The sequence below is a fragment of the Nerophis ophidion genome, linkage group LG01 (genome assembly GCF_033978795.1).
Source record: "Nerophis ophidion isolate RoL-2023_Sa linkage group LG01, RoL_Noph_v1.0, whole genome shotgun sequence".
Lineage (NCBI taxonomy): Eukaryota > Metazoa > Chordata > Actinopteri > Syngnathiformes > Syngnathidae > Nerophis > Nerophis ophidion.
The window spans coordinates 29,348,832-29,420,920 of NC_084611.1; positions in this window are offsets into that span (position 1 = coordinate 29,348,832).

Consider the following 72,089-nt stretch of genomic DNA (forward strand, 5'->3'; position numbering starts at 1 on the left):
TGTGAGGATGTTCTCTCGAAATGTGTTTGTCGTTCTTAATTGATGTGGCTTCAAAGTGTGGCGCATATTACTAAGAGTGTTAAAATTGTTTATATCACAACCATTAGTGTACTCTGTGTCACCCAGTATGCCTTGCAGTCGTGTACGTGTTGCCGCGGAAGCCACACACTACATGTTACTGGACGGATAATCAGATCGTGCATGATGTAGAAGGCCACAAAGTCAATGACTTCATAACACGCAGTAATATTTAATATTTGGGTGACTGCTGGCAGTCATTCAGGAGAATATTATCGCCTCCTATTGACCTCTTCGCTTTATGAAACGGGTCCTAAATGGCTCTTTGAATGTCAAAGGATAGCGATAACAGAACCATGTATATCAAATGTCTCCGGATGGTTCAACCGCCACCCGCCCGAATCTAATTAAAATCTATTTTTTTCGTCATGTCAACCGCCTGACCTGCGGTTTATCCGCAGACTCCGCGGATGAGACCGCAAACCACCCATCTCTACCCTGCGGGGATGTGAGCCACAGCTTCATGCAAAGAAACATCTAGGTAATGTCTATATTGCTATTCAGAAGAGTGTTACAGATTTAGAGTATAGATGTGTGTTTTTTGTTCAACACATTACACATAGGTAGGAGCATCCTTTAAAATATGTGTACCTGCATGCTGTATGTCTTCGGGGCTGACTCAAACAAATTCAATCTATGGGTTGTTAATGCCGGTATTTTTTTTTTCATATTAAAATATACAATATATATCATTAACATCAGTCAATCAATGTTTATTTATATAGCCCTAAATCACAAGTGTCTCAAAGGGCTGCACAAGCCACAACGACATCCTCGGTTCAGATCCCACATAAGGGCAAGGAAAAACTCACAACCCAGAGGGATGTCAATAAGAATGGCAATGAGAAACCTTGGAGAAGACCGCAGATGTGGCCTCTACGGGAGACCGGATGCAATGGACGTCAAATGGGTCGAGCATAATATTGTGAAAGTCCATTCTATAGTGGATCTAACATATTAGGGAGAGTCCAGTCCATAGTGGGGCCAACAGGAGACCATACCGAGTGAAGACGGGTCAGAAGCGCAGAGATGTCCCCAAGCGATGCACAGGCGAACGTTCCACCCCAGATGTCTCTTATGAAAAACACTTCTTTAAGTATGCAGTTTTTAGTATCTTTGGCACAATGAGTGGCGCATCTCTCAGGTACACTTTTAGCGGTAAAAAAAAATTAGAAAAAAAAAAATGTTTCAATGTTGAGGCAACACATGACTGTTTCTAAAATACCAATAAAAGTAGAACATGAAAACATAGCTAAATGCTATGCTAAAATTAGCATAATAAAATGAATGTGAAGCAAATGATCAAGTGACTCCATGGTAAAAGACCCGTTATTATAAAAAAAATCATCATTTCAATTGGGCGGTCTGCTTCACTTGTTAATTGTACACACAGTTTTTGTAGATCGTTGTTAAAATAATCATGTACATATATTATCACACAACTTTAATATGCTTAAAGTCAGTTGCTATAGTTATTAGCTATTGTGCTCCAGCTGCATTTTTTTCTATCTGTGCAAAGACAAAACCGCAAATGTTATCTTTGTTTTAGCTCACTAACAGCCAAGGACTTCAAGGACTTCAAAGAAGATAAGATGACAGCACGCAGACAAAGCAGAAACAAGGAAATCACAAGCCCCAGCACATTCCATCACATATTGTGCGTACTGAACCGGCTTTGCATATTATATGTGACCTCTACATTTAGAGACGGCCTCAGTGATGTTGACTATGGAACTCCTGAATAAATAGAGAGATGCGGGAGCTGAACTTTAGAGCGTAGGGCAAGACTGTGACTAAGTGTGCAGCTCCATGCGTTCTCCTCATGAGCTAAATTGAACTCTGTCTCTGTATGGTTCCTTGCTTCTTATCTGATTAATAGATGTCATCAGTGTTTGAACCTGACAATCGTATGCAACACGCTCACTAATAGTACACGCACGTTTATTGTAGGTACACATTTAGCAAGTGGCAATTGGATCTTGTAAAATCAGGCCCCTGATGTTACAGTATAAGAGTTCAACAGATCATCAACCTTAAAATACAGGGGGGTTTTAAATCTGAATGTAAATCTGCAGAATCTTCCATAACGGAATTCAGTGATGTTTGTAAATAGTGACATACAGTATAAAATATTGTTCCACATCTATTTTGAGTAACACACTGAAATTATGAATAACGCCAAATGATCATCTGTGGGAGAGTTTATTGTTCCTGAAAATAGCACCCTTACACCTCTGGTTTTGTCCTTGTCACAAACACATACTTAAAGTGAGATGGACGAGTTTCAATCATACCGGATACATGTCGTGCTTTTGTCGAGCCATGTCTCGGTTAAAAATATCAAATTGACATTGTAAAAGGAAATTATATGATTATTTAAAGGTGATTTGTTACTAAAATATATGACATCGAGTACTGTGTTTGAGATTCGCTGGAGCCAAAATGGATATTGTGTTCTTTAAAGGAATGTGGATTACATTTGTCTTATCGGACACGATAACTGTCTGTCTCTTAACTATTCTATGTGCTTTGACAGTAGTTGGTTTAAAAGAGAATACTTTCTCATTGGGCCTCTGGTTGATATGATATTTTCAGTGCAGAGGCCCTTAGCATCCTTGACAACAGCATTTACTGTGTTGGCAATAACAATATTACATAGCATCGCAACACAACAGATTTATCAGTCATTACCTTTGTCAGTCAGTTTGTTAGGTAATTAGTGACTTAGTTGGATAAAGATATTATGTCATGTTGATAGTTAAAGTTAAAGTACCAATGATTGTCACACAAACACACAAGGTGTGGTGAAATTATTCTCTGCATTTTACCCATCACCCTTGATCACCCCCTTGGAGGTGAGGGGAGCAGTGAGCAGCAGCGGTTGCCGTGCCTGGGAATATTTTTTTGTGATTCAACCCCCAATTCCAACCCTTGATCCTGAATGCCAAGCAGGGAGGTAATGGGTCCCATTTTTATAGTCTTTGGTATGACTCGGCCAGGGTTTGAACTCACATGGATTGGGTTTCTGGTTCTGGGTAAAGTTTGATTAGTTATGTGGTTGCTTACTGCATTGTTGGTTATTTTCTTAGTTATCTGTGTTGTTTGGTTAATCACTTGGAGATTCAGTATTTGATGGGTTAGAAGTGTCGTTTGTTGATGCGTTTCACATGAACCTCAATTTACAAACTTTTTATAGTAAAAAAAAAAAATCGTACTTGCTTATTAAGTGTTTTTGAACCGTTTTACTGTCATGATCCCACATGACGGTTTGGACATTATTATTAGCTTTCTATAGTTTGTATTATTTCTTGACCGGTGCCTTTATTTTTTTTATCTACTTCCTGTCTGCCTTTGTTCCCCAGGTACCTTACTTCTGGCTTGAGCACCTGGCCCAAGTGTGCAATCAGGTCACTCACCTGCTGAGAGAACAGGGCTGGATTTTATACTGTAGCTTTGTGCCTCCATGATGCGTTGCTTTCCCATTGCTTTCGGTGCAATTCTCTGCGGCTTTATTTTTGTTATTAAATACATTTTTACTTGCATTTTGCCTGTTGTTTCTGCATCATGGGGTTCAAGACCAACAGAGAATGTAACATACACAGCATTTCTCAAGTTCTGGGAGCTCAATGTGAGTCCAGAGAAATCAGCTGAGATGCTATGTGTGATTCGAAACACCACAGCCTTCTCGACACTGCCTCCCCACCCTATCCACCTCCCTTCCACCGCACGCCAAGAATAATACCAATCAAGGTAAAGTGGATGTTTTTATTTATTTCTAATCATTGTTGCAACCTGGCTGTTAAAGTAAAGTAGTTTTGTGTTTTGAACTGTGAGCGCACCACAGGGCCGGTGACTCTGCATGTGCTTGTGTGTGTGACTGAAAATGAGGACAGTACTGCTAGTTGTTTTTGGTTGTGTTATTACCGTAAATAGAAAAATTGATCCAACACCCCCTTATTATATTTGCTTGATATACATTACTGCATAGCACTCTACATTGTGCTCAAAGTAGGGCTGGGCGATATATCGATATATAAATGATAAATGGGTTGTACTTGTATAGCGCCTTTCTACCTTCAAGGTACTCAAAGCGCTTTGACACTACTTCCACATTTACCCATTCACACACACATTCACACACTGATGGAGGGAGCTGCCATGCAAGGCGCCAACCAGCACCCATCAGGAGCAAGGGTGAAGTGTCTTGCTCAGGACACAACGGACGTGACGAAGTTGGTACTAGGTGGGATTTGAACCAGGGCCCCTCGGGTTGCGCACGGCCACTCTCCCACTGCATAACACTACAGGTTCTTTCCACTCTCGTGTCTCTCCTTCTCACAGAGACTTAAAACAAGCGCACCTTCTTACATACGTCACATACTGTCGCGTCATACGCCCTCGCGGAGCCAACAGGTAGAAGCATGGGTAACATTAACTATGATGCTAGCGGAGTGGTGCGAGCGTTAATACGAGAGAAAGAAGGTGCGAATCTGGTAACAAATGAAGGAAAAATTAATTATCAAGAAAAAAAGCACATGGTCATCAACTGGCGGTGGTTTGGCATCAAGCGGGGAAGATGTTGAACAATTATGCGACAAAAGCGTTGCTACAAAAACTAGCATTACTGCTAATTTGTAGCATCATTTGAAAAGTCGCCTGCTAGAGAATGAAGAGTTAATACTCCGAAAATTACTGCTAATTTGTAGCATCATTTGAAAAGTCACCTGCTAGAGAATGAAGAGTTAATACTCCGCATTTCAACATCTCTGTTCGGTGCAACACCCACAAAATGCCAAAGCAACCACTTCCAGATCAACACCGTATAAAAGAAAATTGTCAACAACTGAAGCAGTTTGTGCCACTGCTTAATAACTGTTTAATAAATACAGTATTGGTAAATCGACTTAATTGTGGTTTCTCTCTCTGCATGAAAGTTTAAAATGAGCATATATTAATGCAGTATGAACAACAATGTTTTAATGTAGACACATAGAATCATAATACTGCATCAGGTGTTAATTCAAGGCTAAGGCAAAATATCGAGATATATATATCTTATATCGTGACATGGCTTAAAAATATTGAGATATTAACAAAAGGCCATATCGCCCAGCCCTAGCTCAAATTTTACAAAACGTTCCTAAACCTTTACTAAAAGTTTGGCTTTTGACAAGGCTGGAACCAAATAGTCCCGTTTACATTGTTTCTATTGACCAAATTTGCTTCAATATTCAAAACTTTTCAATTCCTAAACCTAATTAAGTTTGTAAATTGAGGTTCCCCTGTATTTACTTGGATTGTCATTCGGCCGGTTAGTTTAGTAATTGTGTGAGCGGTTGTTTGGTTAAATACTTGATGGTTTGGTTGGTTAGTTGATTGGCTAACTATGTGGCTTGTTGTTTGGTTGATTTATTGGTTGGCTGTCAAGTAAAGTTTAGTTTAATTCTATTTTTTGGGCTTCCTATTATGTTGATTATTCCGTTGGTTCGCCCATTAAGCTATGTCAGGGGTCCGCAACCCAACATGTTGAAAGAGCCATATTGGACCAAAAATGTAAATAAAAATCTGTCAGGAGACGCAAACACTTACAAGCCTTCTATAAGTGATATAATGACACATGGTCAACACATGACATAAGTGTCTGTTAGATATAAAAGCCTACTATCAAAATGACTATGTAGCAGGCTGACACAAATCTTTGTTGACAGAAATATTGAAATGTAAAATGTATTCTACCCATTTTTACAACATTGGAGAATATTAGTAAAATTGAGGTTTCTCAGAGGGTGAAATAACTCCTCTAACTTACTGGCTTCGAATGGCCAAAGGTAGAGATGTCCGATAATGGCTTTTTTGCCGATTTCCGATATTCCGATATTGTCCAACTCTTAATTATCGATTCCGATATCAACCGATACTGATATATACAGTCGTGGAATTAACACATTATTATGCCTAATGTCGTTGTGATGCCCAGCTGGACGCATTAAACAATGTAACAAGGTTTTCCAAAATAAATCAACTCATGTTATGGGAAAAAAAACAACCTGGGGTTCCGGGGTGTATATTGTAGCGTCCCGGAAGAGTTAGTGCTGCAAGGGTGCTGCACCCGGGAATCATTTATGGTGATTTAACCCCCAATTCCAACCCTTGATGCTGAGTGCAATGGGTCCCATTTTTTTATAGTCTTTTGGTATGACTCGGCCGGGGTTTGAACTCCCAACCTACGGATCTCAGGGCGGACACTCTAACCACTAGGCCACTGAGTAGGTTTGTTGTTTTATGATGTGGATTTTCTCCCGAAATGTGTTTGTCATTCTTGTTTGGTGTGGGTTCACAGTGTGGCGCATATATGTAACAATGTTAAAGTTGTTTATACAGCCACCCTCAGTGTGACCTGTATGGCTGTTGACCAAGTATGCATTGCATTCACTTGTGTGTGTGAAAAGCCGTAGATATTATGTGGCTGGGCTGGCACACAAAGGCAGTGCCTTTAAGGTTTATTGGCGCCTTGTACTTCTCCCTACTTCCATGTACACAGCGGAGATTTAACAAGTCATACAATTTACTTTTGATACTGATACCAATAATTTGCTATATTACATTTTAAAGCATTTATCGCCAATATTATTGGCTGTATGATATTATTGGACATCCCTAGCCAAAGGTATAAATGTGTGTGTCCAAGTTAAAGAAAGTTGCAGGCTGTCTTCTTCGAATGGATTTATAACAATCTTAACAAGCTGGGTTACTTTTGCTGTGGTCTATAACGGCACACAAACAACTATCAGAAAAGCAGCCAATATTACATACAGATAATGTGGCATGAGATACACAAATATAAATTAAATACACAGAGGACAAAGGAAATTAAATGGTCTCAAATATACCTAGAAGTGAGGCATATTGATGTAATATGTATATAAAGCTACCTTAAGTAGCATGTTAGCATCGATTAGCTTGCAGTCATGCACTGACCAAATATGCTTGATAAGCATTTCAACAAGTCAATAACTTTAACAAAGCTCACCTTTGTGCATTCACGCACCACATAAAAAGATTGGTGTACAAAATGAGACGAAGAACGAGTGGAATAAAATACGTCTTTCTCTGGCATCGTTGAAAAATGTTATATATGTAAACAAACTACGGTGAGTTCAAGGGCCGCCAAAATTAGTAGGACAAAACAAAGTTCGCCAAATATTCTCATCAGAGAATAATGTTTAATACAAACAATGGGAATTCTAACAATTAGAGCAGTGGTTCTCAACCTTTTTTCAGTGATGTACCCCCTGTGGACATTTTTTTAATTAAAGTACACTCTAATAAGAGCAAAGCATTTTTTGTTGAAAAAAGGAAATAAACAAGTAAAATACAGCACTATGTCATCAGTTTCTGATTCATTAAATTGTATAACAGTGCAAAATATTGTTCATTTGTACTGGTCTTTCTTGAACTATTTGGAAAAAAGACATAAAAATAACTAAAAACTTGTTGAAAAATAAACAAGTCATTCAATTATAAATAAAGATTTCTACACATAGAAGTAATCATCAACTTAAAGTGCCCTCCTTGGGGATTGTAATAGAGATCCATCTGGATTCATGAACTTAATTCTAAATATTTCTTCACAAAAAAATACATCTTTAACATCAGTATTTATGGAACATGTCCACAAAAATGAATATTTCATTGTTGCTTTTCTTTTCACAGTTTATGAACTTGCATTCATATTTTGTTGAAGTATTATTCAATAAATATATTTATGAAAGGATTTTTGGATTGTTGCCATTTTTAGAATATTTTTTAAAAATCTCACGTACCCCTTGCCATGCCTTCAAGTACCCCCAGGGGTATGCGTACCCCCATTTGAGAAGCACTGAATTAGAGGGAGGTTTGTGTCATGCTGTCCTCCTACAGAAACCGTATTGAAACAAAAATATATATTTTCCCCCATATTTTTCTATTTTCATACTGATTTTGAAAAAGCTCCAGGGAGTCACACGGGTGGCGCTAAAGTCGCAGGTTACAGACCCCCGGGCTATGTGTTTAAAGGCCTACTGAAACCCACTACTACCGACCACGCAGTCTGATAGTTTATATATCAATGATGAAATATTAACATTGCAACACATGCCAATACGGCCGGTTTAGTTTACTAAATTGCAATTTTAAATTTCCCGCCAGGTATCCTGTTGAAAACATCGCGGAATGATGACGCCTATGTTGACGCGTGCTTGTGACGTTATTGGTTGGAGGGAACATTTCAGCTCAGCAACACACACGGCTAAAAGTCGTCTCTTTTCATCGCATAATCACACAGTATTTTGGACATCTGTGTTGCTGAATCTTTTGCAATTTGTTCAATTAATAATGGAGACGTCAAATAAGAATGCAGTTGGTGGAAAGCGGTGGATTGCAGCTGACGTTAGCAAAACAAACACAGCCGGTGTTTCTTTATTTGTTGTGAAGCTTTAACACAGAGCGGTCAAGTGAACATGTTTCTCTACGTCAACCAGCAATTTTTTGGATGGGAAAATTGTGATATGAAGTTGGCTCTTACCGGAGATTTTAGTGGATTATGCGACCTCCTCCTGCAGCTCAAAGAGGCAGCTGTGATCTTGGCTCCTCGGCTTCTCTCAGAGACACTGGTGTTCACCGCAGCCATCCGACTTTCAGGTATGACTTTATAATCTCACTAAAATACTATTAATGCAATAAGCAGATAAGGGATTTTCCAGAATTATCCTAGTAAATGTGTCTAATTACATCTGAAACGCTCCCACTGCTGCCTCCTGGAGCCGTCGCCTTTTCTTTTTTTAGTGTTTCACTCTAACTTTCCTCATCCACAAATCTTTCATCCTCGCTCAAATTAATGTGGAAATCGTCGCTTTCTCGGTCCGGATACCTCTTGCTGCTGGAGGTTATGGTTGTAAACAATGTGAGAATGTGAGGCGCTCTAAACCCCGTGACGTCACGCGCACATCGTCTGCTAATTCCGCTAAAGGCAAGGCTTTTTTATTAGCGACCAAAATTTGTGAACTTTATCGGCGATGTTCTCTACTAAATCCTTTCAGCAAAATATGGCAATATCGCGAAATGATCAAGTATGATACATAGAATGGACCTGCTATCCCCGTTTGAATAAGAAAATCTCATTTTAATAGGCCTTTAATTGGTTGATTAGTTGTTGGTGATTTCATCAGTTAGGTGTGTGGTTGTGTCCTAATCCTCCACGACATTTTGAACCTATGTTATTATTTTCCTGTGCTTGGTGTTATTTACCTTTTTTTTTTTTTTTTGTAGTTTTCCATTCCACTGCGCTTTTACTACCTGTCGCTCAAGCTTCCTCCCTCACCTGTGTCCCTGGTTGACATTGAGGCGCTTCTTATGTCTGCCTTGTTAATCTGGACAGGGCTCGAGCATCATTTTTTTCCATTGCTACTTATACAGGTGTCAGTTTCCAAAACTGCACTAGTTTTCTGTTGTACTTCATAAATTACCGTAGGTGGCCACTTGTCCAAGGTGTACACCTCCTTCCGCCCAAATGATGAAGTGATAATTGTAAAGGGTTGGCTCGAGAGCCTCCTATCAGCGTAGATAGAGCAGGTGGTGAGGTTCCTGGCTGGAATCTTCCAAAACCGATCCTTGGACTAGGTGATTATTTTCCTTAGCTCGCCATCAAAAAGAGAAGCCTGGCCTGTGTAAGAGCCAGAACCATTCTTATAAATCCATGTGTACACAAATCTTCATTAAATAACACTAAAATGCGTTATCTAGTATTCATAATATATTATCCAACAATATACCATCAAGTATTCATAATATATTATTCAATAATATATTATCAAGTATTCATAATAAATATTTGATCATTTCTAGTTCTTTCCTCAATATTGTATAATATGATTCAATAAACATCAAAATCACAATATGCAATAAAATGCTAAAATAACCATTAGCAGCATAATTATGACCTATACAAAGCTGTCAGTGCACTAAATGTGCTTATTATCTAAACACATAAAAGTACATTCAATACACAAATGTGATCATTAGTTTCATTCATAAACCTTTGTGGGGCGGCATAGCTCGGTTGGTAGAGCGGCCGCGCCAGCAACTTGAGGGTTGCAGGTTCAATTCCCGCTTCCGCCATCCTAGTCACTGCCGTTGTGTCCTTGGGCAAGACACTTTACCCACCTGCTCCCAGTGCCACCCACACTGGTTTAAATGTAACTTAGATATTGGGTTTCACAATGTAAAGCGCTTTGAGTCCCTAGAGAAAAGCGCTATATAAATATACTTCACTTCACTTTTGTATGGACGATTGAGAATATGCCACAAAGACTGTTGCAATTAAGAAAGATGATTGCTTAAAGTGCTATTTTCATAAATATGGACTCACCAGTTGTGCTTCTACAGTCAAACACAGCTTAATGACAAAGAATCTGACGCTGAAAGTCTGCTCTATAAAGTTACAAAATAGGCATGTAGTCTAAAAAACCGTCAGCACAATATTTCAGGTGAAAACAAGGTTTAAAGCCTACCTCAAGCAGAAATGCAATCGATCTCTCATGTCCTGTCTCCTGGCTACTTCCTGCTATCGGCTTATAAGCACCACTAATTCGACCGCGGCGGTCACGTGACACAGGAGGAGTGCGCCGAGTTGCCGAAGATTAACTAGAGCAAGAGCATACCAGTCACTTTCGGCTACCGGTATATACCTTCAGCGGATTGAACTGTGGCGGTCCCTTGACTAGGAAGTGTGCAAAGAGTAAATAGAAAGACAAGAGCCTAATAGTCTCCGCAAATGTATTTGACACATGCGTTACAAAAGGGTATAAACAAAAACTCACACAAAGGCAGAATTATGGACACAAAACAAAACTTGCAAAGTATGGCATGAATAAAGAAAACTTACTTGAAATGAGAAAAGCGCATGAAAAAGAGCAGCATGGATCATCAGCATGAATAACAAGGGTTTATAGAGGGTGATGTCGCCAGGCTGACTGCCTGGCAACTGAAGGCTTAAATAGTGATGTGGTGATTGGCAACGGGTGCGTGAATCCAAATGAATCAGGTGCATGACATGAGGACAGGTGAAAACTAATGGGTTGTCATGGAAACAAAGCAGGGAGTGAAAACACAGTAACTGGCAAAATCCAAAAACCAAACAGAACATAGCCAAACTAAACATGATCACCAGGACATGCCATTAATAAATCAGAAACTGATGACATAGTGCTGTATTTCATTTCTTCATCTCTTTTTTTCAACCAAAAATGCTTAGCTCTGATTAGGGGGTACTTGAATTAAAAAAATATTCACAGTGGGTACATCACCGGAAAAAGGTTGAGAACCACTGGTTTAGATAACTGTGCTACATGTTGTATGGTTGTATAGTTATGTATTTGATAATCCATCCATCCATCCATCCATCTTCTTCCGCTTATCCGAGGTCGGGTCGCGGGGGCAGCAGCCTAAGCAGGGAAGCCCAGACTTCCCTCTCCCCAGCCACTTCGTCTAGCTCTTCCCGGGGGATCCCGAGGCGTTCCCAGGCCAGCCGGGAGACATAGTCTTCCCAACGTGTCCTGGGTCTTCCCCGTGGCCTCCTACCGGTTGGACGTGCCCTAAACACCTCCCTCGGGAGGCGTTCGGGTGGCATCCTGACCAGATGCCCGAACCACCTCATCTGGCTCCTCTCGATGTGGAGGAGCAGCGGATTTACTTTGAGTTCCTCCCGGATGACAGAGCTTCTCACCCTATCTCTAAGGGAGAGCCCCGCCACACGGCGGAGGAAACTCATTTCGGCCGCTTGTACCCGTGATCTTATCCTTTCGGTCATGACCCAAAGCTCATGACCATAGGTGAGGATGGGAACGTAGATCGACCGGTAAATTGAAAGCTTTGCCTTCCGGCTCAGCTCCTTCTTCACCACAACGGATCGGTACAACGTCCGCATTACTGAAGACGCCGCACCGATCCGCCTGTCGATCTCACGATCCACTCTTCCCCCACTCGTGAACAAGACTCCTAGGTACTTGAACTCCTCCACTTGGGGCAGGGTCTCCTCCCCAACCCGGAGATGGCACTCCACCCTTTTCCGGGAGAGAACCATGGACTCGGATTTGGAGGTGCTGATTCTCATTCCGGCCGCTTCACACTTTGCTGCGAACCGATCCAGTGAGAGCTGAAGATCCCGGCCAGATGAAGCCAACAGGACCACATCGTCTGCAAAAAGCAGAGACCTAATCCCGCGGCCACCAAACCGGAACCCCTCAATGCCTTGACTGCGCCTAGAAATTCTGTCCATGAAAGTTATGAACAGAATCGGTGACAAAGGGCAACCTTGGCGGAGTCCAACCCTCACTGGAAACGTGTCCGACTTACTGCCAGCAATGCGGACCAAGCTCTGACACTGATCGTACAGGGATCGGACTGCCATAATAAGACAGTCCGATACCCCATACTCTCTGAGCACTCCCCACAGGACTTCCCGAGGGACACGGTCGAATACCTTCTCCAAGTCCACAAAGCACATGTAGACTGGTTGGGCAAACTCCCATGCACCCTCAAGAACCCTGCCGAGAGTATAGAGCTGGTCCACAGTTCCACGACCAGGACGAAAACCACACTGTTCCTCCTGAATCAGAGGTTCGACTATCCGGCGTAGTCTCCTCTCCAGTACACCTGAATAAACCTTACCGGGAAGGCTGAGGAGTGTGATCCCACAATAGTTGGAACACACCCTCCGGTCCCCCTTCTTAAAGAGAGGGACCACCACCCCGGTCTGCCAATCCAGAGGTACCGCCCCCGATGTCCACGCGATGCTGCAGAGTCTTGCCAACCAAGACAGCCCCACAGCATCCAGAGCCTTAAGGAACTCCGGGCGGATCTCATCCACCCCTGGGGCCTTGCCACCGAGGAGCTTTTTAACTACCTCAGCAACCTCAGCCCCAGAAATAGGTGAGTCCACCACAGATTCCCCAGGCACTGCTTCCTCATAGGAAGACGTGTTGGTGGGATTGAGGAGGTCTTCGAAGTATTCCCTCCACCTATCCACAACATCCGCAGTTGAGGTCAGCAGAACACCATCCGCACCATACACGGTGTTGACAGTGCACTGCTTCCCCTTCCTGAGGCGGCGGATGGTGGTCCAGAATCGCTTCGAAGCCATCCGGAAGTCATTTTCCATGGCTTCCCCAAACTCTTCCCATGTCCGAGTTTTTGCATCTGTGACCGCCGAAGCTGCACACCGCTTGGCCTGTCGGTACCTGTCCTTTGCCTCTGGAGTCCTATGAGCCAAAAGAACCCGGTAGGACTCCTTCTTCAGCTTGACGGCATCCCTCACCGCTGGTGTCCACCAGCGGGTTCTAGGATTACCGCCACGACAAGCACCAACTACCTTGCGGCCACAGCTCCGATCAGCCGCCTCGACAATAGAGGTGCGGAACATGGTCCACTCGGACTCAATGTCCAGCACCTCCCTCGTGACATGTTCAAAGTTCCTCCGGAGGTGTGAATTGAAACTTTCTCTGACAGGAGACTCTGCCAGACGTTCCCAGCAAACCCTCACAATGCGTTTGGGCCTGCCAGGTCTGTCCGGCATCCTCCCCCACCATCGCAGCCAACTCACCACCAGGTGGTGATCGGTAGAAAGCTCCGCCCCTCTCTTCACCCGAGTGTCCAAAACATGAGGCCGCAAATCCGATGACACAACTACGAAGTCGATCATGGAACTGCGGCCTAGGGTGTCCTGGTGCCAAGTGCACATATGGACACCCTTATGTTTGAACATGGTGTTCGTTATGGACAAACTGTGACGAGCACAGAAGTCCAATAACAAAACACCACTCGGGTTCAGATCCGGGCGACCATTCTTCCCAATCACGCCTCTCCAGGTTTCACTGTCGTTACCAACATGAGCGTTGAAGTCCCCCAGCAGAACAAGGGAATCACCCGGGGGAGCACTCTCCAGTACTCCCTCGAGTGTACCCAAAAAGGGTGGGTACTCTGAACTGTTGTTTGGTGCGTAAGCACAAACAACAGTCAGGACCCGTCCCCCCACCCGAAGGCGGAGGGAGGCTACCCTTTCGTCCACTGGGTTGAACTCCATCGTGCAGGCTTTAAGCCGGGGGGCAACCAGAATTGCCACCCCAGCCCGTCGCCTCTCACTGCCGGCCACGCCAGAGTGAAAGAGAGTCCAGCCCCTTTCAAGAGAAGTGGTTCCAGAGCCCTTGCTGTGCGTCGAAGTGAGTCCGACTACATCCAGCCGGAATTTCTCTACTTCGCGCACTAGCTCAGGCTCCTTTCCCCCCAGTGAGGTGACGTTCCACGTCCCAAGAGCGAGCTTATGTAGCCGAGGATCGGACCGCCAAGTGCCCTGCCTTCGGCTGCCGCCCAGCTCACATTGCACCCGACCTCTATGGCCCCTGCTATGGGTGGTGAGCCCATTGGAGGGGGGACCCACGTTGCCTCTTCGGGCTGTGCCCGGCCGGGCCCCATGGGTACAGGCCCGGCCACCAGGCGCTCGCCATCGTGCCCCACCCCTGGGCCTGGCTCCAGAGCGGGGCCCCGGTGACCCGCGTCCGGGCGAGGGAAATCTGGGTCCTTTGTTTTTACTTTTCATAGAGGTTTTCGAGCTGCTCTTTGTCTGGTCCCTCACCTAGGACCAGTTTGCCTTGGGAGACCCTACCAGGGGGCTTAAAGCCCCCAGACAACATAGCTCCTAGGATCATTGGGACACGCAAACTCCTCTACCACGGTAAGGTGGTAGCTCAGAGAGGAGGTATTTGATAATACGTTTCTCAATTATACCATTAGTTGTTTCCATTGGCAGTTGTTTGTTTAATCATACAATAGTTATTTGCTAATTTGATAATACGTTTCTCAATTATACCATTAGTTGTTTCCATTGGCAGTTGTTTGTTTGATTATACAATAGTTATTTGTTGATCGGTTGATCAGTTATTTGGTCATATATTGGGTTAGAGCGTCTCATCTTACACGTGTTAGTTGGTTGGCTGCATGGTTAACTGAATTATTGATACAACTTTGTTTGAACCTCCTTTGCAGGGGATTCTAATCCGTTATAGCAGGGGTAGGGAACCTCTGGCTCTAGAGCCAGATGTGGCTCTTTTGATGACTGCATCTGGCTCTCGGATAAATCTGAGCTGACATTGCTTAACACGATAAGTAATGAATAATTCCACTTGCAATCACAGTGTTAAAAATAATGTTTAAAATATAAAACATTCTCATGCTTTTTTATGTTCAATAAATTGTGTTAATGGTAGGTAGTAATTTATTTATTATTGGTTAGTGTGGGGCTTGCCCTCCTGGGGGTTCTTCAGACCACCAAGCACCGACATGAGAGCCCTTTTCAGGGTTACATTATTGTTTTATTTTTCAGTAAGTCTCTCAGTTGCTTTCCAGCAATTGTATTTTTCTCTCTCGCTCGCGCTCTGGCTACAGCCTCCGGGCCTGGCTCCAGAGGGGGACCCCGGTGACCCGCGTCCGGGCGAGGGAAATCTGGGTCCTTTGTTTTTACTTTTCATAGAGGTTTTCGAGCTGCTCTTTGTTTGGTCCCTCACCTAGGATTAGTTTGCCTTGGGAGACCCTACCAGGGGGCTTAAAGCCCCCAGACAACATAGCTCCTAGGATCATTGGGACACGCAAACTCCTCTACCACGGTAAGGTGGCAGCTCAGAGAGGAGGTATTTGATAATACGTTTCTCAATTATACCATTAGTTGTTTCCATTGGCAGTTGTTTGTTTAATTATACAATAGTCATTTGCTAATTTGATAATACGTTTCTCAATTATACCATTAGTTGTTTCCATTGGCAGTTGTTTGTTTAATTATACAGTCGTTATTTGTTGATCGGTTGATCAGTTATTTGGTCATATATTGGGTTAGAGCGTCTCATATTACACGTGTTAGTTGGTTGGCTGCTTGGTTAACTGAATTATTGATACAACTTTGTTTGAACCTCCTTTGCAGGGGATTCTAATCCGTTATAGCAGAGGTAGGGAACCTATGGCTCTAGAGCCAGATGTGGCTCTTTTGATGACTGCATCTGGCTCTCGGATAAATCTGAGCTGACATTCCTTAACACGATAAGTAATGAATAATTCCACTTGCAATCACAGTGTTAAAAATAATGTTCAAAATATAAAACATTCTCATGCTTTTTTATGTTCAATAAGTTGTGTTAATGGTAGGTAGTAATTTATTCATTATTGGTTAGTGTGGGGCTTGCCCTCCTGGGGGTTCTTCAGACCACCAAGCACCGACATGAGAGCCCTTTTCAGGGTTACATTATTGTTTTATTTTTCAGTAAGTCTCTCAGTTGCTTTCCAGCAATTGTATTTTTCTCTCTCGCTCGCGCTCTGGCTACAGCCTCCACCCCGTCTCTCCTCCTGGCTGCTGCTTATAACAAAGCGACAGGTGATTAGATAACAAGGCCCAAGTGGGCCATTTACGGACCTGTCGCTGATTTCGAGGCCGGTCCTGGGACACCCAAGTTTGCTGCAGGCCCACAGGCCACGCCCCCACCACAGTTAGCTTCAGAATAACAATGTTATTACAAAGAATACGAGACCTATTATACTCTAGAAATGTTGGTTTTACTTAAAAATGCACATGTTTAGTTGTGTTCAGTGTTATAAAAATATGATATGGCTCTTACGGAAATACATTTTTAAATATTTGGCTTTCATGGCTCTCTCAGCCAAAAAGGTTTCCAACCCCTGCGTTATAGCTTACGGCTATATTCAATATGCAGAACCTTATAGTGTGTAATATGAGAGAATAAAAGAGCAGGGATGCCTTTATAGTCAGCAAAGATGTGAACTTTATGAGTGGCAAAACACACACACACACACACACACAGATAGAGTAGCAGCACAGATTGTTTAGAGGTAATATCCGCCTGCACTTGATTGTATACTTGAACCCTCATTTAAAAAGAACGGTTATGGGGGTTGATCCATGTCTAATGCTTGTATAAATATCATCTCTGCTTTGATAAGGAAGTGTCTAGCGGCAGGAAGCTCCAACCTCCATTGGTCCCTCAGGGACTTTCATGTATTTCAAGTACGTCAGCTGGGTTCGGGAAAAAAACATCTTCCTGCCTGCACGCGCTCTCAAGCATCTATAATGTAAAACGTCTATTCAAAGGGAAAAGTGCAGGATAAATATAAACATCTATTACATTTTTTTTCTATTTGACCAGCATTTCCTGTGAAGCCAAAGCATTCCAAATATAGAAGTTGTAAAGAAAAAGACATGCTTAATGTCGTCCGTCAAAGGTTGGCAACGAGGAGGGGCCGTTTGAAAACAAAAAGTGGCAGAGCGCTAACCAACTAAACTGACCTTTGACCTTAGCTACCCCAATTGTATCTTAAAACGGCTATTTTACAAAATGCATTCTTAGCTATAATACAAAAATTTGAAAATACACTATATTGCCAAAAGTATTTGGCCACCGGCTTTGACTCACATATGGACTTGAAGTGCCATAGGGTTCAATATGATGTCAGTATACCTTTTGCAGCTATTCCAGCTTCAACTCTTCTGGGAAGGCTGTCCACAAGGTTGCGGAGTGTGTTTATAGGAATTGTCCACCATTCTTCCAAAAGGGCGCCGGTGAAGTCACACACTGATGTTGGTCGAGAAGGCCTGGCTCTCGGTCTCTATTCTAATTCATCCCAAAGGTATTCTATCTGGTTCATGTAAGGACTCTGTGCAGGCAAGTCAAGTTCATCCACACCAGACTCTGTCATCCATGTCTTCATGGACGTTGCTTTGTGCACTGGTGCACAGTCGTGTTGGAAGAGGAAGGGGCCCGCTCCAAACTGTTCCCATGAGGTTGGGAGCATAGAATTGTCCAAAATGTTTTGGTATCCTGGAGTATTCAAAGTTACTTTCACTGAAACTAAGGGGCCAAACAAAATTCCTGAAAAACAACCCCACACCGTAAATCTTCCTCCACCAAATTTCACAGTCCGAAATGTACCGTTCAAACCCAAACTCGTCCATCAGATTGCAAGATGGAAAAGCATGATTCATCACTCCAGAGAAGGCGTCTTCTCTGCTCTAGAGTCCAGTGGCGATGTGCTTTACACCACTGCATCCCACGCTTTGCATTGGACTTGGTGATGTACGGCTTAGATGCAGCTGTTCAGCCACGGAAACCCATTCAATGAAGCTCTCTGCATACTGTAAGTGGGCTAATTTGAAGGTCAAATGAAGTTTGGATCTCTGTAGCAACTGAAAGTCTTTGCACTATGCACTTCAGCATTCACTGATCCCTGTCTGTCAGTTTATGTGGCCTACCATTTAGTGGCTGAGTTGCTGTTGTTCCCAAACTCTTGTATTTTCTCATAATAAATCCCAAAGTTGACTTTGGAATTTTTAGGAGCGTGGAAATTTCACGACTGGATTAGTTGCACAGGTGGCATCCTATGACAGTTCCACGTTAGAAATCACTGAGAGTGGCCCATTCTTTCATAAATGTTTGTAGAAACAGTCTCCATGCCTAAGTGCTTGATTTTATACACCTGTGGCCAGGCCAAGAGATTAGGACACCTGATTCTGATCATTTGGATGGATGGCCGAATACTTTTGGCAATATAGTGTACATGCAAAATTTGGTCCTTCTGATTGACTTTGACATTCTGACTTGATGTTTAAGAGTGCAGGGTTCTTCCTCAACGTGGAACTAAACTTGAATCAATCCAACCTCAGCTACCATTAATATCTTGCATACAAAGTTAGCTTTGATGTAAAACTTGAATCAACATACATTTAAAACAAAAATTCACCATGTGGACCTTTTGAACTCAGCTCCCTCTAATCAATAGGTTTTCTGGTTTGGTATGTAAATATGACGTCTTTTCATATAAGCCCGACATGTAGATTTTCACGCTGCGAGCATATTTCTTGGTTAGCATGTGTCAGACATAATTTAAATCAATAAATGTGGAATCAAGTGGCAAAGCACTGAAGTGAACTTCCAATGTAGTACTGATGTTATTTTGTATAAAATATTCCAAATGTATATTTTCCTCGTTTAAAAAGACAGCAAATTATTTCATTATGAGAACACACACACACACACATATATACAGTATATATATATATATATATATATATATATATATATATATATATATATATATATATAAACACACACATATATATATATATATGTATGTGTGGGAAAAATCACAAGACTACTTCATCTCTACAGAACTGTTTCATGAGGGGTTCCCTCATGAAACAGTTCTGTAGAGATGAAGTAGTCTTGTGATTTTTCCTACACATACATATTGCGCTCTACCACAGTATCGAGCACTATTCTCTGGATAATCCAATTAAGACATACATATATATATATATATATATATATATAGTAAGCTGTAGAAAATGGATGGATGGATGTATATATATATATATATATATATATATATATATAAACATATATATATATATACATATATATATGAATATATATACAACATACACCTACAAACATATATTCTGTAAATAGCTACATCCCAATATAGAGTATAAATGTAAAAAATAAAGCACCTCCTTCTTGAATGCATCCTGTTTTTTTTGTCACTTTTATCAAGCATCACTTTGCATCTTCATCTGCTTTTGTCCTGGTTTATCTACGCCATGAGCAGCGTTTGCATTTTCGGTCATCTGCAGTTTTTTGACATGATTTTCATGCTCTGGGTTTGTGTGTGTGTGTTTCTATCATATTGTCTGTTTTCCTCGCCAGATTAAGATGAGAGAGCGAGGACGGGAGAGTAGCCAGGATGCTGACATTCTGCTTCTGTATAGGAGAATGAAGGAAAAATGCTATGAGATCGGTGCATATGGCGTGTTAGAGACACTACAAAAAAAGAATAATGCTTAAACGAATATAGTCGTAATGGTATGAGAACAACAGTTATAATACTGATTGAATTAATGAATGCATGAATGAATTAAGTCAGTGATTCTAAAACTGTTTCCACCAAATAGGCCTACTACCTACGATGTTTAATATTCTAAATATCAAAATATGCTTAGAATATACGTATTTTTTATTCGAGACAAATAGATGCGTTTTTCTGTTGTAGACTAAAAAACAATACTAATGTTATTAGATGGAGTATTGCTGCACTGCAAAAACTGAAATCCAAGTAAGATTAAATTGCTTGTAAAAAGAAAAACAAACTTTATAGAGACTTTATAAAAGTAAGAACAAAGGATGCTGAAACGAAATATAAGGTTTACAAAAACAAATTGATAACAATAATGAGACAAGCTAAAAAAGACTATTACAATAACTTACTAGAAAAAAAAAAAAACAATATTAAAGGAACCTGGAATATTCTGAAGAAGGTAATAGGTAAAACATCGGGGCCTACAAACCCACCAAGCTATTTTATCAATGAGGATAATAAGATGATAACAAATATGAAAGAAGTAGCAAATGGATTCAATTCTTTTTTTGTGAATGTTGGACCCAAATTGGCAGAGAGTATTGAAGAACATAAAGATATACAGAGTGGATGGAGAGGGGGAAGCAAAGTGCTACAGTCCATGCTTTTAGGAGATGTTAGTGAAAATGAAATTCTATCAGTTGTAACAAAACTGAAAAATAAGGCATCAACAGACAGTGATGGTATTGACATGATAATTGTAAAAAAAAACTATTGACTGTATCATCAAACCTCTATGTTATGTTTTTAATCTTTCTTTTCAAACAGGGACTTTTCCAAATAGAATGAAGGTAGCAAAAGTAATTCCACTCTATAAAACGGGAGATAAACATATATTTACTAATTACAGACCAGTGTCACTGCTGTCACAATTTTCTAAAATAATCGAAAACATATTTGTAGAAAAATTAGACAGTTTTATTGAGAAGAACATGCTGTTGAATGAGAGCCAGTATGGATTCCGAACTAATAGATCCACTGCTTCAGCTGTAATGAATATAATGGAGGATATAGCAACAGAAACTGATAATAGGAAATACACTATCGGTGTGTTTATCGATCTTAAAAAAGCATTTGACACTCTAGATCATTCTATATTATTGTCCAAGTTGCATTCACTTGGTGTGAGAGGAGTAGTTTTAGAATGGGTAAGAAGTTATTTAGATAATAGACAAGAGTTTGTGGATTTTTTGGGTAATACATCTGAACAAATGAGGAATGAATGTGGAATTCCACAAGGTTCGGTTTTGGGACCTAAATTGTTTACTTTGTATATTAACGATATATGTGAGGTATCAAAGTTATTGAAATGTGTTTTATTTGCGGACGACACCAACTTTTATAGTTCGGGACATGACTTAAAAGCGTTATCAATACTTATTGAACAGGAAATGATTAAACTTAAGAGATGGTTTGATGTCAACAAATTATCATTAAATGTAAAAAAACTAAGTTTATGATTTTTGGTAAGAGGAAAAGAGAGGACACCATCAAACTGTCAATAGATGGAATTAATATTGAAAGGGTTTCTGAACTTAGATTTTTAGAAGTGATACTGGATGACAGTCTGACATGGAAATCTCATATTGCACATGTACGGAAAAAGATGTCTAAGAGTATTTTTATATTAAACAAGGTAAAATATATGTTAGATTATAGGGCAATGCACATATTGTACTGTGCACTTATATTGCCATATATCAGCTACTGTGTGGAAGTGTGGGGGAACACATATAAGAGTAACATAAAGGCATTGTATCAATTACAGAAAAGAGCTATAAGGATTATTCATAAAGTAGATTACTTAGAACACACTAACATTGGATTTATTAACTCTGGACTATTGAAACTACAGGAGCTAGTAAAGCTACAGACATTGTGTGTCATGTTTAAGGCTAGAAGTAAAACATTACCAGCAAATTTACAAAAAATGTTTGTCATCACTTCTGAGAATACAGAGCATAGAAGAAAAGGTCATTTCAAACAACAATATTCAAGGACAACTTTAAAACAAATGTGTACATCAGTGGTGGGGGTAAAATTGTGGAATTCTCTTTACAACGAGATAAAAAACTGTAAAAATATATTCCAATTGAAAAAAATATATAAAGATAGAACAATAAGATCATAAGGACAGCCATAAGTGTTTAAATTTTGTTTTTTATTTATTATTTTACTTATTTTTTGTCTGGTTTTGTATTTGCTCTGTATCATTCCGTGAGGTGTATATTATTAATATTATTTTCTTGGTTTGGTTTATACTTTATGAAGTTTTGCACTTGTTGTGTTTTTCTTGTGTTTTTTGTTTTTGATTGTTTCATTACATTTGGATATATGTGTCGGCTTAAATGATATTCATGAAGTAAGATAATGTATTATGTCAAAGGGGGCAGGAAATTATAAGATTTTCTTCATCCTGCTCCTTCTCAGAATTGTGTGAATTTAAATTGTATAATTGTGATATAATTATGTATCCGCCCAAATGCACATCAATGAATGAAATAAATAAAAATGAAATGAAAATATATATATATATATATATATATATATATATATATATATATATATATATATATATATATATATATATATATATATATATATATATATATATCAAATAAGGGTGATATTTTCTTATTTTCTGTCTGATAAGATAATTCTTCTCACTAAGCAGATTTTATGTTAGAGTGTTTTACTTGTTTTAAATGTTTTGGTCCTAAATTATCTCAGTAAGAGATTACAGATTGTTGTTGAAATTATATGACCTATATTGAGTAAAACATGCTTGAAACTAGAATATCTACTGTTGCAAAGCTGTCTCATCAACCCTCACAAGTATAAAACTACTTTTTCAAAGTAAAAATGTCTTATTTCAAGCATATAAAAAAAAAATCATGACTTTGACACAATTGTGGCTCATAATTAAAACAGATGACAGCCAAATGGACTTAGCGGTTTTATTTTTAATGAAACATGAGAAAATACGTACTTGTAGAGTAGTACAGTCGGTACAGTACAGTAAACAGACAGTTAATATTTAAACATTTAACATGTAATGTTTTAAATTATTTTCAACAGAAAGAGATCATGCACATTCAGGTAAACTATTTAAAATTACAATAAAATTAAATAAAAATTGTCTGGGGGCCGGGCTGAACCCCTCATGAAACAGTTCTGTAGAGATGAAGTAGTGTTGTGATTTTTCCCACACATACATATTGCGCTCTACCACAGTATCGAGCACTATTCTCTGGATAATCCAATCAAGACATACATTTATTTATATATATATATGTATATATATATATATATATATATGCGATGAGGTGGCGACTTGTCCAGGGTGTACCCCGCCTTCCGCCCGATTGTAGCTGAGATAGGCGCCAGCGCCCCCCGCGACCCCAAAAGGGAATAAGCGGTAGAAAATGGATGGATGGATATATATATATATATATATATATATATAATTGTATTTATTTTTTATTTTATGTTTTTTGAACACTGACTTTTTGCAGTGTGGCCCTTTTTGAATGGGTATTTATTGGATTTGATGGGCGAAATAGAGGAAGTGGGCTTTAAGCAGACTTTTGTTTACAAATTAGAATGCATAACAAAATCCACCCATTGTCATATTTTTCATAATAATTGTGAACAATAAGAAAAATTCCACAAAACAGTGCAGTTCCTTTTTAATGTTAACAAAGATACCATATTATGCAGAGGTGTACTTACAATTATTTTATAGACAAACAATACTATTTGTAGTCGCGGCGGAGAGTGGGGGAAGTGTGAAATGTTTTCTTCTTTCTCAGGATGGCTTAACAGAAAATAATTAAAAAACACTGTTTTTAAGTAACATTTTGGCTACTCTTCTCGCCTTCGATAATACACCAGTTTGTGCTTGTATTTCGTTGGTTTTTTTCTCGTAATTTTATTGTTGTGTTATTTTCTTTGTGTGTGTGTGGCCCTCATGAAAATCAAATTGAAATTAGGAATGCAGTTTTTTTTCCAGTTCATTACATCAAGTAAAAGAAAAAGTCATCAGGTTTGTTTTAAAACTCCCGAGAGCCAATATTTCAAATGCTGTCAGGTTGAAAATGTTCATGTTGACATCACAACAACATCACTGAAGTGTGAGCTTTGATGGCCGAACAAACGATTCACTCCAATCCAGACAAGAGCCAAAAATGTAATCTGTGCATTGAGATATTGTCCTTTAGGTCAACATATTGAAAAATTAAACACAGTCCTCAAAGGTGTCAGCGTTGGCTCAAAAGTTAGTGCTTATTTAGGTTTGTTGCACATTGGAATTTTGCATAAAAAAAAGCAGCACATATTAATATAATCAGAAGTGGCCAAGCTTGTGCTAAAGTCTGAAATTCTTTATTTATTTTTTATTTTTTTTTATTTGACTGGCTTCACTCGAGAAAATGTTTAATTGGAATTACAGGAAGTAGAAATACATTCATCTCAGCCAATTACTAACACTAAAAACTAATATTATATATATATAATTAATAATAAAGATCAATCAATTAAAGTTTACTTATATAGCCATTAATCACAAATGTCGCAACACAGCAGATCCCACATTAGGGCAAAAAAACCCTCAATCCAATGGGCACAATGAGAAACCTCGGAGGGGACCGCAGTATAGTATAAACCAGTGGTTCTCAAATGGGGGTACGCGTACCCCTGGGGGTACTTGAAGGTATGCCAAGGGGTACGTGAGATTTTTCAAAAATATTCTGAAAATAGCAACAATTAAAAACTCCTTTATAAATATGTTTATTGAATAATACTTTAACAAAATATGAATGTAAGTTCATAAACTGTGAAAAGAAATGCAACAATGCAATATTCAGTGTTGACAGCTAGATTTTTTGTGGACATGTTCCATAAATATTGATGTTAAAGATTTATTTTTTTTGTAAAAAAAATGTTTAGAATTAAGTTCATGAATCCAGATGGATCTCTATTACAATCCCTAAAGAGGGCACTTTAAGTTGATGATTACTTCTCTGTGTAGAAATCTTTATTTATAATTTAATCACTTGTTCATTTTCCAACAAGTTTTTAGTTATTTTTATATATTTTTTTCCAAATAGTTCAAGAAAGACCACTACAAATTAGCAATATTTTGCACTGTTATACACTTTAACAAATCTGAAACTAATGACATATTGCTGTATTTTACTTCTTTATCTCTTTTTTTCAACCAAAAACGTTTTGTTCTGATTAGGGGGTACTTGAAATAAAAAAAATGTTCACAGGGGGTACATCTCTGAAAAAAAGATTGAGAACCACTGGTACAAACCATATGCTTGCCTGAGAGAATTGCTATTGCGACATCCAGTGGACACATTTAGAACTGCAGTTTCTTAAATTTAAAAATGCAGCTCAATTTTCCATCCATCCATTTCCTACTACTTGTCCCTTTTTGGGGTCGCAGGTGGTGCTGGAGCCTATCTCAGCTGCATTCGGGCGGAAGGCGGTGTACACCCTGGACAAATCACCACCTCATTGCAGGGCCAACACAGAAAGACGGACAACATTCACACTCACATTCACACACCAGGGCCAATTTAGTGTTGCCAATCAACCTATCCCCAGGTGCATGTCTTTGGAAGTGGGAGGAAGCCGGAGTACCCGGAGGGAACCCACACAGTCACGGGAAGAACATGCGAACTCCACACAGAAAGATCCCGAGCCCGGGATTGAACTCACGACATTCGCATTGTAACCCCTGTCCCACCGTGCTGCCCCAGCTCAATTTTACACTTTGCAAACTCATCTTGTGGGCTGGAATGAACCTGTTAAGTTAAGTTAAGTTAAATTACCAATGATTGTCACACACACTTGATGTGGTGAAATGTGTCCTCTGCATTTGACCCATCCCCTTGTTCACCCCCTGGGAGGTGAGAGAGGCAGTGAGCAGCAGCGGTGGCCGCGCCCGGGAATCATTTTTGGTGGTTTTTAACCCCCAATTCCAACCCTTGATGCTGAGTGCCAAGCAGGGAGGATATGGGTCCCATTTTTATAGTCTTTGATATTACTCACGCTTTACCGATCTCCGGTCTGACAGTCTAACCACAAGGTTACTGAGTAGGTTCACGGGCCGCATGTTTAACATACCTGCGTTAAATAGATTGCGCTACTTATTCTGCTTACTAAAGAGACGAATCCTCTGTGCACGAGGTTAGTAGATCAGCTTCGTGTGTGCTGTCAACGTTTGAAAGTGTTTTAATACACACAAAACCTTAGTAGATCAGGCCCAAGGTGTCTATGAGGTCCATCAATCAATCAATCACTCAATCAATCAATGTTTATTTATATAGCCCTAAATTACAAGTGTCTCAAAGGGCTGCACAAGCCACAACAACATCCTCGGTTCAGATCCCACATTGGGGCAAGGAAAAACTCAACCCAGTGGGATGACAATGAGAAACTTTGGAGAGGACCCCACCACCTCTCTAGGGCGACCAGTGCAATGGACGTCGAGTGGATCTAGCATAATATTGTGAGAGTCCAGTCCATAGTGGATCTAACATAGTAACCATATTTCTATGAAAAACAGTAGTAAGGGATTCGTATGGCCCCATTCGTGGGGAGAGAGGAAGTGGGCGGGGGTTAATAATTTTGCATTGCAGTCTGTTGAAAATGATGGAAAGTGCCACTCGACATCACAACATTGTGGTCAATGTTGGAATTGGCACAAAACACTGTGGAGAGGCGGAGCCGACGGTCCCGACAGAGAGGCAGGGCATGCTGGAGCCCGGCCCAAGATGGCGGCGAGGAGGCGGGGATGGCGAGCGAGCGGCGTGGCGGGGTGTGTTGGGAGTGACGCCACAAACGAGATCAGGTGTGTGGATCGCGCACCTGTACACGATTAACGTATCTCCTCTCGTTGTATAAAAGTGGAGAAGGAGGAGAGAACGGGGCTGCTGATGGTGCGTAGCGAGAGAAACACATACAACGACAGAGATGGAGAGAAAGAGGTGGACTGAAGTACATGCTGCTGAAAAGCAGACGGCGGAGCGAGCAGCAGAGGGAGACGGAAGAGCGACCCGACCGCAGACAAGCTTGTGTTGGAAAATAAAGCAAATCAAAAGCTGCTCAAAGTTATGTCTTTCCTTGGTGGTCCCTGGAACCCACAAGGCGGCGGCTTGAGACTGTCACAAACACATTTTAAGATATTCAACACTCTACCTTTCAATTTGTCACGTTTCACGTGTCAGGTGAACCGTGACGAATGGAGCCATATGAATCCCCTTCTTACGTGCAATAGTCACGTCTGGTTTTTGCTAAGGGCAATGTAGGCGACCGCCCAGGGCACAATCTATTATAGACTGCAGGAATGGTTTGCCGAGGGCTAAATCTAACTAGGACCCCCTCTGCTGGAATGTACCACATGATTCAATAATACACCATAATCATCACTTTTGTAGCATTTCAATTCTACTACCTGTTTGCAAGTTGAATTCAAATTTTGTTAGTTGTGCCAGAACAGGTTGGAACTGATCTCTGCCATGAGGACTGCATGCCCGCTGAGACGCAAATATCACCGGGTTGTCAATCAACAGATTCTCAGAGGAGTAAACGACACATCAGATCTTATTGAAGGACTTTAATTCTTGCCATGTGGACCTTGCTCTCACATTGCATGTTATATAATCCACACACATCCATCATTGTCACCATCATAGGCTTTAGTGAGGAAAACCCAGCACCTGTAATATTAATGACAGCACAAACACGACAGAATATCACCACAAAAAAAAAAAAAAGAACAATAGATTACTAGTAAATCAATTTGGGACAAGGAGTCTGCACAATGACAGATGCTACAGGTGGTGTGAGGCAGAAAACACTGTGCCGCTGTCATCCTCGCATACTGCCTGCAGGACTGTGAGGTGTCAGCTTTTTTTTAATTGTAATATACGACGGCACAGAGCACAGTTTTGTTTGTCAACAAGGTAAACTCATTTGGACGGACCCTGAAGGCATCATTATGAACTCCAGTAATGTGTGAATGTGTGTATGTGTGTGTGTGTGTGTGTGTGTGTGTGTGTGTGTGTGTGTGTGTGTGTGTGTGTGTGTGTGTGTGTGTGTGCGTGTGTGTGTGTGTGTGTGTGTGGGTGTGTGTGTGTGTGTGTGTGTGTGTGTGTGTGTGTGTGTGTGTGTGTGTGTGTGTGTATGTGATGTGTCTTTATTCATTAGTTGCAGTCTCACTACTGCTCTCCAGTGGACTACATGGTTGGCTTTTGATGAGATCAATAACCAAGCAGTCCATGATGACCCCAAAGGATCTTTGTGTGTGTGTGTGTGTGTGTGTGTGTGTGTGTGTGTGTGTGTGTGTGTGTGTGTGTGTGTGTGTGTGTGTGTGTGTGCGTGCGTGCGTGCGTGCGTGTGTGTGTGTGTGTGTGTGTGTGTGCTCTTGTTTTTCTACCCTTCTTGAGAAATCAACAAGGAAAAGTACCTTCCATATGAGGACCGGTGAACAAGTTAGGACTGAAGTCATGTTCCCAATAAAGAGCCAAATACTATAGTTTGTGAACCTTGCTCCAAAGTCAGGATTTTTTTTTTTTGTTGATTTAATGTGCATACAAAATCAGAGTATTTTTGTTTTTATTTTTATCTAATAAAGAATGTCTCATTTGCACCACTGGTGGTGAAATCTAGGAAAAGTAGGGTGGTCACAAAAAGGAAGGATTTTTTTCAAATTAACTGTGTGTCGGTTTTAAAAGATCTCCCCCTGTAGTCAACAAATGAAATAATAAGTGTGTGTAAAAATTTGAAGGGCTCCTCTTCTGGCCAACATATGTATTAACCAGTGTGTGTATGAAATTGAAATGCGCCACCTTTGGCCAAAATTAATTTGAAAAAATAAAGTAAATATGTACATATATAGAGACAAACTGTAATAACTTGAAGTAAATTATGAAGATTAAAATTACAATCAATTACAAACAAAAATAAAAATAAAAATACTAAAAGCAGTATTTTTCTCACAATGTGTCGACTTCTTTTTTATAAAATTGGGAACATTTTCTCATATTCTTTCTGTTTCTGTAATATTGCAATATTTTCCCGTAAAATTATTCATTTTTTTATGTAAAATTATTACTTTTTAATGCAAAATGGTGACATTTGTCATATAAAATGTATCACAATATTGCCAATTATTTTGTTGTTCTTACAAAAAGAGTAAAATTATAACTTTTCATAATTTTGCCAAGAAAAATTCCAATTATTATTAATATATTGCCAACATTTTAAATTTTTCTTGTAAAAATGTGACTTTTGTCAAGTAAAATTACGACTCTAATGAAATTGACAAAATGTTGAGCTTTTTTTGTAAAACTGCGACTGTTATTGAGTGAAATTCCAACTTGTATCATAATATTGCACAAGTGTTCAGTTTTTCTTGTAAAATTTTGACTTGCGTTGAGTACAACTTTTCTTATTTTATGGGGTTTTTTGGTGAAATTGTGACCTTTTTCTTGTGAAATTCCAACTCATTTTTCCCAACTAGCTTTTTTATATTTGCATAGTATGTATATATTATTAATATTGTAAATATAAATCGGTATATACCTAGAAAGGGTGGTCCGAAGGAAGTATGCATTTTTCGGAGGTGTCAAGAAGGTATCAAATACAAGAAGTGTGTGTGTGTGTGTGTGTGTGTGTGTGTGTGTGTGTGTGTGTGTGTGTGTGTGTGTGTGTGTGTGTGTGTGTGTGTGTGTGTGTGTGTGTGTTTGTGTGTGTGTGTGTGTGTGTGTGTGTGTGTGTGTGTGTGTGTGTGTGTGTGTACAAGGAAAAGTACCTTCCATATGAGGACCAGTGAACAAGTTAGGACCGAAATCATGGTCCCAATGAGGAAAATCATAGCATCTATTAGAGAATGTCTCATTTGCACCCCTGGTGGTAAAATCTATCAAAAGTAGAGTGGTCACAAAAAGGAGTGATTTTTTTCAAATTGACTGTGTCGGTTTTAAAAGTTCTCCCCCTGTAGTCAATATATGAAATAACAAGTGTGTGTAAAAATTTGAAGTGCTCCCCCTTTGGCCAACATATGTATTAACAAGTGCGTGTATGATATTGAAATGTGCCCCCTTTGGCAAAAAGTAATTTAAAAAAATCAACGAAATATGTATATAGAAACATACTGTAATAACTTGAAGTAAATAATAAATATTAAAAAACAATTACAAACAAAATAAATAAATAAATAAATAACTAAAATCAGTCTTTTTCTCAAAATGTGTCGACTCCTTTCTTATAACATTGAGAACAATTTGTCATATTCTTTCTGTTTGTTTGAAATTGCAATATTTTCTCGTAAAATTATGACTTTTTATGTTAAATTTGTATTTTTTAATGCAAAGTGGTGACATTTGTCATTTAAAATTCTGACTTTTATCAAAATATTGCCAATTTTTTTGTTGTTCTTGTAAAAAGAACATTAAAATTATGACTATTGTCATAATTTTGCCAAGTAAAATTCCAATTATTATTAATATATTGTCAACATTTTAAAGTTTTCTTGTAAAAGTGTCAGTTTTGTCAAGTAAAATTACGACTATTTTCATAAAACTGCCAAAATGTTATGCTTTTCTTGTAAAACTGTGACTATTATTGAGTGAAATTCCAACTTTAATCATCATATTGCACACGTGTTCAGTTTTTCTTGTAACATTTAGACTGGCATCGAATAAAATTACAACCTTTATTATCATACTACTACGTTTTTTTGGTGAATTTGTGACCGTTTTCTTGTGAACTCAATTTTCACAATAAGCTTTTTTATAATTGCATAGTATGTATATATTATTAAAGTTGTAAATACAAATCTTTATATATTTCGAAAGGGTGGTACTAAAGAAGGAGGCATTTTTCGGAGGTCTCAAGAAGGTAAGAAATACAATAATGTGTGTGTGTGTGTGTGTGTGTGTGTGTGTGTGTGTGTGTGTGTGTGTGTGTGTGTGTGTGTGTGTGTGTGTGTGTGTGTGTGTGTGTGTGTGTGTGTGTGTGTGTGTGTGTGTGTGTGACAAATACAAGAATGTGTGTGTGTGTACGCGTGCGTGTGTGCGTGCGCGTACAGGAAGGATTTCAGGGAAGGTTTGGACATGTCTGTTGAGATCATTCTCCTGTGACAGAGCAATCGCCGTCATCCTCCCTGCACCCAAAGTCGACTCATCGCGCTCTCATTTCACAGTTGAAGGCGATGGACATGGAGGGAGGGGCGTTAAGAGGAGGAAGGATCGAATGGGACGGCGGGAAAATCCGTCCATCCATTTCCTACAGCTTGTCCCTTTTTGGGTGGCGGTGGGTGCTGGAGTCTATGTCTTTTCATCGGTCGAAATTTAAAAATAAAACAACGACAAGTGTTACAATACAAAAAAAAAATGTTTTAAAAACAAAACATACTTCATAAAATAAAATACGGCACGGTCTAACTCCAGCCTATCTTGCCGATTGTATTGTACCATATGTCCCGGCAAGAAATCTGCGTTCAAAAGACTCCGGCTTATTAGTGATTCCCAAAGCCCAAAAAAAGTCTGCGGGCTATGGAGCGTTTTCCGTTCGGGCTCCAGTACTCTGGAATGCCCTCCCCGTAACAGTTCGAGATGCCACCTCAGTAGAAGAATTTAAGTCTCACCTTAAAACTCATTTGTATACTCTAGCCTTTAAATAGACTCCCTTTTTAGAATAGTTGATCTGCCGTTTCTTTTCTTTTTCTCCTATGTCCCACTCTCCCTTGTGGAGGGGGTCCGGTCCGATCCAGTGGCCATGGATGACGTGCTGGCTGTCCAGAGTCGGGACCCAGGATGGACCGCTTGCCTGTGTATCGGCTGGGGACATCTCTGCGCTGCTGATCCGCCTCCGCTTGGGATGGTTTCGTGCTGGATCCGTTGTGGACGGGACTCTCACTGCTGTGTTGGATCCGCTTTGGAATGGGCTCTCGCGGCTGTGTTGTATCCATTATGGATTGAACTTTCACAGTATCATGTTAGACCCGCTCAACATCCATTGCTTTCGTCCTCTCCAAGGTTCTCATAGTCATCATTGTCACCGACGTCCCACTGGGTGGGAGTTCTCCTTGCCCACTGGGTGTTAGTTTTCCTTGCCCTTATGTGGGCCTACTGAGGATGTCGTAGTGGTTTGTGTTGTGGTTTGTGCAGCCCTTTGAGACACTAGTGATTTAGGGCTATATATGTAAACATTGATTGATTGAAAGAAAAATCCTGGTAAACAGAAACGTGAAAAAAACAACCAAAACGGATGGAAGTAGAAGCATTTAAGCCTCATCTTAAAACTTATTTGTATACTCTGGCCTTTAAATAGACCCCCCTTTTTAGATCAGTTGATCTGCCGTTTCTTTTCTTTGTTTCCTATCTCCCTCCCTCCCTTGTGGAGGGGGTCCGGTCCGGTGGCCATGGATGAAGTACTGGCTGTCCAAAATCGGGACCCAGGATGGACCGCTCGTCCAGAGTCGGGACCCAAGATGAACCGCTCGCCTACATATCGGTTGGGGAAATCTAATCTCTGCGCTGCCGATTCGCCTCGGCTTGGGAAGGTTTCCTGCTGGCTCCTTTTTGGATGGGTCTCTCGCTACTATATTGGATTCACTTTGGACTTGATTCTCACGGTTACATTAGATCCACTATGGAATGGACTTTCACAATATCATGTTAGATCCCCTCGACATCCATAGCTTTCGGTCCCCTGGGGGTGGGTTGGGGGGGGGGGGGGGGGGGGTGTTGCCCACATATGTGGTCCTCTCCAAGGTTTTTCATAGTCATCATGGTCGACGTCCCATTCGGGTGAGTTTTTCCTTGCCCTTATACGGGCCCTACCGACGATGTCGTTGTGGTTTGTGCAGCCCTTTGAGGCACTTGTGATTCAGGGCTGTATAAATAAACATTGATTGATTGATTGATGTTTGTACATAGTTTGACACGGGAAGTTTTTCTTTGCAACACAGTGCCCGTGTATCTGACTAAAGTGTACTTTCTGGGTTGCAATCACCTGACCTACCGGCACTCTCCGGTGTTTTACCATGAATTGATTAACGTGGACTCCGACTTAAACAAGTTGAAAAACTTATTCGGGTGTTACCATTTAGTGGTCAATTGTACGGAATATGTACTGTACTGTGCAATCTACTAAAAAAAGTTTCAATCAAGCCTGCGAAATTCTGTATCCCTGAAATATTTGGTGCCCCCCTGCCGCAGGAGCGCACATGGGGGCGGGACTCTGTGCCTTGTTCAGACAGCAGCGGCACTTCCGTGTTATTAGCGATGTCATTAATTAGAAAAATTATGTATCCCCTACTAACTTTTTTTGTGATTAATAACATAAGTCCACATTCACAAGTTTTGTTTCTGACGGTGCTAAGTATCTACAGAATAATACACATGAGTGAAGTAGCGACTTGTCCAGGGTGTACACTGCCTTCCGCCCAAATGCAGCTGAGATAGGCTCCAGTGACCCCCCGCGACCGAGAAAGGTAAAACGGATGGATGGATGGATGTTAGTACATCAATTGAGGAAAATAAAAGGGGGGTGGCACACTTTATGGCAGCACAGAAATATTCTGTAATATAATGTATCTCCTACCATAGGCGGTTCTGGCCGATCACCCATAGTCAATGCCGAGTACCCACGTGGGTTCGATGGCTACTGTTGTCATAACGCGGACGGTGGTTGGGTTTGTTTTCCCGGGATGCAAAAGAAGGTGATGGGACATGGCGTGAAGATAAATACATGATTTTAATCTTAAAGGCCTACTGAAATGAGATTTTCTTATTTAAACTGGGATAGCAGGTCCATTCTATGTGTCAAACTTGATCATTTCGCAACATTGCCATATTTTTCCTGAAAGGATTTAGTAGAGAACATCGACGATAAAGTTTGCAACTTTTGGTGCTGATAAAAAAGCCTCGCCTTTACCGGAAGTCGGAGACGATGACATCACAGGGGTGAGGGCTCCTCATGTCCTCACATTGTTTTTAATGGGAGTCTCCCGCAGCAAGAGCTATTCGGACCGAGAAAACGACAATTTCCCCATTAATTTGAGCGAGGATGATAGATTTGTGGATGATGATATTGATAGCAAAGGACTAAAAAAAATAATAATAATAATAAAATAAAAAGCGACGGCTACGAGGTCGAGATCTAAGGGGCAATCCGAGAAGCAGGGGAACGACGACGAGGAATGACGACACACACAGCAACGTCAAACACGGCAATGGAGGTCTGCGGTAGGACGGCACGACAATGAAACACGGAAGGGAAAACAGACAGAGAGAACAGGATTGCATAAGCAGGACGTGGCTTACTGTACGTGACAGAAGACTATACTCCGGCGAGCGATGGCAGGTTGTCCAGGCTTAAGAAGGCAGCTCCTTCATTACAAGCAGGTATGATGATTGCCGGTGAATGATTAAAGCTGGTGGATACTGCAGAGCGGAGACGCGCACAGCACGTCCCTGGATGTGCGCGCCCGTGGCCGTGTCCTGAGGTGCGGGGCGCACAGACGGATGAGCGCCGTTGGCAGGGGTCTGAGCCGTAACAATATGCTTGTTTATAAAACCTAAATTTAAAGTACCACGAATAGTCACACACACACTCGGCATGGTGAAAATACCCTGTGCATTTGACCCATACCCTTGTTCCACCCCTTGGGAGGGGAGGGGAGCAGTGAGCAGCAGTGGCGGCCGTGCTCGAGAATCATTTTGGTGATTTAACCCCCAATTCCAACCCTTGATGCAAGAATAAAGTTGATCCATCAGCCTCTTGTTATGTTCACAGCACTGCTTATACAACACTATACATGTATTGTGTTCAAAGTGTACAAACCTTCGCTAAAATATGGACTGGAACCCATTATTCATATTTATATTGTTTCTTACAGAGAAATGTGTTTCACTATACAAGCTTTTCGTTTAACGAGCCTTGTTCAGGAACTTATTAAGTACGTAATTCAAAGTTCCACTGTATGTACGACCTTTTCTCGGCTATGTTAAAGTTGCAAGTCAAACACTTTGCTAAAGGATGTGACAAACACTATTGCATTGAACAAACAACTTGTGAAGTAGCAGAGTATGAAGTATGTGTCCCACTCTCTCTCTTCAATAAAGATAGAGTTATGGCAAATGTTCATTGATTAATTTCATTCATCTTTTATAAACAGATTAGTACAGGGGTCCCAGACACGCGGCCCGCGTTACGTTATTTTGTGGCCCGCATCTTGATATGAAAATGTAATATTAGTGCGGCCCGCGAGTTTTGTATGAATGGCGCTTGACAGCATTATATTTGCCACAGACTCCCAAATTTCAGAGCAACCACTCTCTTGAATTTCTGATAATTTCATTCAACAAATCAACAATGTTCAGGGGGTGCCGTATTGGCACTGTCTTTGGCGCCCTTTACTATATGTTCGAGCAGCGTGCCAGCCCAGTCAAATGTTATTTTTGGCTTTTGGACACATATGTAAGTGAGTGCAAGGCATACTTGATCAACAGCCGTACAGGTCACACTGAGGGTGGCCGTATAAACAACTTTATCACTGTTACAAATTTGCGCCGCACTGTGAACCCACACCAAACAAGAATGACAAACACATTTCAGGAGAACATCCTCACCGTAACACAACATAAACACAACAGAACCAATACCCAGAATCCCATGCAGCCCTAACTCTTCCGGGCTACAATATACACCCCGCTACCACCAAACCCTGCCCCCCACGCATTAACACCCACCCCTTCTCTGTGTGTCGTTTGAGGGGGTGTATATTGTAGCCTGGAAGAGTTAGGGCTGCAAGGTGTTCTGGGTATTTGTTCTGTTGTGTTTATGTTGTGTTACGGTACAGATGTTCTCCTGAAATGTGTTTGTCATTCTTGTTTGGTGTGGGTTTATAGTGTGGCACATATTTGTAACAGTGTTAAAGTTGTTTGTACAGCCACCTTCAGTGTGACCTGTATCGCTGTTGACCAAGTACAGTATGTCTTGCAGTCACTCACACGAATCCGCAGAAACCTCATACAAATCTCGCTGGGCGACACGCTGTTTGAATGATGAAAAGGTGGACGGAATAAACTGTTGTGGAGGACGTTAAAAGTAGTGCTACTACGGCATGCTTTTAATATTGTTGTCTGGGTGAATATCAGGACTAATTCGGGAGAATAGTTGCGTTGGGAGGAGCACTGAATTTCGGGAGTCTCCCGGAAAAATCGGGAGGGATGTCAAGTATGTTTCGAGGGCGGGAAAGCCATTCAAAGAAAGTGAATACATTAAAAGGTGCATATTAGATTTTTTAAGAAATATTTTCTTGCGGCCCAGCTTCACCCAGTTTCTGCATCCAGTGGCCCCCAGGTAAATTGAGTTTGAGACCCCTGCATTAGTACCTCAACTTGTGACGGCGCTCTTAACTTAAAATACTGGTATTTAAAATTAACGTAACCCAGTGAAATTAATTGAATTGGTGCTTGCCCACTCAAAACAGCCCAATTTTAACGTGTAATATGGCATTTAAAAAGAAAAGCAAATAAGAAATATGACTTTAAAAGATAATTAATGTAGTACAAACAACTCGAGTAGTTTTATTTTCAACCGAATATTTTTTCCATCAAACACACCATCAGCTGGTTCAGCATGTTCTAATGGATTAAAGTCTGCTGTTTAGCTATCATTTAACATTTTTTCTGGCTGGTATTGGACTTACTCTGCTTCAGTATGTCGCAGAAGCTTTTAATTGGTGCACACACATTTGTCTTTTTGGAAATGTTATGTCATTGATGATTTTTTGCCTTTAATTTAATTATTTAATTCAACAACTCAACATAACAATTAGCCGAGAAACAGTTATCGCAAAACAGTTTAGGTACTACTGTCTTTTGCATTGTTTTCAGACTATGTATGAAGACAGACCATGTTGTCAGCATTTAAAATTGTAAATATTCCCAATAAAGTGTGTTTTGTGCTAATATTTTAGGTGTCTTGAAAGGATTAATTGGATTTTCGGGGGAAAAATTGCTCCGATTTTTAGACAATTTGGTCTTTGTCTATTCTTATGGAATGGATTATTAAAAAGTGAGATACCGCGGCGCTGTGTTAGCGTAACACAAAGGCTTCCATCCACACAACATGATGTGTGCAATACTGAAAATATGACTGTCTTATCCTTTGTTTGGCAAAAAACCAACTAAAGTCACGTATCAAAAGAAAATGGGTTGAAAGTTGAGTGGGTGCTGCGAGGTCATAAAAATATGCGTCGGCTCCAAAAGAAAAGAAAAGAGCAGTGGCGACTGGCGAGCTTCAAATGGCAACCTCTTACTTTGTTGTGTTTTTTTGTTGTTTTTTTTGCATTGGATGTTTTTTATGAAGTCCCTCTGTGTCTCGAAAGCTCCCTTTCCACTTTGTGTTTGTGCATGTGTGAGTCCACTCCATTTGTATGTCAGACTGAGGCCACTCCACTTGATCAAGGCAATCATACATTACATATATATATATATATATATATATATATATATATATATATATATATATATATATATATATATATATATATATATATATATACATATATATATTGCTTTTTTCCAGGTTGTGGAGGAGTTTGAAGCTTTTAGTGGGATGAACTTGATCGGCACCCAGTAGAGCACAGACCTCTACCCAACTTCTGAGACGGCGCCACATCTTTATATAGACATGGGGTGACCCGGAAATAATACGTTAGAGTAGTCGAGGCAAGACGTAACAAACGCATGGATAATGATCTCAGCGTCTTTAGTGGACAGAATGGAGCGAAGTTTAGCGATATTACGGAGATGAAAGAAGGCCGTTTTAGTAACGCTTTTAATGTGTGCCTCAAAGGAGAGAGTTGGGTCGAAGATAACACCCAGATTATTTACCGTGTCGCCTTGTTTAATTGTTTGGTTGTCAAATGTTAGAGTTGTATTATTAAATAGAGTTCGGTGTCTAGCAGGACCGATAATCAGCATTTCCGTTTTTTTGGCGTTGAGTTGCAAAAAGTTAGCGGACATCCATTGTTTAATTTCATTAAGACACGCCTCCAGCTGACTACAATCCGGCGTGTTGGTCAGCTTTAGGGGCATGAAGAGTTGGGTGTCATCAGCATAGCAGTGAAAGCTAATACCGTATTTGTGTATGATGTCACCTAGCGGCAGCATGTAGATGCTGAAGAGCGCAGGGCCAAGGACCGAACCCTGGGGAACTCCACACGTTACCTTAACGTAGTCCGAGGTCACATTGTTACGGGAGACACACTGCATCCTATCAGTAAGATAAGAGTTAAACCAAGACAGGGCTAAGTCTGACATACCAATTCGTGTTTTGATACGTTCTAATAAAATATTATGATCGACGGTATCGAAAGCAGCGCTAAGATCGAGGAGCAGCAACATAGATGACGCATCAGAATCCATCGTTAGCAATAGATCATTAGTCATTTTTGCGAGTGATTTGCCCTGAAACCGGATTGAAAGGTTTCACATAGATTGTTAGACGCTAAGTGTTCATTTAACTGCTCCGCAACAATTTTTTCAAGGATTTTTGAAATAAAGGGAAGGTGAGACACCGGTCGGTAGTTTACCATGAGGTCAGGATCTAGGTTAGGTCTTTTAAGAAGAGGATGAATAACCGCTTTTTTTAATGCTAGGGGAACAGTGCCCGAGGAGAGTGATAAGTTTATAATATTTAGCACTGATGGACCTAATAATACAAAGAGCTCCTTGATCAGTTTCCCAGGAAGAGGGTCAAGTAAACATGTTGTCTGTTTTATTCCATTTACACGTTGTAACAATTCCTCTAATGTTATTTCCTCAAAACGAGAGAAACTATTTTGGAGGGCAGTATCCGCCGTATATACCATCGTATCAGTGTTAATAGAACCCCGTTGTAGCTGGGACGCATTGTCTTTAATCTCCTTTCTAATGACTTCAATTTTCTTACTAAAGAATTGCATAAAGTCATCAGCTGAGTGGGTTGAGCTACTGGAAGGGGTCCCTTGTTGGGTTAGCGATGCTACCGTACTAAACAAAAATTTAGGATCGTTTTTACTATGGTGGATGAGATTTGAGTAATATTTAGATTTAGCTAAGGTAAGCATGCGTTTATAAGTTATTAAACCATCACTCCATGCTTGATGGTGCACCTCAAGTTTAGTCGTGCGCCATTTGCGTTCCAGCTTTCTACATAATAATTTCTGAGCTCTAGTTTCTTCTGTAAACCACGGGGTGTGTTTTTTTGGAGCCTTTTTTAACTTTAGCGGTGCTATGTTATCAATGGTTTCGCGCAGGGCGTCGTTAAAGTTGTTAGTGAGGTTATCAATAGAGCCCACATACTTTGGGAATGGTGCCATTACCGAGGGCAGTAGGTCAGCAAGAGTTGTCGTTGTGGCTGTATTAATGTTGCGGCTGCTATAGCAGTTATTATTATTATTAGTTTGACGAACATGCATCTGAACCTCGAATTTTATAAGGTAATGATCGGACAATACTTTAGTATACGGGAGTATCGTAACTTTGGAAACGGTGATACCCCTGACAAGCACTAGGTCTATCGTATTACCGTTGCGATGCGTGGGTTCATTTATTATTTGTGTGAGACCACAGCTATCAATTACAGTCTGGAGCGCTACGCACGGTGGGTCCGATGGGGTATTCATATGGATATTAAAGTCCCCCATTATGATTATATTATCGGCGTGTGTCACTAGATCAGCAACGAACTCTGAGAATTCATTGATAAAGTCCGAATAGGGCCCCGGGGGGCGGTAGATAACAGCCAGGTGTAGAGGCAGCGGTGTGACAGACCTCATAGTAAGCGCCTCAAACGATTTATATTTATTATTTATGTTAAGACTAAGGTTAAAGTTTTCGTTGTATATTAGTGCGACCCCCCCCCCCCCCCCCACCCCTTTTAAGCGGACGGGCAATATGCGCATGTGTAAAGTTAGGAGGACATGCCTCATTTAGCGCAAAAAAGTCGTTTGGTTTAAGCCAGGTTTCGCTGAGACCGATGACGTTAAGATTGTTGTCTCTGATAATATCATTAACTAACAACGTTTTGGGAGACAATGATCTTATGTTTAAAAAACCTATATTATAGGTAGTGGGCTGTTTTAGGGAGTTTTCGATCAAATTATCCGTAGTAGCAATATTAATAATGTTGTGTTTATAATGCCCAGTGCATTTAGTATAGTTACGACCATATCTAGGAATTGATACGACAGGAATTTTCCGATTGTTTGTTTGTTGCTTTGATAAACTGCACGCATCATGGTTAGCCACCTCAGTAACGGGGGTTTTCCGGTTGAGATGCCACCTCAGTAGAAGCATTTAAGTCTCACCTTAAAACTCATTTGTATACTCTAGCCTTTAAATAGACTCCCTTTTTAGACCAGTTGATCTGCCGTTTCTTTTCTTTTTCTCCTATGTCCCACTCTCCCTTGTGGAGGGGGTCCGGTCCGATCCGGTGGCCATGTACTGCTTGCCTGTGTATCGGCAGGGGACATCTCGGCGCTGCTGATCCGCCTCCGCTTGGGATGGTTTCCTGCTGGCTCCGCTGTGAACGGGACACTCATTGCTGTGTTGGATCCGCTTTGGACTGGACTCTCGCGACTGTGTTGGATCCATTGTGGATTGAACGTTCACAGTATCATGTTAGACCCGCTCGACATCCATTGCTTTCCTCCTCTCTAAGGTTCTCCTAGTCATCATTGTCACCGACGTCCCACTGGGTCATTATTGTCACCGATGTCCCACTGGGTGTGAGTTTTCCTTGCCCTTATGTGGGCCTACTGAGGATGTCGTGGTGGTTTGTGCAGCCCTTTGAGACACTAGTGATTTAGGGCTATATAAGTAAACATTGATTGATTGATTGATTATTATACCCAACTGGATGGATGGGCGTGGTCAATATTACTCTAAAAAAGAAAGCCCATTTCAGACAAAAGATACGAATATCCAATCTTGCTACAAGTGGGTTTCTTTTTCGCCGTGAAGTCATTTGTTAAATCCTGCTCAACCAGAGTTGCACTTCTGTCTTATCCATTCATTTTCTTAATTTTCTTCCCTCAGGCTGTCAATCTGATGAACATTTTGGAACTAATCTGTCACTGGGTCTGTGTTAACTCATGCTCACTTCATCATCTTTTTGCTTTGCACCACTGCACCAATATTATTTAGCCTTGCACATATTAGTTGATATGAACAAGAGAGCACAGCCTAATAATTTAATATAATATGAAAAATATAACATATCAGTATATTTTATATACCGTATATATAATGTGTAAATATTACATATGTTATATTTTATATTGCTACTATGATATATTTTTCAATTAAAATGTTTATTCCTTTTGTTTTCGATCTCTTTTTGTGCCCTTGTGTGCATTATCCTTTCCATCCTTTGGAACTGAACTACTGTGTGGAGCAATTTCCCTTGTGGATGAATAAAGTTTATCTAAGTCTAAGTCTACGTCCTTGTGTGTTAAACAAGGACAGCCGATTCTGAATGTTCACCGAGAAAAAAGTAGACTTACATTGTTTTTTTATATATCTTCATGTCCCACCTTTCTATGTTGTTTTTGTTGAAGTAGGATTAAAATCATGACATAAAAGGCCCAAAAAAAACACCACTTTTACCAGAAGTGCAACTTTAATTAATTTTACTCTGCACACGTCCACCTATCTGTAATATTTAGGGGAAATATCTGTATTGTAAAATACAAATTAAATAAATAAGGACATTAATGTAGATCCGCACCACATTTTCCTATCACGTATTCTTCCACCTTTGGTGATAGTAGGACAGTTCAAAGAGCATTAAAACAAACATTTTTGGAACTTTAACCTGCACCTTTATCCGGATCTGCTCCAAAATACACCCCAGTAAGTGTTTCCACATGCATATTGTAGACGATCGAAGGCGTTTTTTGTGTCGTCCTGCTCACTAATTGTAAATGGTATGTATGTATGTAGGTAGTGCATTACTATACGTGCACCTCCACCCAAAGCGCTGTACATCATACATCACATTCACCCTTTCACACACAATATATATATATATATATATATATATATATATATATATATATATATATATATATATATATACACACAAACATATATATATATATGTATATATATATATATATATATATATATATATATATATATATATATATACATATATATATATATATATATATATATATATATATATATATATATATATATGTATGTATATTAGGCGCTGCTGTAGTGGCTGCTGTTGGCAGGAGCTCTGAGCTCTTGTGTCATCCTTTTGTGTTTCCCTTTTATGTTTCCCTCTTGTTTTCATGTGTTATTATATTTTTTCGACTTTTGGTCCGGGACCCTTTGGGACTGTGTGACAAGGGGTGGCACTTTCGTGACCTCTGCGGGTCTTTTTTTGTGGACTTCTGGATCTGCCTCCCGGGAGCCTTTTGGCCATGGAGACCAGCTACTGGGTCTGTACCACACCGGAGTCAGTTTGGAGAGACTTGAGGAGATGTGGATGAGGGGACAGGGCTGCGGAGCTAGCACTGAGCGCCGGGACGGAGAGGCTTCGCAGTGTCATGGCTGGGTGAGCAGGTGTCGAGACACCTCAGTCTCCTTGGATGTATCCTCGCTCATCCATGCAGACTGGACACTGGCCGAGAGTTGGTTGGCGGCCGAGAGTGGCGTCGGCTCTCTTGGTTGCTTTGTTGGGTCTGCTCCTGTCTCTGGCCATTCTTCCTCCACCCAAGCGGACAATGGCATGGAACACCGCAGAGGCCACCACAGTGTATATGTTTCTTTTACTTTTTATTCATAGCTGTATGTAGAAGTGGCTGGTTGTATCCGCTGCTTTAATGTCTTTCATGTCCTTTTTGTTCTTTGATGTTTGATGTTTCCCTCTTACACACATGTGAGAGGGATGTGTACTATGGCTATGAGTTTGTTTTTTTTTCCCCTTGGCTTCAGTCTGGATCCCCTCTCCAGGGGCCCTGGCTTAGACCGATTTTTTTTTTTTTTTTTTTTTTTTTTTTTTTTTTAATTTTATTTTAATCTTCTATTTTTTTGCTATAACAATCTACAGGGTTATTATAGGTTGCTTGTCTTTCTTCCCCTCCATTTTTCAGCTTTCTTTGGTAATTCAAGTTTTCAGTACATTTATGTGTTGTTGCAATTGAAACAATTATATTGTTGATAATAGAGTTCATTATTATTCATTATCCATAGTGCTATTTCTATTTTTATTGATCCATTAGTAGTGCAGTAATGTTCATTGTCATTGCCACTATAATTTCTCATATCGTCCATCCATCCATCCATTTTCTGCCGCTTATTCCCTTCGGGGTCGCGGGGGGCGTTGGCACCTATCTCAGCTACAATCGGGCGGAAGGCGGTGTAGACCCTGGACAAGTCGCCACCTCATCGCAGTTCTCATATCGTATTTGTACATATTGTATTTGCTGATGTTGTTTTGTTGTCTCTCTGTCTTGTCCCCCTCTTGCATCCGCAATATTCCCCTTTGTCTTCCTGTGTTTCTTTTTTTCATCCCCTCCTGCTCTAATCCAAACATGAATAAAAATCCATTTAATAAAGTCAAATACAAATAAGGCAACCAGCAAAGTATGCCTCACTTCTCTTTTCTTTTCTTCTCTTCAAATCTGCACAGCAGATATGGGCATCTACATCAACAATATGATTGGATTGCGCAAGCTGGATTTGGACCAAGAACCCTCAAGTGGCTCTACCATTTGAGCCTCGCAGCCCCCAAACAGCAAGCGGCAATGCAAATACCTTGGCGGAGGTAATAACTCCTTCACATTTAAAAATCAATTTCTCAGATTTGAATCGTGGTGCCTTAAGGAAGACCAAATAGTACGATTGTATCTAAATGCTATTAAAATTAGCGCGGCGTGAAACCCTAACTGCTTGTTATGCTGCATCATTTGCACATGCAGTATGTGCATGTTGGCCCCAGGCACACTGAGGTGAGGGGTACCTGAAAAAAAAGTTGATGGCGTAATCTTCAGAGAAGCACATGAATGCAAATGAAGATATTACGAACGTATGCGCTGAGGATGAACACAAAGTAAAGGCCGGAGGGCTTAAAATATACAATTTAGGTCTTATGGGCCTCTTAATGTCGACAATCAGGCAGGTAAACAGATTTCCAACCCACATTGGGTCCTTGCTGTATAATACAAAAGAAAACTGGTTCACCTGCGGCATCTTAATGAGTCAAAAGTCTGAATATTGCATGTAGGCTGGGATGTCCTAATGAGAGCCATGCATCAAATAATAACACTATGGGCCTGATCTACTAAGACCCGAATACCACGAGCTAAACATTGTGTGCAAACTATAAAATTGCGTGTAGTGTTGCATGTGAGCTAAGATTGTGAATGCAATTGATACCTGGTGCAGACTGTCCTATTTAAAATGTGTTTTTTGTGTGTACTGTGGCCATGGTAACACTCATTTCCCTCCACATGTAATTGTGCTCTCCAACATGTGTGTGATGTTGTTGAACTAGCAGCACACATCTATAATCTGTACCACAGATTATAGATGTTCTGTTCTACAGAATTGCAATCAGATTATTTTTAGCGCGTTGACGCTCTGCAGGGAGGTGGTGGACCATCACAACCTTTCAGCGCATTTATGGTTTTGGAATGATCCAAACGCAAAAAAATGCATACTGATAAATGTTTGATCATACTACAAACCCTGTTTCCATATGAGTTGGGAAATTGTGTCAGATGTAAATATAAACGGAATACAATGATTTGCAAATCATTTTCAACCCATATTCAGTTGAATATGCTACAATGAAAACATATTTGATGTTCAAACCGATAAACTTTTTTTTTGTGCAAATAATCATTAACTTTAGAATTTGATGCCAGCAACACGTGACAAAGAAGTTGGGACAGCTCGCAATAAATACTGATAAAGTTGAGGAATGCTCATCAAACACTTATTTAGAACATCCCACAGGTGGGCAGGCTAATTGGAAACAGGTGAGTGCCATGTTTAGGTATAAAAGCAGCTTCCATGAAATCCTCAGTAATTCACAAACAAGGATGGGGCGAGGTACACCACTTTGTAAACAAATTGTCGAACAGTTTTAGAACAACATTTCTCAACGAGCTATTGCAAGGAATTTTATGATTTTATCATCTACGGTCCGTAAAATCATCAAAAGTTTCAGAGAATCAGGAGAAATCACTGCACGTAAGCAATGATATTACAGACCTTTGAGCCCTCAGGCGGTACTGCATCAAAAACTGACATCAGTGTGGAAAGGATATCACCACATGGGCTCGGGAACACTTCATAAAACCCCTGTCAGTAACTACAGTTGGTCGGTACATCTGTAAGTGCAAGTTAAAACTGTACTATGCGAAGCCAAACCCATTTATCAACAGCACCCAGAAACACCGGCAGCTTCGCTGGGCCTGAGCTCATATAAGATGGACTGATGCCAAGTGGAAAAGTGTCCTGTGGTCAGACAAGTCCACATTTCTAATTATATTTGGAAACTGTGTACTTGGTGTCCTCTGGAACAAAGAGGAAATAACCATCCGGATTGTTATAGGCGCAAAGTTCAAAAGCCAGCATCTGTGTTAGTATTGGGGTGTATTAGTGCCCAAGGCATGGGTAACTTACACATCTGTGAAGACACCAATAATGCTGAAAGGTACATACAGGTTTTGGAGCGACATATGTTGTCATCCAAGCAACATTATCATGGACGCCCCTGCTTATTTCAGCAAGACTATGCCAAGCCACGTGTTACAACAGCGTGGCTTCGTAGTAAAAGAGTGCGAGTACTTTCCTGGCCTGCCTGCAGTCCAGACCTGTCTCCCATCAAAAATGTGTGGCGCATTATGAAGCGTAAAATACGACTGTTGAACGACTGAAGCTCTACATAAAACAAGAATGGCAAAGAATTTTACTTTCAAAGCTTCAACAATAAGTTTCTTCAGTTCCCAAACGTTTATTGAGTGTTGTTAAAAGAAAAGGTGATGTAACACAGTGGTGAACATGTCCTTTCCCAACTACTTTGGCACATGTTGCAGCCATGAAATTCTAAGTTAATTATCATTTGCAAAAAATAAATAAAGTTTATGAGTTTGAACATCGAATATATTGTCTTTGTAGTGCATTCAGCTGAATATAGGTTGAAAATGATTTGCAAATCATTGTATTCCGTTTATATATACATTTAACACAATTTCCCAACCCATATGGAAACGGGGTTTGTATTTAAGTTGTGCGGACGCTATTCTTTTTTTGTGGAGACAATGTTGATTGTCATGTCATGTACGGATATACTTTGTGGACGCCGTCTGCTCCACACGTTGTAAGTCTTTGCTGTCGTCCAACATTCTGTTTTTGTTTACGTTGCAGCCAGTTCAGCTTTAGTTTCGTTTTGCATAGCCAACCCTAAGCTTCAAAGCATTTTCTTAGCGGCACTCGTCTTTTGTTAATTTTTGGTTTAAGTGTTAGATACCTTTTTACCTAGATGCTGCCTTCCGCATATTGTGATCACGACAAACCATGTCAAACAAACCATGATCACGACAAACCATGTCGTGTTTGAAAAACACTGATTTAAGTCATCCAGCACCTATAAAATTATAAAATGATGTTGCTGAATAGACAACATGTGAAATATTTTTCATTTCTGACAGTCCAAATGCACTATATTGCCAAAAGTATTTGGCCACCTGCCTTTACTCACATATGAACTTGAAGTGCCATCCCATGGAATTGTCCAAAATATTTCGGTATCCTTGAGCATTCAAATTTCCTTTCACTGGAACTAAGGGGCCAAGCTCAACTCCTGAAAAACCAACCCCACACCATAATTCCACCAAATTTCACACTCGGCACAATGCAGTTCCAAATGTAGCGTTCTCCTGGCAAACTCCAAACCCAGATTGGTCCATCAGATTGCCAGATGGAAAAGCTCTAAAGTCCAGTGGCAATCTGCTTTACACCACTGCATCCAACGCTTTGCATTGGACTTGGTGATGTATGGTTTAGATGCAGCTGCGCGGCCATGGAAACCCATCCATTAAGCTATCTGCGTACTGTACGTGGCCTAATTGGAAGGTCACATGACGTTTGGAGCTCTGTAGCAACTGACTTTGCAGAAAGTCTTTGCACTATGCTGACCCCTCTCTGTCAGTATACGTGGCCTACCACTTGGTGGCTGAGTTGCTGTTGTTCCCAAACTCTTCACTTTTCTTATAATAAAGCTGATTTTGGAATATTTAGGAGCGACGAAATTTCACGACTGGATTTGTTGCACAGGGGGCATCCTATGACAGTTCCCCGCATGAAATCACTGAGAGTGGCCCATTCTTTCACAAATGTTTCTAGAAACAGTCTCCATGCCTAAGTGCTTGATTTTATACACCGGGCCAAGTGATTATGACACCTGATTCTCATCATTTGGATGGGTTGCCAAATACTTTTGGCAATATAGTGTATGTTGAGACACACGCATGGAGGACGGATTCTCTGTCCTTGCAGCACGAGCACCTCCTTTTATGACAGCCGTGTACGTAACTGTGTAAGTTTGCACGTACTCTTCTGACATGCTAAATAAGAACGCAAAATAGTTTTAGCCTTGTCGAATAATTGTATTTGCATTTTGTCCTCCCAGTATAGTGGGTGTTCTGATGATCAGCATATATTCTGCATATTCATGAAGACAGATACGCTGAAAGGAAGATGCAAACCTTTGTGCACAAGTTTAGTAAATCAGCTTTGTGTGCACTATCAAGATTGCACGAGTTTTAGTACACGCAAACCTTTAATAAATCAGGCCTCTGTAGTCACTTAAGAACTAGGGTTGAGGATGTATTCTGTTCTGAATATTGAATGATGCTTTAAAAATGTTTTTTTATTTTTTTATTTTTTTTGGAGAGCCTCCTTGACCCGTCCATGCTCACACACAAGGGGCCACTGGAAATTAGAGTTTGTTAAAAAAAAAAAAAGATGGGCATTCGATTTAGAAAGACCTTCACAGTACAGCAAAGTCATGACTTTTCTTGCACGTCTGCCACTTTTTTGTAGTTGTGACCAAACCCGCCGTGCGCTGATGAGCGGTGCGTCATGGGAAACGCCGGAAGTTGCCGTGATTCTAGGGATGCAGATTTACGAGATCGCAGCGTGTGGTAACAAAGGGGAATTTATTAATAAAACGAAAGCGAAAGCAGAGGGGAAGTGCTTTGACTAAACAGGCTATGACGAAACAAAACAAAATGCAAAACACTTACAGGGAATGTGGAGCTGATGGCGTCCACACAGTTTGGGTGACAAACCCCATTTCCATATGAGTTGGGAAATTGTGTTAGATGTAAATATAAACTAAATACAATGATTTGCAAATCATTTTCAACCCATATTCAATTGAATGCACTACAAAGACAAGATATTTCATGTTCAAACTCATAAATTATTTTATTTATTTTTTGCAAATAATAAATAACTTAGAATTTCATGGCTGCAACACGTGCCAAAGTAGTTGGGAAAGGGCATGTTCACCACTGTGTTACATCACCTTTTCTTTGAACAACAGTCAATAAATGTTTGGGAACTGAGGAAACTAATTGTTGAAACTTTGAAAGTTGAATTCTTTCCCATTTTTGTTTTATGTAGAGCTTCAGTCGTTCAACAGTCCGGGGTCTCCGCTGTCGTATTTTACGCTTCATAATGCGCCACACATTTTCGATGGGAGACAGGTCTGGACTGCAGGCGGGCCAGGAAAGTGCCCGCATTCTTTTTTACGAACCCACGCTGTTGTAATGCGTGCTGAATGTGGCTTGACATTGTCTTGCTGAAATAAGCAGGGGCGTCCATGAAAAAGACGGCGTTTAGATGACAGCATATGTTGTTCTAAAACCAGGGGCGTCGCCAGACATATTTCAATGGGGCACGTGCCCCAATGTTGATCTGCAGTGCCCCAGTACAAATTTCACCAATAAAAAAAAACGCTTCAGAGTTTTAAGTCTACATAACATAGACAACAGCACACATACTACTTAGTATGGTAGGTAATTGATTGCTACTGTATTCACTCCACTTAGCAATGAGCACATGGCTAATTAATACGGTAATTTATTCACGTGTGGATCGAGACTTCAGTTGAGAGAGAGAGAGAGAGAGAGAGAGAGAGGGGGGGGGGGGGGGCTGCGAATCGCTGCGTGAGGTAGGTAACGTTAGCCAACAACAATTTGTTAATTATATTATTTTGATTTTGATTTGACTCAAACTGTAACTCCAAGATGGATATCAGAAAGTTATTCGCCCGCAGCAGGAGAGATGCAGCGAGAAATGAGAGATGTAAGTGAAGTCCTAGCTAGCTAGGCAATATCCTTGTCTTAGTTGATGCTAAGTTAGCTAACATTATTCCTTGTATCAAGACAAACATATTCATTTTCTTTACGAGCTGTCGGGGGATTTTCTAATGAACATGAAACATAATGTTGGTTATTGTTTATTGTTTATTGAATGGATCCCCATTAGCTGACACCAAGGCAACTGCTAGTCTTCCTGGGGTCCATATAGGAGCATACAAAATTAAAATACAAAGAATACATGCATTACCCGACATACAATGGAAAAATACAACATAAGATAACATAGCTAGTTAAACCCAGTATTAAAAATTCATATCATGTGGGTAGCTGCAATAGGTGTATCTTCAAAGCTGTCTTGAATGACAATTTACTTTGTGAGAGATTAATGTGTGATGGCAAAATATTCCAGAATGATATACATCTATCCATGACTGTATGTTTGAGGAGATTGGTCCTGGGAGCAGGAAGTGCCAAATAGCCATTGCTGGCATTTCTAGTGTCATGAATGTGTGTCTTAGTTGATTTTAAAAATTGTTTGTAAAAGTAATCTGGTGATTGATCTAACATGATAGTTCTAAAGAACATAAGGAGACAACACTGCATTTTTTGTTCAACAGACAACCAGGACAGACGTGAATGCATAAATTAAATATTAGTGCGCAATGAACATTTAAGTACAGTCTAGCCGCTCTGTTTTGAACAAGTTGAAGTTTGTTCAGGTCAGACTTAGCTGTAGCAAACCATATTACAGGACAGTAATGAAGATGACAGAAAACCAAGGACTGTATGACTTGACCCATTGTTGAGGATGTCAAGAAGGTGGAGCACTTTCTGACCATGGCTAAACCTCTTCCCATTTTCATTAAAATACTAACGATATGATCGGACCATGACAGTTGACTGTCTAACAGCACACCAAGCAGTTTTGCTTTTTTGACCTGCACATGGTGTATCTGATGGAATGGAAATTAAATAATATAAAAGAACACAGATGTAGGGGTGCTTCTTTTTTTTTTTTTTTACCTTTGTAGATGTTAAATTTGCAGATGATTACTGCAATAAATATTTCAAAAAGATTCATTGCTCTTCCTTTTTGCTTTTACCAGTATCTGTTTAGAAGTCTGCAGTAAAAAAGTGCACAAGAAGGTCAAATGCATTAGTTAATTTCAGGTGGTTAATCAAAGATCCATACAACATAATCTTATATGATTTCATAGTTTAAAGCACTATTTATGTATTTTTTAAGATAAATAAGTGCTCAAAATGTTTTTGCTTGCGCGCTTTGCACGCTCACATGAATTATTTGTGCCCCAGGTGTGCCCCAGTACAGTATTAGGTCTAGTGACACCCCTGTCCAAAACCTGTATGTACCTTTCAGCATTAATGGTGCCTTCACAGATGTGTAAGTTACCCATGCCTTGGACACTAATGCACCCCCATACCATCACAGATGCTGGCTTTTGAACTTAGTGTCGATAACAGTCTGGATGGTTCGCTTCCCCTTTGGTCCGGATGACAAGATGTCGGATATTTCCATCAAAAATTTGAAATGTGGACTCGTCAGACCACGGAACACTTTTCCACTTTGCATCAGTCTATCTTAGATTATCTCGGGCCCAGAGAAGCCGGCGGCGTTTCTGGATGTTGTTGATAAATCGTTTTCGCTTTGCATGGTAGAGCTTTAACTTGCACTTACATATGTAGCGACTAACTGTGTTTAGTGACAGTGGTTTTCTTAAGTGTTCCTGAGCCCATGTGGTGATATCCTTTAGAGATTGATGTCGGTTTTTGATACAGTGCCGTCTGAGGGATCGAAGGTCACGGTCATTCAATGTTGGTTTCCGGGCATGCTGCTTACGTGGAGTGATTTCTCCAGAGTCTCTGAACCTTTTGATGATATTTTGGACCGTAGATGTTGAAATCCCTAAATTTCTTGCAATCGGACTTTGAGAAACGTTGTTCTTAAACTGATTGACTATTTGCTCACGCAGTTAGGGACAAAGGGGTATACCTTTGCCCCATCCTTTCTTGTGAAAGACTTAGCATTTTTTGGGAAGCTGTTTTTATACCCAATCATAGCACCCACCTGTTCCCAATTAGCCTGGGTTGAAAATGATTTGCAAATCATTGTATTCTGTTTATAATGACATCTAACACAATTTCAAAACTCATATGGAAACAGGGTTTGTAATTGCAATAAACGGGGGGTCCTTTTTTTTTCTTTTTTTTTTTTTCTTCTTTGTCATGAAAAAGGGACGTTTTTGTCATGAAAAAGGGAGTTTTTTGTGGTTGGTGCACTATTTGTAAGTGTATATTGTGTTTTTTATGTTGATTTAATAAAAAAATAAAATAAATATATATATATATTTTTTATTTTTTATTTTTTTTAATAAAAAATTCTTCTGCGGCCCGGTGGTTGGGGACCACTGGTCTACACCATGGGTGTCCAAAGTTTGGCCCGACAGGCCAGTTGCGGCCTACAGCTGTTTTTTTGCGGCCTGCGGCACATTTTCAAAATACTATAACCGATAAAAAAAAAAGATGGAATAAAAGAGCAAACTTGTGTAATGACAAAATGTTGCAGTATTGACTATGGTAAAACAAAACTGCCATGCAGGCCATTTTATTTTTTTACTTGAAAACTGTCAAAAAATGATATTTAAAATTAATGTTAGCAATTATTGACCTATTCAAGGCTCTAATTACTTCATATTAAATATTCCACTTCTGGGGGGAAAATATAGCATTTTTTTGTGTTTGCCGTGTAAATAAAACAAGGTTTTCTTTGACAAAAAGGGCATAAAACATGAGAAAACTAAGAATTAAGAAAACTTATAAATGAAAGCTAGAATGGAAGTTGATCTAGAAATTTAAGGGTTGAAAGTAAAAATAAAACATATTCATGTATTTTCTTATGTGCCGGACCGCGACACATTTTAAAAATACTATAACCGAAAAAAACTACAACACGCAATTAAAAGAGCAAACTTGTGTAATGACAAAATGTTGCAGTATTGACTATAGTAATACAAAACTACCATGCTGGCATTTTTTTTTTTTACTTGAAAACTGTCAAAAAATGATAGGTAATTAAAATCAATGTCAGCAATTATTGACCTATTCAAGGCTCTAATTACTTCATATGAAATATTCCACTTTTTGGGGGGGAGAATATAGCATGTTTTTGTGTTTGTTGTATAAATAAAATAAGGTTTTAAAAAGGGCATAAAATATTAGAAAATTAGGAATTAGGAAAACGTATAAATGACAGCCAGAATTGAAGTTGATCTAGAGCATGGGTGTCAAAGTCTGGCCCGCGGGCCAAATTTGGCCTGCCGTGTAATTTAATTTGGCCCTTGAGGCAATATCAAATTAACATTACAGCTGGCCAGCCGTTATTACACAGCAGCGGTGCTGCTGTAACACCGCAATTTCTCACACTTGCCAATCCTCCCGAAGTTCAGTGCCCCTCCCGAAAATCTCCCGGGGCAAGCATTCTCCCGATTTCCACCTGGACAACAATATTGAGGCGTGCCTTAAAGGCACTGCCTTTAGCATTCTCTACAACCTGTCGTCACGTCCGCATTTCCTCCATACAAACAGCGTGCAGGCCCACTCGTATAATAAATGCGGCTATTACACACACATAAGTGAATGCAAGGCATACTTGGTCAACAGCTATACAGGTCACACTGGGGTGGCCGTATAATCAACTTTAACACTGTTACAAATATGCGCCACACTGTGAACTCACACCAAACAAGAATGACAAACACATTTCGGGAGAACATCCGCACTGTAACATAACATAAACACAACAGAACAAATGCCCAGAACCCCTTGCAGCACTAACTCTTTCGGGACGCTACAATATATTTTGATATTTACCTCAGAAGGCTGCAAATAAAAAAGAGGCATTAAATTTGTATTTAAATTTTATTTGATATGCCATTGATATTTTTTAATTATTATTATTATTATTTGAAACTCGATTTTGCATGTCACTATAACGTTATATAAGCCTTGCTTGTTCAATGTTCAATGCAAAACTTGTTTGGGTCCCTATTAAAAGGTTAATTTGTTCAACCTTGGCCCGCGGCTTTGTTCAGTTTTAAATTTTGACCCACTCTGTATTTGAGTTTGACACCCCTGATCTAGAGTGATAAGTGTTGAAAGTAATAATAATATATATTGATGTATTATCTTCCATTTTAAAAATACTATAACCAAAAAAAAAAACATGGAATAAAAGAGCAAACCGGTGTTATGACAAAATGTTGCAGTATTGACTATAGTAATACAAAACTGCCATGCAGGCATTTTTTTTACTTGAAAACTGTCAAAAAATGATAATTAAAATTAATGTTAGCAATTTTTGACCTATTCAAGGCTCTAATTACTTCAAATTAAATATTCCACTTTTAGGGGGGAGAATATAGCATGTTTTTTGTGTTTGCCGTGTAAATAAAACAAGGTTTTCTTTGACAAAAAGGGCATAAAATATAAGAAAACTAGGAATTAGGAAAACTTATAAATGACAGCTATAATTTTATTTAAGTTGATCTAGAGTGATAAGTGTTTAAAGTGATAATAATAAATATTGATGTATTATCTTATGTGACATTGAATAAAAGAACAAACCGGTGTAATGACAAAATGTTGCAGTATTGACTATAGTAATACGTACAAGGAGTTTTTGAGTCTATTAGTCCTGCACTTGGGATGAAGCAGTCTAGCACTGAACAGGCTCCTTTGCTGACTGATAACGCTATGCAGAGGGTGACTGCCATCATCCATGATGCTAACTAGTTTTTCCACAGTCCTCTTCTCCGCCACCGTCACCAGTAAGTCCAGTTTTATTCCGGTCGTAGAGCCTGACCCGCCTGATCAGTTTCTCCAGTCTGGAGCTGTCCTTCTTAGATGTACTGCCCCCAGCACACGACCATGTACAACAGAACACCGGCACTTTCTTACATACGTCACACACGTATATGCCCTCGCGGAGCAGCGAGGTATCAGCATGGGTAATGTTAGCTGTGATGCCAGCGGAACCTTGCGAGTGGTAATAGGAGAGAAAGAAGGTGCGAATCTGGTAACAAATGAAGGAATAATTAATTCCCAAGAAAAACAGCAGGGGTCCCTCGTCTGGCGGTGGTTTGGCTTCAAGAGGGAATATGTCGAACAGACAACCGTAATATGTCAAGTGTGGGGCAAAAGCGTTGCTACAAAAAGTAGCATTACTGGTAATACGTGTGTGACATATGTAAGAAGGTGCCGGTGTTCTGTTGTACATGGTCGTGTGCTGGGGGCAGTACATCTAAGAAGGACAGCGGTCAAAACATGGCCGGAGGGAGCCATGGAACAGCTGCAGGACTGCTTTGATACAACAGACTGGTCAGTTTTTGAAAACCCAGACTTGGAGCAGTACACAGAAGCAGTCCTGGGGTACATCAAACACTGCATAGACACTGTCACAGTGGACAAGCGCATCCGAGTCTACCCCAACAGGAAGCCCTGGATGACAAAAACAGTCCAGGGCTTACTCAAAGAGAGAGACAGTGCCTTCAAAGCGCAGGACCAGGCACTCTACAGTGCTGCCAGAGCCAATCTGAAGAGAGGCATCAGAGAGGCAAAAGCCGAACATAGGAGGAAAATGGAAGCCCACCTGCAGAGCAACAACACCAAGGAGGTATGGAAAGGAATAAAAGACATGACCAACTTCAGACCCAGTAACCCTTCGGCTGACGGCGACGCCTCTCGAGCGGGGGAGTTAAACAGCTTCTTCGCCCGATTTGAGAGAAAAACACCTGCAGCCGTCACAACAGTTCCAACCAACACCCACAGCAGCTGCACTCTTATACTGGAGGAGCATGAGGTGAGACGCACGCTGAAGGCAGTGAACCCGAGGAAGGCTACGGGCCCAGATGGAGTCCCGGGACAGGTACTAAGAGACTGTGCAGACCAGCTGGCCGGAGTATTTACGAAGATCTTCACCCAGTCCCTCTCCCAGGCCGTCATCCCATCATGCCTGAAGACCTCCACAATAATCCCGGTGCCGAAGAAGAACTCTGTCAGATGTCTGAATGACTACCGTCCAGTTGCACTTACACCTATAGCTATGAAGTGCTTCGAGAAGCTGGTACGGACCCATATCACCTCAGTCCTCCCTCCCGAGCTCGACCCACACCAGTTTGCCTACAGAGCCAACAGGTCCACAAAGGACGCCATCCCCACAGCCCTACACTCCTCCCTGGGTCACCTGGAGACGGGGGGAAGCTACGTGCAGCTGCTTTTTGTGGATTATAGCTCGGCATTTAACACCATTATTCCTGATAGACTGGTGTCCAAACTGTCAGACCTGGGTCTCTCGAACTCCATCTGCATGTGGATTAAGGACTTCTTATCCAACCGCCCCCAGAGGGTGCAGTTGGGTCGCCACATGTCATCAAGCCTGCACCTCAGTACCGGCTCTCCACAAGGCTGCGTGCTGAGCCCCCTTCTCTACTCCATCTACACATACGACTGCACACCTGCCCACTCCAGCAACTCCATCATCAAATTTGCGGATGACACCACCGTAGTGGGGCTCATCTCGGAGGGAGACGAGGCTGCATATCGGGATGAGGTGGAGAAGCTGTCGGATTGGTGCAAAGTCAACAACCTGGCCCTGAACACCTCCAAGACCAAGGAGCTAGTCATAGACTTCAGGAGGAAAAAAACGGACATCCTACCCCTGATCATCAGTGGTGACTGTGTGGAGAGGGTCTCCGACTTCCGCTCCCTGGGAGTCCACCTGGCCAACGACCTATCCTGGAGCACCAACACCACGGCTACCATCAAGAAGGCACACCAGAGACTGCACTTCCTGAGAATACTCAGGAACAACCACCTCTCACAGGAACTGCTGGTGTCCTTCTACCGGTGAATGTGATGATGAATGTTTATTTATATAGCCCCAAATCACAAATGTCTCAAAGGACTGCACAAATCATTACGACTACAACATCCTCGGAAGAACCCACAAAAGGGCAAGGAAAACTCACACCCAGTGGGCAGGGAGAATTCACATTCAGTGGGACGCCAGTGACAATGCTGACTATGAGAAACCTTGGAGAGGACCTCAGATGTGGGCAACCCCCCCCCCCTCTAGGGGACCGAAAGCAATGGATGTCGAGCGGGTCTAACATGATACTGTGAAAGTTCAATCCATAGTGGCTCCAAGACAGCAGTGAGAGTCCCGTCCACAGGAAACCATCTCAAGCGGATCAGCAGCGTAGAGATGTCCCCAACCGATACAGGCGAGCGGTCCATCCTGGATCCCGACGAGCGGTCCATCCTGGGTCTCGACTCTGGACAGTCAGTACTTCATCCATGGTCATCGGACCGGACCCCCTCCACAAGGGAGGGGGGGACATAGGAGAAAGAAAAGAAGCGGCAGATCAACTGGTCTAAAAAGGAGGTCTATTTAAAGGCTAGAGTATACAGATGAGTTTTAAGATGAGACTTAAATGCTTCTACTGAGGTAGCATATCGAACTGTTACCGGGAGGGCATTCCAGAGTACTGGAGCCCGAACGGAAAACGCTCTATAGCCCGCAGACTTTTTTTGAGCTCTAGGAATCACTAATAAGCCGGAGTCTTTTGAACGCAGATTTCTTGCCGGGACATACGGTACAATACAATCGGCAAGATAGGCTGGAGCTAGACCGTGTAGTATTTTATACGTAAGTAGTAAAACCTTAAAGTCACATCTTAAGTGCACAGGAAGCCAGTGCAGGTGAGCCAGTACAGGCGTAATATGATCAAACTTTCTTGTTCTTGTCAAAAGTCTAGCAGCCGCATTTTGTACCAACTGTAATCTTTTAATGCTAGACATGGGGAGACCCGAAAATAATACGTTACAGTAATCGAGACGAGACGTAACAAACGCATGGATAATGATCTCGGCGTCTTTAGTGGACAAAATGGAGCGAATTTTAGCGATATTACGGAGATGAAAGAAGGCCGTTTTAGTAACGCTTTTAATGTGTGACTCAAAGGAGAGAGTTGGGTCGAAGATAATACCCAGATTTTTTACAGAGTCACCTTGTTTTATTATTTGGTTGTCAAATGTTAAAGTTGTATTATTAAATAGAGGTCGGTGTCTAGCAGGACCGATAATCAGCATTTCCGTTTTTTTGGCATTAAGTTGCAAAAAGTTAGCGGACATCCATTGTTTAATTTCATTAAGACACGCTTCCAACTGACTACAGTCCGGCGTGTTGGTCAGCTTTAGGGGCATGTAAAGTTGGGTGTCATCAGCATAACAGTGAAAGCTAATACCGTATTTGCGTATGACGTCACCTAGCGGCAGCATGTAGATGCTGAAGAGTACAGGGCCAAGGACCGAACCCTGGGGAACTCCACACGTTACCTTAACATAGTCCGAGGTCACACTGTTATAGGAGACGCACTGCATCCTATCAGTAAGATAAGAGTTAAACCATGACAGGGCTGAGTCTGACATACCAATTCGTATTTTGATACGCTCTAATAAAATATTATGATCGACGGTATCGAAAGCAGCGCTAAGATCGAGGAGCAGCAACATAGATGACGCATCAGAGTCCATCGTTAGCAATAGATCATTAGTCAGTTTTGCGAGGGCTGTCTCAGTCGAGTGATTTGCCCTGAAACCGGATTGAAAGGTTTCACATAGATTGTTAAACGCTAAGTGCTCATTTAGCTGCTCTGCAACAATTTTTTCGAGGATTTTCGAAATAAAGGGAAGGTGAGACACCGGTCGGTAGTTTACCATGAGGTCAGGATCGAGGTTAGGTCTTTTAAGGAGAGGATGAATAACCGCTTTTTTGAATGCAACGGGAACAGTGCCCGAGGAAAGTGATAAGTTTATAATATTTAGCACTGATGGACCTAATAATACAAAAAGCTCCTTGATAAGTTTCCCAGGAAGTGGGTCAAGTAAACATGTTGTTTGTTTTATTCCATTTACACGTTGTAACAATCCTTCTAATGTTATTTCATCAAAACGAGAGAAACTATTTTGGATATTTGCAGTATCCGCCGTATATACAATCGTATCTGTGTTACTATAACCCCGTTGTAGCTGGGACGCATTGTCTTTAATCTCCTTTCTAATAAGTTCAATTTTCTTATTAAAGAACTTCATAAAGTCATCTGCCGAATGGGTGGAGCTACTGGAAGGAGTCCCTTGTTGGGTTAGCGATGCTACTGTACTAAACAAAAATTTTGGATCGTTTTTATTAATGCGGATGAGATTTGAGTAATAATTAGTTTTAGCTAAGGTAAGCATGCGTTTATAAGTTATTAAACTATCACTCCATGCTTGATGGTGCACCTCAAGTTTAGTCGTGCGCCATTTGCATTCCAGCTTTCTACATAATAATTTCTGAGCTCTAGTTTCTTCAGTAAACCATGGCGTACGCCTTTTTGGAGCCTTTTTTAACTTCAGCGGTGTTTTACTATCAATGGTTTCGCGCAGGGCGTTGTTAAAGTTGTTAGTGAGGTTATCAATAGAGCCCACATACTTTGGGAACGGTGCCATTACCGAGGGCAGTAGGTCCGCAAGAGTCGTCGTTGTGGCAGCATTAATGTTGCGGCTGCTATAGCAGTTATTATTATTATTAGCTTGCCGAACATGAGTCTGAACTTCGAATTTTATAAGGTAATGATCGGACATTACTTTAGTATACGGGAGTATCATAACTTTGGAGACGGTGATACCTCTGACAAGCACTAGGTCTATCGTATTACCGCTGCGATGCGTCGGTTCATTTATTATTTGTGTAAGACCACAGCTATCAATCATAGTCTGGAGCGCCACGCACGGTGGGTCCAATGGGGTATTCATATGGATATTAAAGTCCCCCATTATAATTATATTATCGGCGTGCGTCACTAGATCAGCAACAAACTCTGAGAATTCACTAATAAAGTCCGAATAGGGCCCTGGGGGGCGGTAGATAACGGCCAGGCACAGAGGCAGAGGTGTGGCAGACTTCATAGAAAGCACCTCAAACGATTTATATTTATTATTTAAGTTAGGACTAAAGTTAAAGTTTTCGTTGTATATTAGTGCGACACCCCCTCCCCTTTTGAGGTGACGGGCAATATGCGCATTCGTATAGTTAGGAGGGGATGCCTCATTTATCGCAAAAAAGTCGTCTGGTTTAAGCCAGGTTTCGCTAAGACCGATGACGTTAAGGTTGTTGTCTCTAATGACCTCATTGACTAATAACGTTTTGGGAGACAAAGATCTGATGTTTAGAAAGCCCATATTATAGGTAGTGGGCTGTTTTAAGGAGTTGTTGATAAAATTATCCGTAGTAGCAATATTAATAATGTTGCGTTTATTATGCGCAGTGTACTTAAAATAATTACGACCATATCTAGGAATTGATATGACGGGAATTTTCAGATTGTCTACTTGGCGCTGCGATAAACTGAACGCATCATAATTTGCCACCTCAGTAGAACGCATGTCTAACTCTGACGTAGTCATAGACACAGTAGAAAAAACATTTTGTGAGTTGTGTATTATTCTACGAAAATTGCTATGTGTACAGGGATCATCCAGCCTGGCGCTGGCTAGTTCTAACTTAACTGACTCCATACCCAGGCTAGCAGGCTCTGTAATTGCCTGTGACCGGGCTTGCTCTAGTGCAGTTAGTCAAATGTGGCTCAATGCGAAGTCTATGTTCCGAGACAAGAGGATAGCGCCTTCCTGGTTAGGGTGAAGGCCGTCTCTCCTCAGCAAGCCAGGTTTGCCCCAGAAAGAGGGCCGATTATCATTAAACGTAAATCCCTGTTGTCTGCAGAAGCTATCCAGCCACCTGTTAAGAGAGACTAATCTGCTATATCTCTCATCATTGCCTCTCCCAGGCAGGGGGCCAGAGACAATTACTCGATGCCTGGACATCTTTCTGGCGAGATTACAAGCCCTGGCTATGTTTCTCTTTGTAATCTCTGATTGTCTCATCCTAACGTCATTGGAGCCAACGTGTATTACTATATTCGCATAACTAGTGGTGCGGTTAGCCTGCCGTACGTGTTTACTAGACCTGTTGCGAGTTAGCTCCCTAAGATTAGCTTCAATGTCAGGTGCTCTGCCCCCGGGAATACACTTAATTGTGGCTGGTTTGCTAAGCTTTATGTTTCGGGTGATGGAGTCCCCTATGACTAAAGTGTGGTGCCCGGTAGACTGGGGTGTAGGACTAGCTAAAGGGCTAAATCTATTATGCGTCTCAACCGGTACACCGTAGCTTGTAGGCCGATTAGGGCTGCTACAAGCTGGGCTAGTTAGCTCGCTACAGCTAACGCTAGCAGATGTGTCCGCAACATCTAAAGTTACGAAATTACACTGCTCTAACTGGCGGACACGGCTCTCTAGCAAAGCCAACCTATCCATGAGTAAAGTGCACGAAGCGCAGGAAGCCATACTCACAGAAACTTTCCGTCGCCGAGTGGGGTGCCAGCTGTCTTCGGGAAGTGGTGGTCACGGTGGCGGGGGAGAATCTTCCTTCAGACCGGCGCTGCCTTTCTCCGCTAGCCTCGTTAGCTTAGCAGCTAGCTAGCTGAGGGCGAAGTGGTGAGACAGAGATCGGGTGATTTGCAAGTTAAATTGAACTATTAAATATGTTCGATAAGTTGTAAATAAAGCTGCAAAACAGTTAAAATCACACAGATAGAACGATACTTAGCTTTTTTGCAACAAGAGCAGTCAGCGAGCAGTCATTCACGTTGACCCGGAACCGGAAGTTGAAGCTTCAAGGGTTCAGTGTGCTCCATTGAGAGCATCCTGACCTACTGCATCTGCGTGTGGTTCAGCAGCTGCACGGCCGCAGAGAGAACGGCGCTCCAGAGAGTCATAAAGACCGCCCAGAAGTTAATCGGATGCCCCCTCCCCCCCCCTGGCTGACCTGTACAGCTCCCGCTGTCTCAGAAAAGCACAGAGCATCCTGAAAGACCCATTCCACCCCGGGCACAGCCACCTGGAACTGCTACCCTCAGGCAGACGCTACAGGGTGCTAAAAGCGAGCACCAATAGACTAAAAAATAGCTTTTACCCAAGAGCCATAGTAGCACTAAACAGGCACTGAGCGTCCATATGTCCATCATGTCCTCATGTGTAATGTTTAAATGTTTTCCTATTTTTTTGGACTACAATGTGAAATAATGTTTTATGTATGTATACATAGATACATCTGTCATCTCTATCTTTTTTTTTTTAATTTATTTTTTATTTATTTATTTATTTTATTTTATTTTATTTTTTTTAATTTATACTACCATATTGTATATGCACCTTAGGAGGAGCTGCTCCAATTTCGTTGTTCTTTGAACCTGTTCATTGCAATAATGACAATAAAACTCTATTCTATTCTATTCTATTCTATTCTATTCTATTCTATTCTATTCTATTCTAATACGTAGCATCATTTGAAAAGTCACCTGCTAGAGAATGAAGAGCGCTTACTCCGCATGTCAACATCTCCATTCGGTGCCCCACGCCCACACCCTCAAAATGTCAAGACAAACATTTCCAGATCAACACTGTATGGAAAAAATAGTCAACAACAAAAGGAGATGACATCCGCTGGAACCTACAACTTAGCGAAGACCAAACACTTTTTGATTTCCTATTATGCAGCTCATTTTTATTTTACAGTTATTGAAATATCTTGTGTGACATCATGCACAAAAATGCACTTTATTTGTTTTAAACTATTTTAGTGGCATTCTGTACAAAAAGTGCACTTTAATTCAGTGTTGTTTTGATATGTTATCTTAGTAACGTGCACAAAAGTGCACTAATAGCTTGTTTTAAAATGTCTCTGACAATCTTGCACTTTCGGTTTTGGAATTGACGTGAATGTTTGTGCCACTGCTTAATAACTGTTTAATAAATACAACTTTGGTCAATTGACTTAGTTGTTATTTCCCTCTCTGCATGAAAGTTTAAAATGAGCATATATTAATGCAGTATGAACAAGAATGTTTTATTGTAGAAACATAGACTCATCATACTGCTGTGATTATATGCATCAAGTGTTCATTCAAGGCTAACGCAAAAAAAATCAAGATATATATAGTGTATTGAGATATTAAAAAAAAGGCCATATCGCCAAGCCCTACTATGATGGCAGTGGTGGTGGTAGGAGGCCGCCATGAACACACATCTTACTTCCATCCCTTAGGCCAGTTGTGTCAAACACTAAGACCAAGTTTAAGTTAATTGTGTTCTTCATGGTGTTTTGAAACTGCACCATTGTTTACCCCATCATTTTGCAATATGTTCATTTTAAGAATGTGCTTGCTTTATTTTTTTTAGCCAAAGTAAAACAAAAAAAACAAAAAATTTGAAGGTGTCTTTCATCCATCCATCCATTTTCTACCGCTTAATCGCTTTTGTGGTCGCGGGGGGCGCTGGCGCCTATCTCAGCTAAAATGAAGGTGTCTTTATTTTTGTAATTATTATGCTATGATTTGATCAGTCCTGAACTAAAATGAGTTTGACACACCTGCATTAAACACCTGCTCAGTGGTTAGAGTGTCCACCCTGAGATCGGTAGGTCGTGAGTTCAAACCCTGGACGAGTCATAGCAAAGACTATAAAAAAAATGGGACCCATTACCTTGCTGCTTAGCACTCAGCAAAAAGGGTTGGAATTGGGGGTTGAATCACCAAAAATGATTCCCGGGCGCTGCAACTGCTGGTGCTCACTGCTCCCCTCACCTCCCAGGGCGTGCTCAAGGGTGATGGGTCAAACGCAGAGGTTAATTTCACCACACTTAGTGTGAGTGTGACTATCAGTGGTACTTTAACTTTAAGACTTGTGGTCTTCATGACGTGCTTTGGTCCAATTTTTTCTCTTTCAGACCCATCTTCATGAGCCGTTTAGGAGGCGGGACTAATTAGAAGCAAATGAACCCCTCCACACTGACTACAACTGTTCAGTTAAAGTTAAATGTAAAGTCCCAACGATCGTCACACACACATTGGGTGTGGTGAAATGTGTCCTTTGCATTTGACCCATCCCCATGTTCACCCCCTGGGAGGAGAGGGGAGCAGTGAGCAGCAGCGTGTGCCGGGCTCTGGAATCATTTGGTCATTCCGCATTTGTAACATTTTAGAGACTGTAAACTGTTAGCTAAATTGAGTTTGAGTCCCTAAAACGTAAATAGAACAGTCCACCTGATAATTGGTGATGGCGCCGCCGTAGTGGCTACTGTTGGCATGAGCTCTGTGTTCTTGTGTCCTCCTTTTTTGTATCCCTTTTGTTTTCACATGTTGTTGGTTTTTTTTTGCCTTTTGGTTCGGGACGTTCCCCCCGTGATTGCGTGGGTTCCCTCCGGGTACTCCGGCTTCCTCCCACCTCCAAAGACATGCACCTAGAGATAGGTTGATTGGCAACACTAAATGGTCCCCAGTGTGTGAATGTGAGTGTGAATGTTGTCTCTCTATCTGTGTTGGCCCTGTGATGAGGGGGCGACTTGTCCAGGGTGTATACCGCCTTCCGCCCGAATGCAACTGAGATAGGCTTCAGCACCCCTGTGACCCCGAACGGGACAAGCGGTAAAAAACGGATGGATGGTTCGGGACCCTTTGGGACTGTGTGACAAGGGGTGGCACTTTTGTGACTTCTATGGTGCTTTTTTTGGACTTCTGGATCTGCCTCCCAGGATCTTTTTGGCCATGGAGACCAGCTGATGGGTCTCTGCCACACCACAGTCCGTTTGGAGAGACTGGAGGATGCGGATGAAGAGACAGGGCTGCAGAGCTAGCACTGAGCGCCGGGATGGACAAGCTCCGCAGTGTCTTGGCTGAGTGAGCAGGTATCGGGACACCTCGGTCTCTTTAGACCAGACCTGGGAAAATTAAGGCCCGGGGGCCACATGCGGCCCGTTAAGCTTTTCAATCTGGCCCGCCAGACATTCCCATCATATCAAACAAAGATTCATTAAAGTCATACCAACTGAGATTACTCGTTTGCATGCTCTTGGTTGCGTTGATTGTGGGACTCGACAAAATCTTGGGCATCTTTGAGAGATAAGAGTCGTCGTCTCTTTTCATCCTTGGCTGAAACCATTAGCTTGAGGGCTGGTTTGAGGCCCAGCTTTTAGAGATCTTTCATGACGTCCCGGTACACGGCCCGCTGTTCCAGTATTTCAGGGCAGTAGTCTTCGAAGATGTGTATCGGTGAGTCCTTGTACAAACGTTTGTACGTTAGTTTGCCTGTGCGTTTTTTCGTCTGGAATCGGTGGAAGCATATCACGACAGCTCTCGTCTCTCACCGGGGCCTGGCTTCGCTGTTAGCGAGCTGTGGGCACGGTCCAGTTCCGGGGTCGACGACAAAGTATGTTCACCCAAGACTTCGATCAGCAATTGAGAGAAGAACGTTGTTAGGTCTACCTTTAAAACTTCGGGTACGCCAACAATTCTAATGTTGTTCCGACAGCTTCTGCTCTCCAAGTCTATTAGCTTAGCTTTTAGCCTTGCGTTCTTCTCAATTACAAATGCTAGCTTGGTGTACATAGCCAGCATATCCTGGCTGGTCGTGTCAGCAAACATTTATAGTGAGGAGAGGCGCTTCTGGTGTTCGAGAGGTGTAGACTGAACTCAATCTAGCGTGGTGTTGAGTTTGGAAAAGGCAGAGTTAAACTCTGACGAGAGAGAAGTCTTGTGGTCTATTAGCATTGCAGTTAGCGTAGGCATGATGGTACTTACCGCCAAGTCCTCCTTCTTTTGCTCCTCCTTTTTGGATCTGTTAGACATTTTCTCATTCAGTGCAATAAGGTTTTAGTACTATTAAAACGAGATGGTTTCCTGTGGACGGGACTCTCACTGCTGTCTTGGAGCCACTATGGATTGAACTTTCACAGTATCATGTTAGACCCGCTCGACATCCATTGCTTTCGGTCCCCTAGAGGGGGGGGGTTGCCCACATCTGAGGTCCTCTCCAAGGTTTCTCATAGTCAGCATTGTCACTGGCGTCCCACTGAATGTGAATTCTCCCTGCCCACTGGGTGTGAGTTTTCCTTGCCCTTTTGTGGGTTCTTCCGAGGATGTTGTAGTCGTAATGATTTGTGCAGTCCTTTGAGACATTTGTGATTTGGGGCTATATAAATAAACATTGATTGATTGATTGGTAGCAGTTACTGCAATCAGTCGAGTTATACAGAATAGCAGGAGATAAATTTGTGGGAGCGTGAAAAAGTGTGACTACTCCATCTTGCCACCGACCGGATGTCATCCCGGACATTCCCAAATATATATATTTTTTTAATCTTTAGGATCGAAATTATAGCCGCCATTATGATGTGCAGTGATGTTTTCTAATGACCGTAAGTCTTGAACCATAGAGAGTATTTCAATGGTTGGAATCTGCGCTTTTGCATGATATACCAGTTACTACGGTCATCTAATTATTTACAATGGTAATGTGAGTAGTTACTATGGTAATCTAAGTCACAGCAGCTCAGACGAGGCACCAAGCAGTGTGGGCGGAGAGCGTTTCCACAAAGTGTTTTCAGAGCCTGAATTTTGGGTGTCACACGCAGAAGGAGATTTTTACAACTAAGTTCTAAAGCTTAGTGATGTATCAGATGTATCAGATTATAGGTGTGGTTTTTTTTACCCTTCACCTTCATATTGCGCTGTTTGTTGCATTTATGTTGCGTTTCGCTTCATTGTAAAATATGTGGACGGAGAGGGGGTGTGACATTCATATGTTGTCAATATTCAGTGTTTTATCCTTCATAGTTAATATTCTTTATTTTTATGTAAATTCTGGGTGTCTCATTCAGTAAAAAAAATGTTTTTTAAGGCGGTCTGTCATAACTTTTTTATAATTCAGACATCCATCCATCAATTTTCTACCGCTTATTCCCTTTTTGGGGTTGGGGGGGTGCTGGTGCCTATCTCAGCTACAATCGGGCGGAAGGCGTAGTACACCCTGGACAAGTCGCCACCTCATCGCAGGGCCAACACAGATAGACAGACAACATTCACACACTAGGGCCAATTTGGTGTTGCCAATCAACCTATCCCCAGGTGCATGTCTTTGGAAGTGGGAGGAAGCCGGAGTGCCTGGAGGGAACCCACGCATTCACGGGGAGAACATGCAAACTCCACACAGAAAGATCCCGAGCCTGGGATTGAACCCGGGACTGCAGGACCTTCGTATTGTGAGGCAGACGCACTAACCCCTCTTCCACCGTGAAGCCCGAATTCAGACATTATTGTGAGAATTTGTTATAGCGTTCCTAAAAATAGATATACCGCTTAAACTCTCGCTTGATGTTGAACTTGACAGGAGGCTTGGAAAGGCAAACACCATCATGGCTAAATCAGCAAAACGAGTATGGGAAAACAACGCTCTTACTCAACATACAAAGATCCGAGTTTATAAGGCCTGCGTTCTCAGCACTTTACTCTACGGAAGCGAGACCTGGACTACTTACATGAGACAAGAGCGTCGACTTAACGCTTTCCACATGCGGTGCGTCAAACATATCCTTGGTATTAGTTGGCAGGACTATATTCTACACAGTGTCATTCTTCAGCGGGCTAATATCCATAGCATGAACTCTCTTCTTAGCCAGCGCCGTCTTTGATGGCTGGGACATGTTCGGCGGATGGAGGACGGACGGCTTCCCAAGGACATTATGTATGGACAACTAGCTGCTGGTTCCAGACGTGTTGGTTGTCTCTCCCTCCGGTTCAAGAACGCATGCAGGAGAGATCTGAAGGCGTGTAATATTCCTCTAGACAGCTGGGAGGCACAGGCGGAGAACCGAAATGTCTGGCGTCAAGCGGTTGGACGGGGTATTGCAGAGGCTGATTTGAGGAGAGGCCAGCTCGCAGAGGAGAAGAGAGACAGGAGGAAACGTACTGCAAATACCATTGCACAGCAGGAGCGGGACAAAGTCTCTACACATGTGTGTGCAAAGTGCAACAGGGACTGTCACTCAAGAATTGGATTTTACAGCCATGCTAGGCGTTGTCAACAAACCTGAATGTACCGTATCAACAAAACATCAAGTTAAAATGTGAAAATTATAATTAAATACGTGCATTGTATAATTACAACACTGACTAAAACTGAAAATATATTACAAATAATTGGCTAAAATAGGATGACAAAACTATTTAAATGAAAAAACAATAAACTATTAATAATAATTAAAGTACCATTACAAAAACAAACAAAAAATTGACATCAAATTGAAATAAGTGTCTGACACAAGAGCGTAAATTAGCATGGTCATCCGTGACTAAGCTGCCAAAGAGAGATCCTTCATAGTTAATATTGGAAATCCCACATTCTTTATTTTCATGTACATTCTGAATGTCTCATTCAGTAAAAAAAATGTTTTTTAAGGCGGTCTGTCACAACGTTTTTAGAATTCAGACATTATTGTGAGAATTTGTTATAGCGTTCCTAAAAATAGATATACCGGCCCCCCCAGACACATTTTTTTCTGTAAATTTGGCCCCCGAAGCAAAAAAAAATTGCCCATGCCTGCCTCAGACGCATCCTCGCTCATCCATGCGGACTGGACACTGGCCGAGAGTTAGTGGACGGCCGAGGGTTGAGTCGACTCTCTTGGTTGCTTTGTTGGGTCTGCTCCTGTCTCTGGCCATGCTCCCACCCACCCCTGCAGACGATAGCATGGGACACCGCAGAGGCCACCACGGTATATGTTTTTTTGTTTTACTTTTGTGGTTGTATGTAGAAGTGGTTGGTTGCATCAGCTCTGCTCTTTTAAATGTATTTTGTGTTCTTTGATGTTTCCCTCTTACACACGTTTTTGTGTGCTATGGCTAAGAGGTTTTTTTTTTTCCTTGGCCCTGTCTGGACCTCCACTCCAGGGACCCAGGCATAGACTGAAATTGTTTATTTCTCATCCCCCCCCAGCATTTAGCTGTTTCTCACCATTTTTGCAAGAGGCGCCGGAAGTTGGAAAACCTGTCGGGGTTCCTGTTCTGTCTCCCTGTAATGTTTGTTTAATCTTGAATGGGATTGTGCTGAAAATGTTAATTTCCCCTCGGGGATTATTTAAAAAAAAATTCTGATTCTGATTAACTCCATTAACTGACCATGGAAGATATTCTTAGCAGTTAGCGGTTTGGCCTTGGCAGTGGTCTGCCAAAATAGTTTGTTTTTTTTAAATCTTAAAAAATCTGAAAAACCTGAGTTTAATTGTGTGCGGTCCTGTACCTCGAGGGGACCTTCTAGAAGACACCAGCAGGACGGTGTGATGTTGCGGCCACACTCACCGTGTCCACCATAGAGTATCATGCTCCCTCATTTTCTTGGAAGAGGTGGGTCATCCAAAGGTGGCCTAAAAGCAATTTTCTTCCCATCATTGTTGTCTGTCAGTCTGTCAGGCAAGACCTACGAGTACATCATTTCGGCACACACACACGCACACACACACACACACACACACACAGGACCCACAGGACGAGAGGCCTCACAGTCCATTGGGGAGAAGAGATATTTAGTGAAATAACTGTCAGTATTGGTTGCGTTCCTCTAAAAATACCATTCAGCAAAGTCTACAGGGACCTGAATCCAACTCTCACCTGAAATGCCTTCTTATCTCTGCAAAAAAGCAGATTCTACATTACAAAATTATACTAGGTTAATCATTGGGAATCATTTGCAGCCAAGTAGTGAGGCACTTTTTGAAAGCACCTAAGGCAAACCTGTAAGGCAGAAGGACTGGGGGACGGGTATCGGCTCGACTGTATCCATCAAACTATCTCATCCAGGTATTCCATGGACTCCTTTCAGGTCGTGACAACCTGTCAGAGTAGCAAGAAGAAGTTAAATGAAAAGTCACGTGACCATTTAATTGTTCATGACTAAGAGTTCCCATCTGGGTTACTCCAAGAAGTAAGTTGTTTAAAGGGGAACTGCACTTTTTTTGTTAGAATTTTGCCTATCTTTGAGTATCATAATGAGAGACAAGCAGTGTCAAGTTCAAACACTGATGACATCTACTAATCAGACAAGAAGCAAGGAACCAAGCAGAGAGAGAGTTCAATTTAGCTCATGAGGAGAACGCTGGCGCTGAACACTTAGTCACAATCTCGCCCTACACTCTAAAGTTCAGCTCCCGCGTCCCTCTTTTTATTCAGAATTCCAAAGTCAACATCACTGAGGCCGCCTCTAAAAGGAGTGGTCACATATATTATGCAAAGCAGGTCCAGGACGCACAGTACGTGACGAAATGGGCTGGGCCGTTGTGATTTCGCCTTGTCCCCGCTTCGTCTGCATGTTGTCATTTTGTCTCCGTTGAGGTCCTTGAAGTCTCTGTCTCATCTGCGTGCTGTCTTCTTATCTTCATTGAGGTCCTTGAAATCCTTGGCTGTTAGCGGGCTAAAACAAAAATAACACCTGTGGCTGAGGCCACCCCTCAGACAAGAAGTTTTGTCCTTGCATAGATTAAAAAAGTCTAAATTGAGCACAATAGCTAATAACTAAAGCAACAGACTTTAAGCATACCAAAGTTAGTATGATAATATATACATAATTATTCTAACAAAAAGACCAAAGGTTGTTGTTTTTCGCTGTCCAACATAAACATTATCAGCTTGTTCGCGGTGCCTAGCAATGCAGCTAATAGTAGCAATCAATTCTACCTTTAAATCACTTTTAAAAATTTCATTCAAAAACTGCCCACAATACTTTTACATTTACGTTCAGTAACCTGTATAATAACCAAGCTGTAACAGCAAACACTTAAGAACTTTTTTTTCTATCGTAAAAGTGCTTCTGTATTAGCCGTAAAAGCTAGCTACGGCAAATGATAAGCTAACTTCTACAACAACACAAGACGTGTTTGCGTTTGTAATGCACAACACTGCGATACAACACTAATTTGTACTGCCTGAAAAACATAAACAATCATTTTACAGTATCTGTAAAGTATTAGTCCACATTTCATTTTTTGTTTGTACACAGCTGAGCTAGTTAGACCGTGTATGTACTGTAGTTGTACTAACACGAATGGCGTGCTGCGTGTGTCATGATCGATATTAAAGTGACTCACTCGATGGGACAGTTGTTTGTCTGGTCCAGCTGGCCTGGGATGTTTCCTGTTGATTTTTTGTAAGCAATCCATTTATGTCGAAATAGCTTGGCTCCAAGTTACATATTTATAGCGTCCTCTCCCGGCTTCCGTCTGCTCCAAGGTCTTACTCTTCCTTTGTGCTTGCTTCTATAAGCATGAGTAGATTTCGCTTCAAAAGTACAAGGTTATAAAATCTTAATTTTTCCAAAAATAGTCGTTTTCGTTGTCTGTAACCAAGTCTGCCATGAGTAGAACTAGGGTTGTACAGTATACCAGTATTAGTATAGTACCGCGATACTAATGAATCATATTCGGTACACTGCAAAAACTGAAATCTAAGTAAGATTGAATAAGGGTGATATTTGCTTTTTTTTCTGTCTAAGCAGATTTTATGTGAGTCCTTTACTTGTTTTAAGTGTTTTGGTCCTAAATGATCTCAGTAAGATATTACAGCTTGTTGCTGAGATTTTATGACCTGTATCGAGTAAAACATGCTTGAAACTAGAATATCAAAAGTTGCAAAGCAGTGTCATTGACACTCACAAGTAAAAAAATGTTTTTTAAACTAATAATTTCTTATTTCAAGCATGAAAAAAAAATCATGATTTTAACACAATTGTGTCTAATAATTAAAACAGATGACAGCCAAATTGACTTTGCTGTTTTATTTTCAATGAAACAATAGAAAATACGTACTCATATAGCAGTACAGCAAACTGACAGTTAATATTCAAACATTTAACATGTGACATTTCAAACTATTTTGAACAGAAAAAGTTAATGCACATTCAGATAAATTCCTCAGAATTTCAATTAAAAAATTTTTGGCCGGGGGCCGGGCTGCATATATGTGCACTAATTGACTGAAAGAGCAGGCACTTGGCGCGATGATGTCATGTTGTCGATTGGAAAATGCATTTTTAAACCATATGATTTGCCTGAGAGGCTAGTAGACCCCGAGAGTAACCAGCGGTTGCCTTGTCGCCTTTCAATTTAGAACAATAAATTATTTTTTAGTATAAGTTAGCTTGTTTCAAGGCATGTAAGGCCGAGCGCATATCATTATGTCAAGATAATGGCATTAGCATTTACTTAATTTAAGAATATTTTTCAACCTATTGAGCAAAAACATCTCTTTTTTTTCTACTAAGAAAAGTGTACTTGTTATTAGTGAGAATATACTACTTGGGAGTAGATTTTTCTCCATGTGGTCCCCGATCTAGAATGAGTTTGACACCCCTGTATTATTTACTAAAGGAAAGTTGCTGAATATTACACAAGGGGTCAGAGGACACGCTGTACAACACACAAACAGCACACACCAAGCTGCAGGCTGATTCATCATTGAGGATTGATAGCGGGGTCACAAATTTTGATCTTGAGTTTTTTTTCCAGTGTACACTATATAGTGCGTGCATGTGAGACACAGATGGATAGGGTCAGCGGAAATAAACGACTGGAGGTTCCTTCTACGGGGAG